The sequence below is a fragment of the Drosophila sulfurigaster genome, chromosome 3 (assembly GCF_023558435.1).
Source record: "Drosophila sulfurigaster albostrigata strain 15112-1811.04 chromosome 3, ASM2355843v2, whole genome shotgun sequence".
Taxonomy (NCBI): domain Eukaryota; kingdom Metazoa; phylum Arthropoda; class Insecta; order Diptera; family Drosophilidae; genus Drosophila; species Drosophila sulfurigaster.
In genome coordinates, this window is record NC_084883.1 from 46,513,593 (window position 1) to 46,579,623 (window position 66,031).

The window sequence follows — 66,031 nt, forward strand, 5'->3', positions numbered from 1 at the left end:
AGAATATTAAGAATGTAGAATAATATGAGAGAATAATATTTTACTATTTTCATAAACTGTGCCAAAACTTTCTTTTTCAAGATATTTCACACAGAAAAATTTAAGTGTTTGAACTCACTTTCACTTGAGAAAGGTTTAAAATATTTATGTTAACGTTAAAGTGTAGTTCACTATTCGCATAAACTATGCGAAAACTTTAATTTTCTTCGTTTCGCCTTTTTGTTTGAAAAGGGTTTCGCTGTTGCCTGTTGGGAAATCGCTGTTTAGGGACAAACAAATTGGATATCCGAGGAAACTTTAAAGTTAAGTTTATTAATTTATTATATCATTTATAATTAAATGTATACATATATAATTTTTACAAGTTCGTAAAGCTACTCAAAAGTTTTCACCACATTTACCAAGTTCTGTTGTATCTATTTGTATTATTGTTATTATTTGTTCTGTATTATTATTATTATATATATCATTATCGGGAGAGAATAAACGAAGAGTCGCGGTCTTTTATTTTTATTCAGTTTCTAATACAAGGTAATCTCCGTGTCTATATATCATATATATGCGAGTGCTGCTATGAGTGTATGTGTCGAGTTAATCGTCATATATATATTTGTATATAGAAAGATATATCTGATGGATATCATAGTATTTGAATTTTTGTTTTTTTTCGTTTTTCTTTTTTGTTTTCTTTTTACAAAGCAACGTTGCAAATGTTGCAGGTGAATATCGGTTAGTCCTTGCCCCGAATTTATATGTGTGTTTTTATAAATATTTATAGAAAATCATTGAACTCTCAATGATTTCAACTATTGGCTATTTGCGGCTGGCTTAAAATATCGTACATCGTATCGTATGGATAAGGATTGGGATCATGGAACTTGAGGGAGGGGGGACCTATAAGCAAAAAAAGTTCTAACAAACAATTGTGTCTAACGCGTAAGAAAGAAATAACTCTAAAGCAAGAAAACAAAAGTTGATTGCAACTTGAAAATTTTGAAACATGCCCCATTTTTTTTTTTTGGCGGCATCGCCTACTTACATGACCTGTGCCATAATCCCTGTCTCTAGCTGCTGTTCTAGATGATACATTGAGTGTGAGTGTGTATGAGTTTGGGTCTGAGTGTATGTGTCGTGTGGATGGGTATGAAGCATGTGTGCCAAACAGAGATACAACAACAGGGACTCCATGATGAACATGCAGATGAAGTAAACGTAACCCTAGAGCAGCTCCTCATTGGCATCGGCTATCAGGATTCGCGGCATCGGACCTCGTCGTCGTCGCGCATGCAACGCTGCCTGCTCGGCGAGATTGACCAAGGGATCCGGATCCAGTTCCCTCTCCTCATCGGGACCCGCATTGGGTATAACATAGCCCTGTTGTTGCTGTGGCTCTACTGCCTGCGCCTCGCCAGCTTGGGCTTGTGCCTGTTGCGCCTCCTCGGCCTCTTGGCGTGCCTTCAGCTCCTGCGCAGCCGCCGCCTGCTGAGCCTGCTGCTTTTTGCGATGCTCATAGTTGACCAGCCGCTGGCCAACCAAATACTTGTCCACCTTGATGGACAAATACAACTTCTTCAGCTGCTTTATTTGGAAGAGCACAAATCCAATGCTTCCCACAAGTATGAAGCTAACTGGATACACCACTTTCGAAATGAACAGCCGTCCAAAGGGATCCACAATGAAGATTGGCAATATGGAGTGACCAATCACATAGGGTATTGCCAGCGCCAAACCAAATGTGGTCACCACCGGCACCGCGAGATCGCGAATCACAAATTTCAAATCGAAATCGCGCAATCCATCGGTGTAGGCGCGTTCCAACGCACGCTTGAGATGCCAATCGGGTCCCATGAGCGTCAGTGCAATGGCAATCTTGGTGTAGAGCACGCCCAGTGCCCAATCCTGCCACAGGAAGCGTATGGGCATGTTGCGCCATGGCACACGCAATGGTATGACCACCACCTGCTCCAGCAGCAGTCCAAACAGCAACGGCACCAGCACAAAGATGCCCACGAGCGTGAGCACTGGCAGCGCATACTGGAGGGCAACACGTGCCCAGTGCTTCAGCTTGTTCACAATTGCAGCGCGTCCTTGGGGCAGCAGTGTGACGACAACAGCAATACCACGCGACACAATCCAGCAGAGATAGCCACCGATTTCAGCAGTGTATAATTCATGTGGCCGCAACAAACGTTCGTTTTTACGCGCTGTCTCCGGATCAACGGCAGCAGCAGCCACCGCATCGTCGGCAACCAAAGGCGGCACTTTATCACCCGGTTGTCCAGTCCACAACATCATCAGACGGCGGCCAATGTAGACGGGCACGGTGAGCATTAGCATGGCAGCACACACGATAGACAGACACATTAGCGAGAGCAGCGCGCACAGGCGCACGGCAAAGAACGAGGGACGCTCGTAGGGCTGGAAGCCAACGGGTACAACGGGTTGCATGATGGCTTGATGGGCGGCTGCCAAGTTGCGTGGCGGCGGTGGAGCTGGCTCTGGTACGGGCGGTGGTGGCGGAACTGGAGGAGCTGCAGCAGCAACTCCATCAGCTGCTGGCTCGGCTGCAGCTTCGGCAGCCTCCTCGGCAGCAGCAGCAGCTGGTGGTGGTGGCTCCTCGGGAGCGGGCAGCAGATAGCTGCGAATGCCCAGCAGCCAGGCGACAGCTGTGCACCAGATGCGCAGCAAACCCTTTAGCCAAATGCGCGTCTGCGTTTGCTCAAAGAATCCAGGCAACACAATCTGAAAACAAATAATTGATTAATGTGTAAACTAATTAATTGCTTGACTAATTGTGTTCACTCACCTGCAGCAGCAACAGCTGCAAACTCAGATCGTTCACCTCGGAGTCACCACTCAACGCGTAGGGCAAGAAATTGGGCCAAATCACCTGGAGTATGCGTATGGGCAGCCAGAGCATCAGCAGCACAGCGAAACCAAAGATCATGGCTGAGGCAACGAGACGTCGAACATGCCTAATGATGGGCACGTGAATCATCTCCTGTATAGGACTGAAATCCGGATCATTCACATTGCGAAAGATCCATAGCACACCGGGACGCAACACTTCGCGCAGCAGCGAAATGAAGGCCGCAAAATAGTAGACATAAACCATGCCAAACATCCAGTGAACAAAGAGCGAGGTTCCAGGTGCAGCCTTAAAGCTGGCCTTGCGATCCTTCAAGCTGGCATCGAGCAGCGGCAACGAACAAATGTCCAGCCACCAGCCCGAGATGAGCGGCAACACACCAATCTCAACCACGGATAGTAGCGATACCTTGACCACAATGTAGCAGAGTCCAATAAACCAGCAGATGCGACGCAGCCGAAAGATGCGTGCCAAGAAATGCAGCACGACCAGTGTCAGTCCAATGCAACAGTAGCCAAAGAGCGTGGTGATCAATCCATGGAAATGGAGTAAAGGTTTCTCTGGCTGCAGCAGGTCCATTGAACTTAGTATAAAGTTGCCCACGCAATACGGACAGAAAGCGAAGGTAAAGATGAACATGGTGTTGAGCGAGATGATCCAGAAGACGTGCTCCAAGAAGACTAGCGAACCATCAAGACCCAGCAGACGCTCCCAGGTAAGCTCTTCGGCTGCACGATCCCATTCCATGGGATTCCAGTTCTGTTCATCGTTGTCCGCATTCGCAACCGCCGGTTCAGGATTGTTGAGAGGCACTTCTTGCGGTGCTTCGCCGTTGTTGTTATCATCCTGTGGCGCATCAGCGGCAACTGGTGCCGCATCAGCAGCGGCAGGTGGAGCAGCATTAGCAGCAGGTGGAGCGGGTGCTGCAGCCGGAGCTGGAGCTGGTGCCTCGTCACGCTCCAGCCAATCAGGTCCACCACCATGTAGTATTTGTTCGCGTAGCCAAACAAGACCAATGAACGAGAGCAGAGTGCACGTGACAACAAAGCACCCACGGAACGCATCCTCAGCCAGATTCTCCATGGAGAAGATGTCAAACGGCAGCGAGAGTATCATGTCGAAAGAGCTGGCGCGAAATAGGTAGCGATAGGTGCGATACGCTGACAATGGCACCACACCAAACCAGGCCATGCCAACTAGCGAAAAGTGGAGCCATGAACGAGCGCCCTCCAAAACAGCGGACATGAGACCCACAAGGACATCGCGTAGCGGCAGAACGCGTGGCATATCGGGCGCATAGATGGGCTGGAAGCTAAAACGATGGCCACACAGTTCGCAGTATTCCTTGTGCGAGTAACGCATCCATTGCATCAGGCAATCCTGATGGATGTACTTAATGCTGCCCGTGCAGATGCAGGGATAGAAGAGCGGGCGATCTGCGACCGCTTCGCAGCGGCAGACGCGACAGATGTCGCCCTGCGACAGATCATCCATTGTGCAGCAGCAGCGTTGTTGCTAATTGTCGTGTCTTTTCGACTTTCAGTGCCTCTGTCCTCTTTAATGTTCGTCAAACTTCATTCGATGGCTCTTTGCCATTTGCGCAGTTATAGGGCGCTTCTCTAATTGCACTTGTAAGTCCCTTGCACACGCTTCGTTTTAATGCATACACTTCGTTACAGCACAAATTGTCGCGGCGCAACTAAACACTATTAATTATAAATTTGCTGTGTGCAATCAACTACCGTCAATTGAACTTTTGATGTTACAATTTTTTAACTCAACGCGAATACGTGTTTTGCAGTGTGTCCGTGTATTGGTGTTGGTATTTTCACAGCTGCGTATTTATTTCTTAATTTAGTATTTTTTCTGATTTTTCTTCAGCAAATCTGAAAAATAATAACAAACCTACTTTTTTTCATATGAATAGTAGTATTTTGTATTACTTGCATATGGTCAGCCAATTTTTGCTACAAAACAGCTCAGCTGTTTTCATTAACTGGTCACATTAGCTGTCAGCTGTTGTTGTATTGTCATAAACTGTCGTAACTATTTCATTGTGATCAAATTACAAATAAAAATGCAGCGGCAAATTGTAAATCTCCTAAGCAATGCAACGCGTCAATTGCGTTGCCAACAGCGAGCCTTCTCCGTGTCGTCGCAGCGTTGGGAAATATTCAAGGTGCAGAGTCCCGAGGACTTTGAAAACAAAGTGAAGAAGAGTCAGACACCCGTGGTCGTCGATTTCTTCGCAACGTACGTCAGATGATATTCTATATGTCCTTATTTATAGTAAACTAAGTAATACTTCTATTTAGTTGGTGCAACCCTTGCAAGATGTTGACACCACGCATTGAGAGCATTGTGGGTGAACAGGCAGGCTCCATAAAGCTAGCCAAAGTCGATATTGATGAGCACACTGACTTAGCACTGGACTATGATGTGGCTGCTGTTCCCGTGCTGGTGATAATGCAGAATGGCAAAGAGGTGCAGCGCATGGTGGGACTACAGGATGAGGATAAGATTCGTGCCTGGGTCGCCACAGCGGTGAAGAATGCCAAGTAAAATAAGAACGTCCAAGGCGTTGGAATTGGAGCAGAGCTTTAAATTCAGTTTACTCATCAACAAAATATAAATGTTATTAAACTATAAAATGCCTATATGTCTAAATAGAGTACCATCCTGGAGTGCCAGGTCGCTTCTTATTGCGATCCAAGAATTTGCGGAATCCTTGCTTGGACTCGTCCATTGACTTTTCATCCTTCTCCTGTTTCTCTGCCTTGTTGGCAAACAGGTCGGGAAACGTAAAAGCTTCATTTTTGGGCTGTAAAACAAACGGAAATACTTGTGATGTCGTCTTCAAAATTCAAATTTAGTTCCCCCACTCACCATGGTTACATAAGCCAACTTGACATCCTCGTTCTTGGTGATGTAGCCATATACCTGATCCCGCTTGGTGTCGCCTAGTGCTATACGTGTGCGCACATCCACCACGGGAATTTTGTAAATCTTTTCCAAATAGTTTTTCACATCATGTTTGGTCATTTGTGTGGACACCGCAAATGTGACAACATTAGCCGGCTGCTCCTCGGTGGGTCGCACCAGTTTCATCCAGAAGTTTGGTAGGAAAACTCGCAGTTGCGGATTTCCGCGTTGATAAATCGGATACCAGCGTGTGGACATATTGTATTCAATTCAATATTATTTAACAAATAGAAAATACAAATTGAACTGAAGCTAAATAGAAAAACAAACAGCTGTTTGTCCACTGCGGAAGAACAAAAATCACAAATTTATACTATCCGCCGAATGTACTAAATTACGCCACGCACGTGTTGCGCTCAGCTGATTTGGCCTCACTAGAAACACAAACAATTTTGAAATTTACATTGACATGGTCAAGTTAAAGAAAAAAGGCAGCAAAACAAAAGCCCCTGAGTCGGAAGGAGCAGCGCAAGCTCAAGCATGAGACCAAGAAGAACAACAAAAGGATCTATCATGCGGCCAAAACCGATGGAGCGCAGCGTGTTGCTGAAGCTGTTGCCGAAGCAGCCGCTCTAGCAGCGCGAGGCAAAAACAAAAACAACAAAAAGAAGAAGCCAAAGAAGCAACAAATCAATCCGGAGGACATTCCTCGCGAGGAGCTGTTGGCTGGAGAAGTGGATGCCGATGATGATGAGTCCATTGCCTCTGACTTTAGTGATGAGGAAGTTGACGCTTTACTGCCAGCTGCACTTAAAGTGAAAACATTTGAGCCTCTGGGCAAGAAACCGGCAAAGCACGCTGGTATCCAGCGAGAGGATGAGATGACGGCGCGGAAACGAGAACTGCGCCAGCAGAAGGAACTATTGCAGAAATCGCGTAAGCAGCGCATGAAGCAGCTGAGGATCGAGAATGAGGAGGAGGACAAGGAAATTGCTAAATTGGAGAAGAAACTAAAGTTAAACAAGAGCAAGGATAAAAATCGCATGGTGCGCAAAATGTTCAATGATGGCTTGGACTATCTACTTGATTTTGTGCTAGACGATGACGAGGAAAAGCGGAAGTGGGAGGAGAAGCAACGCCGCAAAAAGGAACTGAAAGAGCAGCAGGAAAAGGAGGAAGCAGGCATGTGGAGCGAAGAGGAAGATGAGATGCCAGAGGCAAACAGCGAAATGGATGAAGATGATGACGGTGGAGAGGCGTCGGAGAACAGTGACATGGAAGAGAATGAAGACGATTCTGAGGATGAAGACGAAGATGGCTCTGAAAGTGGCAACGAGGAGCAATCAAATTGTAAGCTTTTGTTATTTACATTTTGCAGCTACTCCTAATCATACACTATCTTTTTGTAGACAAGGAAGACATCTATGGACGCAAACGCGATGCTGATGGCAACATAGTAAACGATGCCAACGAATCTGAGCCCAAGGCAACGGGCCAAAAGTATGTACCACCTCATCAGCGTGCACTGCTGGCGGCTAGCGAAGGATCAAGTGCACAGCAGGCGGAGAAATTAGCGCGTCTCCAAAAGCAGAGCAAAGGTTTGCTCAATCGTCTGTCCGAGGCGAATCTGCACAAGATTGCCAGCGGCATCGAGGAGCTGTACATGAAGAACTCACGCTACAACATGAACGAAACGCTGACCAAACTGCTGCAAGAAGCGCTGCTGGGCAGAACGAAGACCAATGAACGCATGGTGCAGGAACACATGGTGTTGTTAGCCTATTTGCATGCGCACATTGGTAGCGAGATTGGCGCACACTTTCTGCAGACGTTTGTGGAGCAATTCGATGGATTTCTGAAGCAACTGGATGAACTGGAGGTGGAGGACAAGCGATTGAACAACCTCATGCTATTGCTTTGCTACATGTACATGTTTAAGATCTATGAGCTGCGACTATTGCTCGAGCTAATTGCTCGCCTGGCAGCCAATCTATGCGAGAAGACGGTTGAGTGTCTGCTGCTGATCTTCCAAACTGTTGGCTTTCGACTGCGCAAAGATGATCCCTTGGCCTTCAAGAGCATGATGCAGAATGTGCAAACGCAAATCGCTGCAGCACCGTTGGAATTGAAAGAAAATCCTCGACTGCGCTTTATGATCGACACACTGAATGCTGTAAAGAACAACAATATGAGCAAATTGCCCCAATACGATCCTGAGTTGGCAGAGACGCTGCGGAAGCGTCTAAAGGGAATGCTGCGCAATGAACGTTATGTGGTCACACTGAACATCACATTGGAGGACTTGTTGCGTGCCGACAAGGTGGGCAAATGGTGGATTGTTGGCTCGGCCTGGACAGGCAATCTAGCCGAGATGGGCACTGCCCAGGCGGCAGACCAAGAGAAGCAGCGACAGCAACAAGGCAGTCAACGCTACTCGGAGAAACTCTTAGAGCTAGCAAAGAAACAACACATGAATACGGCGGAACGACGTAACATTTTCTGCATCATTATGAGTGCCGCTGACTATGTGGATGCCTTTGAAAAGATTCTGCATCTGGCGCTGAAAGATCAACGCACCGTTGCGTATGTGATTATACATTGTGCGCTCAACGAGCGTCGCTCTAATCCGTACTATGCCCATCTGGCACTCAAATTCTGTCAGTACAATCGCAAGTTCCAGTTGGCGTTTCAATTTGCCAGCTGGGATCGCATCAACGACATTGAGTCGCTGTCCAAGACACAGATACGCAATCTGGCCAGCTTTCTGCAGCAGCTCATCCTCTCCTCCGGACTGCAGTTGTCCGTGTTGAAGGTTGTGGACTTTATGCAGCTGCACAAACTAAGTTTTTATTTTATGCGCGAGATTATGCAGCGGCTGTTGTTGTCCAACGAAGAGGATCAAGTGTATCAAGCCTTCGAGCGCATTGCCAAGAACTCAAAGTTACAGCAGTTCAAGCAGAGCATTCGATTGTTTATGCAGCACTTCATGCTGGACAAGCTAGACGAGCACAAGGTTGAAGAGGAGAAACAACTGCTGCGGCAACGAATTGAATATTTGGACAAGATGTTGGCTTATGTAGATTTGTAAATATATATAGATATATATAACTCTTTCTTTTAATAATTGTTGTATCATAAAACTCTAAACATTAACAAGAACGCATTTGTTTTACTATTTGAACTTAATGACTACATATTTAGAGCTCGCTCAGTCAAAATTCTGGAGCAGATTGCGAGCTCGTTGATAACGCGATGATTCCACAATTGTCTTGCGTTCAGCATCATCTTCCAGCTTCTCACACTTTTTGTCCAAATCTTGGATAACATCGTCAGCCAGCTTCGTTAGCATTGTCTTCGCCGCACCTTTGGAACTCGCCAGATATTCAAGAGCAATGGGCCACAGCTCTTCAGATACCTTTTGTTCGTCGAAGGCAGTCTGTTGTATGGATATCTGTCGCAGTTTTTCGAATTTCCATTCCTTTCGATTGTCTTTCCATTTCTTTAAGTACTCTTCATTGCGCTTGGATTCCTTGTCGGCATTTTGATCCTTTTGCTCTTCTAGTCGCTTTAAATGTTTCTGCTTCTTCTTTTGGCGTACCGTTACAATAGCATTAGTGTTCTCTGGTTTCGCTGCCTCTTCTAGCTGCTCTGCAGTCGGACCCTCGACCTCATCGCCTTCAACATCTTCATTGGTTTCTTCTGATTGCTTGCTGCGTTTCTCTTTGATCGCTGTAACGTCTTGCTTTTGTTGCTTTCGTTTAGATGCCTTGCCTGCTTAGGGGAAAGGTATTTAATGAATATCTGATCATTAGTCCAATATCTATATTTACTCTTTACTCTTTCCTCTGGTTCCACTTGAGTTTCCTCTGGTTGCTCGTCCACGATCAAACTTTTGTTTGCCACCTCGTCGTCGCTGCTGCCTTGCGTTGCCTCATGCTTGCGTTTCTTTGATTTACGCTTTTGTTTTTTGGGCTCCAGTTCAGTACGTGCCATTTTGTTTACTTACTTACTTACTTACTTAATTTTGATTTCAAACCCAGTTTAAATGCGTTTCACTCGTTGCAATAATGTGCTTCCAGTTTTTTAAGGGCTTAATATTGCGCACAGCCAACTTCACGTGCCTCCAGATTGCGCACAGCTAACTTCAAGTGAGATGCAAAACTGCGCATATTTAATATATAATATTACAGCAAATGCAGCAACTGGAAATTTTATAAGTACGTTATTATACATTGCAATTTGCAATGTTACTGCTAATGCTGAAAAATGTTAACATGGGCATTCATTGATATTTAATTCAATTTGGTCACCCGCCATAGACTCTAAACTGCGCGCAGCCAACTTCACGCGAGACCTAAAACTGCACCATAACCAATACACCAACAAAAAATGCCGTGTTGATTTGTTTAGCAACAAAACCTGTAATCTTATCGGCGCGACCCGCGTACCCAATGAACGCCAGTTATAGCAAATGAGGCACACAATAAAGACAATAATATTACACATATCGCAATGCTGCTGTTGGAGCTAAAAATTCTAACGTTGAATATATGGTGTGTGTTTTTGGTTTTATGGTCACTTTCCCCTAATTTGGTCACGCGCATTAATCTAATTTGCCTTGGCATTGTTTACGTGTTCAATGTGGTTTCAGGGGTATTCCATTGGTCTCCAGTGATCGAGCGCCACGCATCGAAGCCATCTGTAAGGAGCTAAGGTCCAGCGACTATGACATTGTGTCGCTGCAAGAAGTCTGGTCCCAACAGGATAGCGAGAAGCTGCAAGAAGGCACCGCCAATGTCCTGCCCCATGCCCATTACTTTCACAGTGGAGTGATGGGTGCCGGGTTGTTGGTACTTTCTCGGTATCCCATACTGGGCACACTCTTCCACGCCTGGTCGGTTAACGGCTACTTCCATCGGATTCAGCATGCGGACTGGTTTGGTGGCAAAGGAGTTGGTCTCTGTCGCATTTTGTTTGGCGATCACATCGTGCATCTGTACAATGCACATCTGCATGCCGAGTATGACAATGACAACGATGAGTACAAGACACACCGTGTCATTCAGGCCTTCGACACCGCCCAGTTCATTGAGGCAACGCGCGGCAATTCGGTGCTGCAGATTCTCGCTGGAGATTTGAACACACAACCGCAGGATATCTCATACAAGGTGTTGTTGTACACGTCGAAGATGAAGGACAGCTGTGCCTCGGACACCATTCGCACCAATGAATGCGGACGCAACTCTTATACATCGCCGCGTTTGCTAGAGAAAAATCCACTGGGCATACGCATCGATCACATCTTTGTGCGTGGCGCTGATCACATCAATGCCGAGATTGTAGAGTACACACTGCCGTTCCCAGAGCGTGTGCCTGGCCAGAAGTTCAGTTTCTCCGACCATGAAGCGGTGCTCGCAAAGTTGCGTTTGAGTGTTCTGCCAGCAAATGGTGCTTCTGCTGTTGCTACAGCAACTGCTACTGTGGATGTGGAGCAAGTCGCCTGCAAAGTGAACGGCGAGGGAATGCGAGAATTGGGCGGCGCCGGAGATGCTCCCCTTGAGGATGTCTGCTTGTCGGTGGCTCAACCGTTGCCAGCTGCTCGCACCGCAGCTCTCAATGAAGCTCTGGCTCTCTGCGATGCCTCCTTGTTGCAACTGAACACGGATCGTTTATTATATTATAGTGCAGCAACAGTATTGTTTGTGCTGCTGGTGCTGCTCGTGGAATTTGCTGCTCCGGTAGGACTTCGGACCATTTATCTGCTGCTCAAGTTCATAGTGTTCGGCGTCATACTATTTTGTATATTTATGGCCTCCATTTGGAACTACATGGAACGCAATGGTGTGCTGCAGGGCAAAAAGGCGATGGAGGTGATGCTGCAGCATGCCCAGAAGTATGAGTATTTTTATTAATGACACCCCCGAAAAGTAGAAGTACATCGATTCAACTGGATCATCATGTGAAACATTCAAGAAGGCTCAAGAAGCATTTAAAATATAGCCCAAGGGCTATGTTTGTATATCTACACGTCTATTTATCGTCGACTTATATTAGTTGTAATCACTTCGAGTTCTGCCTCAGCTGTAACATTCAATGCAATAAAAATGGTCTCTATCGCTTTGAAAATATCTATGTATGTAGTATACCCGCTACCCGCTAGGCTCAGTTGAGTCAACAAATCTTAAACTAACTTAAGAGCATTAGCTGATATTTGTATTATACATATTTAATTTTGTATTGGTTATTAATTTATCTATCTAAATATGACCATTCTTTTAATTTAATACTTTTTCTTATATTTCGAGGCCGTTACAAGTCTATTACTATTTTTCACCACTGACCTAATATACATAATTTCAACCACTGTGCACAGCGATGCTTAACAAAAACAAATTATTTAAAGTTTATTCAACTTTCTAATTTATTTTAATACAAACAATAAGTTTCACTTTAATAAATGTTAAATTGATCATTCATATTTTAGTTTCTATTTCTTTTGCGAAAGTAAATAAAAGAAAGATTTTTAAACCCATTACACATAAAAAAAGATTAATGTAACGGGCATAACAAATAAATCTAGTAGTATAAATTAAAAATTCCATCTTAATTACTGTGCAATCCCCTACTTTTTTTTTCTTTAAATGATTAGCGGGTATTTCACAGTCGTGTGGGCTGCTCGATACTTAACATGTTTTTTTTTGGCAATTGTCTATCGTTATCGAGAGCGAGTCGATAGCAGCGTGATTGGCAACAGCAACAGCTCCCTTTGCAACAAAGCGTTTTTGTTTGTTTTTTGTTGAGCAAATAATAAATGAGAACTAGTTTAAAAATAGTTGCATTAGTCATCAGCAGTGCCATTTGTTGACCTATTTTTGAAAAATCAGTATTTTCGCTACCAAAAAGAGCTAGTCCAAGGATACAAATCCAAACTGAGTCACGGCCACAAACAAAACAATAAAAAACAACAACTACAAGAAAACAAAGGGCAGACAACAAAGGAGTGTGAAAGAAAGCGAAGATGAGTAAGCTTCCTGGAGCCAACTTGGAATTTGTGCGCGAAGATGACTTTGTGGAGTATTATATATTTCCCAAGCTGGCCCAGCAAAAAGATTCAAGCGAGGAGGAATTGCGTCAGCAGCTGGAACAGGTCAGGAAGGATTGTATGGAAATAGTGGAGATGAAAGTAAAGGAGCGCTCTTACATTTGGCACAAGGATCAGTTTCAACTGCAACTGCGGACGGGGAGCGCCGAGGAGCGTCTGCTGAACGAAGAGGACAACCACGAAGATGAGGGAGAGGAGGAACAGGAAGGTAAGTACCATATAATTATGTCTATATTTAGAGATGACATTGAAATTTACATCTTTCAGCTGCACTACCACCTCATTTGCATGGTGTGACCCACTATGGCGATAATATTGGCGACGAATGGTTTATTGTTTACCTGCTGAGTGAATTGACCGCCGCTCGAGCGGATTGGATAGCGCGTGTCTGCGATGCTGATGGCGAATTCCTACTCATTGAGGCCGCCGATGTGCTGCCCGACTGGGCAAGTCCCGAAACCTGCGAGCAGCGCGTCTACATAATGAATGGTCAACTGCAGCTCATCCAGAACTCGACGAACAGCAGTCAACAGAAGCGTTTGTCCATGGCAACTGCTGTGCATCGCATTCATCTCAATCCCACGCTCTATCGCTGCTCCCAGGACATACAGAACTGCATCGATGCGCGCTGTCGTGAGTTTCAGGCGGCGAAACAACATGCTGCTATTCATCGACAGATTGTCCAGCTGCCACAAAATGCGGCACAGTTGCTGAAGCAGCGTCCTGCGCTTGTGGCCTCCGCTGTGCGTGCCTTTTGCGAACGCGATTCGTTGGATACGAAGGCTTTGCGCAGCATGCGTTATTTCCCACCAGAGTCGCAAAGGATACGCACAAATGTCGCCTTCACCCGTTGTCTCTACGCCATGTTGATGCATAGTCAATATACCCCAGAACGTCGACTTGGCTGGAAGCTAACTGACGCTGTGGCCCAGCCCGAGATCTACAAGGAGCAACTGCTGGGCGTAAAGTTGGCCAGCGGCCTCGAAATCTTGGCCAGCCAGGCGAAACAGTCCAGCGAAGAGTTGGAGGAGCAGTCTCCCGCTTGGCGTGCGTATTTGCGCAGCTTGCAGAAGAAGGGTTACTTTCGTGACAATCTTGAGGGCAGTGCGGAGTATGTTCGTCTCTTGAACACTGCCAAGCAGTACTTCAAGGGCAACCAGCAACGTTTTCGCACTGCTCCATTGGTGGGCGCCGAAATTGTTGAGTTGCTGCTGCACACAGGCGAAGGCAATGCCGCTGAGCAGCTTCGCGATGAGGAGAACAATTTGTTGCCCAGCGATGCGGATGATTGGCTGAACATTAGTGCCGAGGAACTGGATGCCATGCTGCAGCAGCGTTATGGTCCACAGAAACTCTACAATCCCAATGGCGATGTGAATGCAGCTGAATTTACGAAGCAACTGTCGCAGTTTTTGGATAGACAGTCAAACTTTGAGGGCATCGAGACAAAAGAAGAAGCCGCCGCTGCCGAACTGGATTCGGATGACGATGAGCCGGCGGAGCCAGCAAGTGCAGCAAGCACCAGCTGCAGCAGCAGTAACAGCAGGGTGAAGAAGAATCCCTCGATGCGCAAGGCATGTCAGCAACGCAACTCGCTCATTCAGTCCGAGGAACAGGATAGCACTCATGTGCGCAACTTCCTGGACTTTGTGATACCCGAGGACAACTGGGACTCGAACTCAGAGATGAGCGATTATGCGGATGAGGATGATATTGAACGCAACTTTGATGCTCTTTCTAGTGCCAGCGGCATGGGCCCGGATAGCTATCGTTTGGATCGTAATATCAAGGCCTACATGGAGCAAATGGATCGCGAATTATCGCAGACTACAATAGGCAAATCGTTCCAGGCCAGCGGTAATGCCAATGCCAACGTGAACAGCTCGCAGCGCAGCGCTAATGAAGATGATTTCGATGACATCGAGGACTTTGAGCCCATCAACATCAATGTGAACACGCTGCGCAACATGATGGACAGCTACAAGTCGCAAATGGGCGGCGCTGGTCCGGTGTCCAATCTATTTACCGCCATGGGGGTGGGAATGTCGGCAGCTGCAGCCAGCGAGAAAAAGGACGAGGAACTATCCGAGTCCGCTGTCTAGGACAGTACAGGAATACATCATCAGTTAGCAATTAAGATTTCAGTCTCATTATATCTCTAACATTCAAGTCCACAATATATCGTACACCTATATATATATATATTAAATACTTTGTCCTGACTGACTTTACTCAACATAATTTCTTTACATTTGGTCGCGCAATAAGATGGGTTTTGTCGAAATTCAAACTATTTAAAAATTATAAAATATTTCTTCGCTATGCTAAGACACAAATCGTCACATGTATTTCATCCAATGCTTATCGAAGACACCAAGGAATTATAGCTTTCAAACATCATGCAAGCTGTCCAGTATATTATCTATATATATAATTATACACGTGTAAAAATTGGGGGCACTTTAAATTGCATGCTAATCTCGCGAGGCGGGCACAAAGTTGCCGTAGTCTCGCCTCACATTCATGGGCGGACCAGTTGGTCCGCTCTGTGACGGTTCATTGCGATGTCTGCGATCTCCATATCCTCCACCTCCGTCTCTACCGCCGCCACCGCCACTGCGATCTCTGCGAGGATATTCCTCATGTCGATAGTTTCGATTATCTAGAAATGGTTATATATTATTTGCCGAACAAATTATGGTATGCTTATCGGCAGTTACCTCTATAACGGTCATGACCGCCGCCACCACGTCTATGCCATCCACGATTGCCGCCGCCTCGGCGTTGACCTCCATTGTAGCGATTATTATATGAATTGTGACCACCGCCGCCTCCTCCGCCGCCACCTCCTCCTCCACCACCACCGCTCATCCAGTTGTCTACCAGCGGTGGCTCGGGCACGGGCTTGGCACAGTGCGCCATAAATTCAGCATCGTCTGTGGTGTAGCGCAAGGCAAATTCTGACTCACATTCCTCTAGAAAACTTACATCTTTCTCTGGCAGTCGGTTAATTTTGCGGTTGGGATCAACCATTTTTGTTCTTTTGTTTTGTTAACAGGTACGCTGTATCGCAGTGCCAGACAAAATAATAAACTGATTTAATATATATACGCAGTCTTAATATTAAATTAATTGTTAAAAAACTATACTGTTCAAGCGAATAAATTCGAAATAGCAACACCAATCAGCTGTTGCTTATCGATAATAAACTAGACATCATCTATAGAGAGCTCCCAGGGCAGGAGCGAAAACAGCTGTTGTAAATTCAAGTGGCAAAGTATGAATGAAAAACATAAGAAAATAAGTTAAATTGCATAATAAGTAAATTTTCAAAATTAATAAACACTAATATTTAATAATAAACAGGTTGCCGATAACAACTTGAGTATAATGCGATTCCCGCTTTCGATGATAAGCCATAGCAAACTTATCGATCAACCAGGGCAACAGCTCAAACAGCTGTTTCGCTGCAAATGTCGTGTGCATGTAGAACGTGAAAAGCGGGAGTGAAAAATGCAGCTAAATATACGTAAATAAGTTAAAGTTAAGCAAATTGTAAATAATTTCCATGCCATACGCTTGAGGCACACAATAATCACACAAACGCTGGTCATGCCTGCATCACTGCATCGCATTCATAGAACGACAACAAGCAACAGCAGCAGCGTCAACGACTACAACAACAATAAAAAACGAGTGAATCCTTGAGGCTCTCATGGTCAGCATGGAGCAACAGTCGTCGCCATCGATGCGTTGGTTGCGTCGCTACCGTTCATTCTTCATAATACTGCTATTCATAATTGCCATCCAACTGTTTTTGGCGTACAAATCACGCGACATTGATTTGGCGGGCGCATTGCGCACCCAACGCGATATCCACGAATCCACTCCCGAATCCTCGCCAGCAGTGCCACCGGCAGCGCCCGCCAATGTGGTGCCGGTGGCAAAGCAACTGGGCTTCCAGCCCGAATGTGATATCAATGCCAAGGAAGCAATATCGGCACTTCAACGTGCTAAGACGAAAGACTGCCGTCAACATATCGCCCACATTGCCTGTGCCATTCAGGCTGGACGCTTCTATGCCAGCCAACTGCAAAGCAGCTGCCCTGCCGGCAATCATACAGCCAACGTGGCACTTGGCTGCTATCGCGACGAGAAGGACAGTCGCCTGCTTGGCGGCTACTTTGCCAGTCTAAAGACCTCCAATTCACCTAGCAGCTGTGTGGAGCTTTGCCTGCAGTCGGGTTATCCCTATGCGGGTGTTCAGTATTCACGCGAGTGCTTCTGTGGCTTCGATGCACCGCCAAGCTCCGCCAAGTTGCCCGATTCCAGCTGCAACATGAAATGCTTGGGACATGCCAAAGAAATCTGCGGTGGTTTCTATGCCATGAATGTCTATGAAACGGGCATTGCCAGTAAGTTTTGCTATCAATTAAATTGCGCACTGTCTTCTATGTTAATTGTATAATCCTCGACAGAATTCACAGCACAACTGGCAGCAAGCAGTGCGCCGCCGGGAGAGGAACAAGTTCGGATTGCATTTCTACTGACGTTGAATGGCCGCGCATTGCGGCAAGTTCATCGACTTCTCCGCGCGCTCTATGCGCCCCAGCACGTCTATTACATTCACGTGGATGCGGTGAGTTCAGGGGGGGGAGAGACGAGAAAGCTAGTTGCCTCGCCACTGCGCCGGATTTGCTAATTAAAATGGGTTTCATCGTTTGTGCTAATTGTTGTGTTAGACAGTTTTATATTTTTAGAATCCGAGCATCAAGCAACATTAATTTACAGAAGGCTGTTAATCTTAACTATTTTATTTTGGACGAAAATGTCAAATTGGTTTATGTAAAGGTTTTTTTATTACCCTATGCTTAGAATTTTGCTTTAAATCGTAGCTTGCCAATATCTTTGCCTTATGAGGCTTGGGAGAACCCCAATTAGATTGTATGCGGGCATTTCCGAATTGACAGGAAGTTACGATCGTTCAATTGAAAGAAAGAATTGGATTTTAACCCCAAAAAGTCGTTTTTTTGAAGAACTGCAAAGTTTTAATATCCGATACGAAATGTTCAAAGGGTTTAAATTTAGAATCTGCTTTAAGTACTTTAAAATATCGAACCTTAATCAATGCGCACCCGTTAATATGTTCCCTTGTTTTTTTCCTCACTAACAGCGCCAGGATTATTTGTACCGCAAACTCCTCGAACTCGAGCCAAAGTTTCCAAACATACGATTGGCCCGCAAACGCTTTTCGACCATTTGGGGCGGCGCCTCGCTGCTGACAATGCTGCTGCAGTGCATGCAGGATCTGCTCAAGTCCAGCTGGCAATGGGACTTTGTAATCAATCTCAGTGAAAGCGACTTTCCCGTCAAGACGCTGGACAAACTCGTTGACTTTATGAGTGCGAATCGAGGACGCAACTTTGTCAAAGGTCACGGCCGCGAGACGCAACGTTTCATCCAGAAGCAGGGACTGGACAAGACCTTTGTCGAGTGCGATACGCACATGTGGCGCATCGGAGACCGCAAGTTGCCCGCTGGCATTCAAGTCGATGGCGGCAGCGATTGGGTGGCACTCTCACGTCCCTTCGTAAGCTATGTGACGCATCCGGCTAAGGAGGATACGTTGCTGCAGGAGCTGTTGCGCATCTTTCGGCATACGCTGCTGCCAGCGGAATCGTTCTTTCACACGGTGCTGCGGAACACGCAGCATTGTCACAGCTATGTGGACAACAATCTGCATGTGACCAACTGGAAACGTAAGCAGGGCTGCAAGTGTCAATATAAGCATGTCGTCGACTGGTGCGGCTGCAGTCCCAATGACTTCAAGCCTGAGGATTGGGCCCGCTTGCAGGCCACCGAGCAAAAGTCTCTGTTCTTTGCACGCAAATTTGAACCGATCATCAATCAGGCTGTGTTGCTGCAGTTAGAGGAATGGCTCTATGGCCCATATACCAATGATTACGCCAATCTGCATGGCTATTGGCAGTCGCTTTACCATCACGAGGATGTGCACAGCGCTGGCGACGATCTGACGCGCACTATAGGAGACAGCTTGATGCGTTTGGCAGTGCAGCAGACAAAGCTAAAGCATCAACTGCAGGCGGAACAGTTGTTAGAGCTCACGCACTATCTGCATCGGGATCAGTACAAGGGTTTCCTGGTGCGCTTCAGTGCGCAGCGTCGCAACGATTCCAAGCAGCTGCAACTGGAGACACGTGTGCGACCCGTGCAACTGGGCAAGCTGGCGAGGAATGCGCGCTTTAGCAAACGTTTGCGCAACTTTGAGGTCTCCACGGACTTTGACCAGAAGGAGCAGGTGGCACGCAACTTTGCCAAGATGCTAGGGCCCAAAAGTGAGCTTGTGCTCAGCTATACATATCAAGGAGTGGCCGAAACACGCGACGATGCTGCGCACTCGTACAATTTGACGCTGCTGTGGTTGGATCCCTTGGGACGTCTGCAAGACTTTAATGAGCTGCATGTGGAAGAATCACAGCTGGATGTTATCAATCACTCGAAGACGCTCCTCAAACAACCGCTTACACCAGGCATCTGGACAGCCAAACTCATTGGACGTAGTTCAATCTACGCGCAGCTTAAGTTCCTCGTCTCGCCTTTGGCCTACTCGAATGGATCGCCACTAGAAACTGCTGCAGCGGCCAAGACTCTGAACGGTGGTCTGACTCTTTCGCTGCCCGAAGACTTTGAGCTGCCCGTGGAGTGGCAACAGCATCTGGACAACGACAACGATGTCTTTGCACTGCGTGAAGAAGCTTTGGCCAATGCTCAGTTAACCGGGCAGCAACTTCACGCCAGGATCGATGAGCTGGTTGGCAAATTCTTTCAGCTGCGCGAAACATGCGAGGTGAATGGTGAAACGCGTGTGCTTCCCGAGCTGCCGCTCTGCCAAGACACTGCCTGGAGTTCGCTCGCTTCGGATCCCAAGAGCGACATTGAAGCGCTGCTCAAGCGTCGATGATGAGCACCTCTCTCCCGTTTAAAGTGGGAGCGAGTTGTTATAGCCATTTTTTATATTGAAAACGCTACCATTGAACAATTTTTGTTAATCATTTTGTTGTTGTGTAAATACCGCGTCCCTCTAAATGTTTATGTGTGTGTGTGCAAGTGTTTTAAACGTCCTTATATACTCGGTAGTCAAAGGAAAATCTCCAATATCAGCATTCGAGTTATAGCTCTCGGTCCGTCAATCTTTACCTCAAAGATTCTTATAGTAAATGTGCTCATAATACAATTTCCCGGTATTACCGGGTATCTTACAGTCGCGCAAATGCGACTGTAGTTTGCCAACTTGTTATATATAATAGTAAATGCTGCAACTCAGCTAGGATTTTTATCAAGAATTATGCGCACAAAAGAATGCTCTTGCCTTGTCAATGCTTCACTTTGCTTTTCGGCTAGTAGATCAGATCAGCACTGTAAATACAATACGTACTGAATAAGTAGATAGAAACACTACGAAAATGTAGCACATCGAGTTCCTTTTAGTTAGTTGCACTGCAGCAAGAAGAACAACAAGTCAATTAGCTGTGGCAGAGCATTCAATTTCTTCTCTCTTTTATAACTCGGATTTAAATCAAATTTAATGCACCTTTTTCGATCCATTCTTTTTCTCTTATAGATTGTTGTGTGATAAATGTGGTGTGAATGTGTCGTCTGAATGTGTTTTTTTATGAGTATTACAAAGACATTGTTAGATAAGATTAAGAGTAACTAATGCGATGCAATTGTATCTGTAGCATTTTAGTATATAAACTTTCAAACTATTCACAAAACAAGAGTTTCATTTTCGAGCCGGATTTTTTAAAAATTGGCTGAGCTCGCTTACAGGTATTTTTTTAATTGTTATTGTATTTAGAGACCTATGTAAATATTTAAAGCCAAGGCGATTTGTACTGCCGTTTGCTGTGTGTGTGTGTGTTTGTGGAGATAACTCTTTTAGATCAGCAGATCCTCATCCGGATCCTCATCATCGAAGTCGTCGTCCGCATCAGGAGTATAAATAATGTTGCCCTCTGTTGCTGTATCGCTTGTGCTGTTAGTATAAAATGAGGTTTACTTAAGGATGTGACTAAAAAAAACTTCACTCTTACCGCTCGTATGGCAGTGTAAGCGCATTTCGTGCCACCATCTCATCCTCGTCAAGCTCAATTTTAAAGGTGCCACCTGGATCAGCTGCCTTGACGCCTTCCTCCGACTTGACTTCTGTGACAGTTGCTGCACTCGCTGCTGCGTCAACTAGAGGTTTCACTTTGAACTCTGTCTTGCTGACCTCGCAAGTGTAACGCTTATTGCTAACGCCGCCACCTGGTTTGCGCGACAGCAGCGACAACGTGGTATCCGTCTCCAGACGTAGCACCAGCTCCGAGAGGTACTCGCAGCCGGCCAGAATGTACTCGGCATCAGCGTGTAGCAACAGTTTCGGGGATGCCCACAAGAAGACGCGGCTCACATGTTCGCAGCGACGCAGTCGGTTGATGAACTGAAAGATGTGGGCGGGTTTGTGATAGCACAACAAATCGGCGAGTGTTGGCAGTATAACATTGATTGCGCTCTTTGGGTTGTTGTTGTCACCCAGCAACGATTCAATGCTGGCCACGTGCTTCAATTGCGTCCCAATTGGCAGCACTTTAACTTCCTCGCCCTGTCCCTGTTCTTTCAAAAGGCTGTCAATGAACTTTGCTGCGATACGTTCGCGATTCAGTTGATCTGTGCAAGGCAGAAAAGAATTGTTTTAATTACTTTAGCAGTGTGCGTAGCATTACACTTACCAATTATCAGAACCACCTTCTGATTGGTCACCATCAAATTGGAAAGCATGTTGCATTTAATTGGCACGAAACAAAAAAATAAAATAAAAAATCAAACTGCAGTTTGTGTTGTTGCTCGTTTTGTTAGCGATGTACAAATCGGGCGCACACCTGACTTATCGATATCAGCCGTTGTAATTCAGTGAGACCAAGTGTCAGGTTAATACTGAAAGCTCGGCAAAGTCAAATTATTTTGCATATTTGGAGTGATTGTTTCACAAATGCTGTTGCTTATGTTACGCTTTTTTATTAAAATCATTTTAGATTCCTTGAAGATGTGGCTGTTATCTAGTTCTGCACCTGTTTACAGAATTGTGCCCACTCCTAATCAAGTGTGACCAAGTTAAAGGCATTTTTTTTGTCGTAGAATAGTGCGTTTTAAAACTCAACTTGCCGTCGCGCTTAGTGGTAATTTGATCCACTCTTCCTCTTGCAGCCATTTTCCAAGTGAGTAAACAATAACAACAGGAATTATCATGCAGGGCAGGTAGATCGATTACAAATCCGATTAAGGGAAACGTGCAACCTTGAACTAGTCTTCCTCATACAGTGATTGCCGGTCATTGGCACGGGCAGTGATAAGAAGATCTCTTCTTAATTTGTTTGCTTTTGGCTTTTGTTGACGCCGCGTCGCGGTAATGCAGACCAAAAGCTGACGTACCGAATCGGTCTGCGGTTGCTGCATCTGTAGTTGTTGTGATTTTTTGCTTGACTCATTCGGTTGTGGTTCTCTTCGATCGCGGCGTTCTTTTTTTTTTTTGCTCGTGATTACTCGTTAGATGGAGGAATTGGATACAACGTGGCTGCTGATTGACACATATACAGAAAACTGTAAGTATTACGTTGCAACTGTAATTGTAAGCCAAGTTTTCAAATTCGTTACTTTCAAACAAATAAACAAAGCATTAATATCCAACAAGTGGTTCACACCGTGTATCTGTGTGAATGTGTGCATTTGTGTTCGAGCTTTCGTTTGTATTGGTTAATGCTTTGAACTTTCATGTCAAAGAAAGCTTCGTCCGAAAGCTTTTGAGGGGAAGTTGCGGAGGCGTAGCTGCGCTGCCGCCTGTCGCCTTTGCAGAATTTTCACTGCATCCATATGGAAAATGGATTGAGTTGTAATACAGCCAAAAATCAAATCCTGCATACAACGCAATTTGCTCAACAAGTTAAGACCAGACAGTAAACAGCTGGCAAAGTGAATAATAAATTGATAAATCTTGTAAAAGTCTTTTAAGGCAATCGCTTAAAATTCAAAACAAATAACAGTAGCAAAAAAAGAGGAAAAACAAGTGAATTTAAAATGCTCTTCTCGCTGGGTAAGTGACAAGTGCGTTTTGCAATTATTATGCATAGAACATTTTATAAGCTATTGAAATGCAACTCAGTAAGCATCCCAAATGAGGTTTAGTCAAAGGAATGCGCCTCCCTCTAACCCCCTTCACATTCTGCGGTTAAGTGTCGTGCATATTAACAACAACAGTCACAATAACAACAAAGTTGCTTTAGGCGATTGCATGTCAACTTCTATTAAGCATTTTATGCAATGTCCACGGGGAGCTCTTTAAGGTTCATTCTTAAATTACTCTATTAGTTAGACAATTAGCCGACACTTTAAGATGCGTTATTAAAAGCTTGCAACTCTCATGAGAGTTTTGCCTATGTGCCTAAGCTTATGATAAATGTTATAATTTGCCGACATTTGATGTCAGTTAAAGCTGTGGTAATGAAAACTTTTGCTACTCCCATGCGAGTTTTGTATATGCGTCAAAGCTTTTGCGCTGCCAACGTCATCGTCGGCAGCGCTGCCAATCGCCCCGCCTAGCGAGCAAAGCGCCAACTTTAAATTCAGTTGCGCATTGCACTTTGAGGTGCTCGGTTGGTTGTATTCGCATTTCATTGCGTCTGCATACGTGTGTGTGTGTATTGTTTTATTTTGTCTAACTAGCGACTCTGCTATTGCCTGTGCATGCAAATTAAAAGGGGACAACACGCAATTAGACAGCGGGAGTACGTGTATTGATTTTCAAGTGTAACTAAAAGTGTGACCATGTCAAAGGATTTGGATATTGAGCAGGCGGCGCAGACGACGGCAACGTCAACGCCGACAGCGGCGCCAACAACGACCTCAATTGAAGTCAAAGCCGAGCCTGTTGCTGTTGTTGAATTGGCAGCGCCAGCACCAGCAACGAATGGCGAAAATAATGGCAAGGCTGAACAGCAAAAACAACAACAACCGCAAGCAGTGACAGCGGCGGTAACAACAACAATAACAGAACAAGTGCAGCCAACAGTTGCGGCTGCCGATGCGGCCGCAAGTAAAGGTATAAAAACAACAACAATAACATGCATATTAATTTTATGGCCGCGGCGTTAAACAACTCAACGAATTTAGTGCGGCGTCGAATTAGTGGTAAAAGCTTAAAACAAAACGCAGTCGGCAGGATAGACTAATAAGAAAGCAAAAGAAAGAGAGACAGAGTGGAAGATCAAGAGCGATGATTGCAGAGAGCGTTATAGAGAGAAACCGTTGCAATTGCATTACTAATGCTCATACTTCACTTGCTGATGCTTCTTCTTCACCCACCGAATGTGCGTTCGTGTGTCTGTTTGTCTGCACCCGTCTCCCGCCCACTTCTCCTTCGTCTCCTTGTGCAGAGTCATCAACATCGCAACAAGTTGAATTTCACTTTAGTTTTTCAGCATTTTTGTGCCGTTTGTGTTTGCTCGTCGTATTTATTTTACTTTTGCTGTCTTCAACTTTTTACGCTTTTCCAAAGTCGTCGTCGGCGTCGTCGCATCTTGAAAAAGTTTTACTTTTTATGTAGATTGTTTATTTCTTTCTCGCTGTTTTTTCTGCGCCATTCATTACCTTCAAATTTTGCGCACGATCTGTTGCAACGCTTTGTTGCACAACACCAACAACAACAACAACGTGCAGCACGCCTGCTTAACTAACACTCGATTATTTATAATGTGCACTTAAGACATTATTAATAGGTGCACGACTATTAATTTCTCTGGCCAACAAAAAAAAACAATTTATAAAGCAGCCAAAATTTATTATTGTATAATATGTGGCACGTGTGAAGTTGCAAACTATCTGCCCCTAAATTCAAAACTAGCTCCACTTTTAAAACATTTGCATATCTTTCGCGAGCAAACAAACAAAACTTCAACTCAAGCAGTTGATAAGCAGCGATAAAGCAGAGTTAAGGTTGTCCTTAAGCAAAGGTGAACTGCTTGCACTTGTCGCTATCGCGAAACAGATACTCAGCCATTAAACTAGTTCAATCTATCAAGTTCATCTGTTGTAAAGTGCCAAAAATTAAAGTTGTAAACGTAAGCATCGGCTTTTATCAATAGCAGAACATACATTTGCATAGCATTCGCAAACAAGAACCTTAAATTAAAGTAGCTGACAAAGCGAAGTCAAGGTTGCCAAAAGTGAACTGCTTACAACTGTCGATAATTTAAACTATAAACTAGCTGATCATGCTATCGACTTTTATCGATTCAAGTAGCTGGTTAGTGAACTGCTTGCTCTTGTTTGACTTGCATTTCTGCCTGCTACTTAATTTATCTAGCATGTTGTAGTTTTTCTTTAACTTCTAACACGCGCACAACACATTTCATACATTTCATCAAAAAGGCATTCCGATTTTTAATTTATTTGCAATTTTTTATCTGCCCTTTTCATCCCGCTCCGCTTCATTCCACTACCATATCGAAAACTTTAGATACATAGCGAAAAATGCTATTTAAAGCGATTTGGTATCATTCTGCCACTACAGTAGATTGTATAGAGGCTGCCAGACAATGTTTACACGTTCTGCTGATAACAAACTAACAGAACAGCACCATTTCCAGCCCCACTCCCACTTCCAGTCCCATCGAAGATACTGATGCCAACCACCTGCTGTTCTATTGGTCGCCTTAAAATGTTAGGCAAACAATTAACATGCTGTGCACATTATTATGACTTAAGGCGTGTAATCTAATCACAGCAATTCGCATTTATTACAATTACTTGCAATCCGATACACAAACAAATAAACACTCGCTGCTCTCGCTTAAAGATCTCAGCTTGCCGACGGCGTAGTTTATCGACACTTTTGTTTATCGATTACACAGATCACTGGAATTACATGCCACGCCTGTTGTTCATGTGTCGTGTGTCTATGATATCATATGACAGCTATGTGGGGAACCCAATTGACGGGTCACAGACTCACAGGCCATCAAGATTGCATTATAGTTAATTAATGGATCAACGGCGGAAAACACTTGGAGATCTTAACAAGTCTTTCCAGCTTTTTTTGTAATGACACCTATTTCAATTAATTTATTCTGTTTTAATGAGATGTAGCATCTTCAGATCTATACATGATCAAATAACGAGTATTAATTAAAGCTAATTATTTATATATAACCATTTCTTATAAATAGGCAAATTTTAATATACTGAACTGCTTTAAAATACTTATGACAGGATCAACTGCTTGCACTATGCCCTAAGCAGTTCGTGTGCTGAAGGGACTGCATTTTTGGGCAGCATCTGCTTGAATAATTGCCAACAGCTTGCACTGCTTTAAAAGCGCAAGCAGTGCTTTTACTTATGTTACGTATACGCTACATATAAATGTGTTAAGAAATGTGAAAGGCATTTCATAGTCTCATAGTCTTTCAGTTATAAAAAGATAAAGAAATTTAGTGCAGATCTTTGTAAATTCCATAGACTCTACTGACTACTTTAAATTACTTTTCCGTAGCTATGCACAATATGTATCTGTTATGTTATTTCATGTTTAATGTGCCAAAAATAGATATGCGCTCTTCTATAGTAATGGGAATATTTTTGGGCAATTTATAATTTATACAGCCACTTTGCATTCTTTCATCAAAACTTATGCTGGCTATTTTTGATAGCAGTTTTTGGGAATGGTTTTCTGCTGTTGTTGTTTGTTTAGCGCGTTTCAATTTTTGTTTATTTTTGGCTCTCGCAGGCGGCAACAACAAGTCCACTATGGATCCGGCACTGATCAACTTCAAGGTGCTCTATGTGCTGACACAGCTGTGTGGCCTGACAATGATTGTGTTGGTTGGCACCTGGATTGGTCAGCATTATGGAGGCTTAGGTGGCTCATCGAATCCCAAGCTCGAGTTTAATTGGCATCCATTATTTATGACCATTGGCTTCATCTACTTGTATGGCAATTGTGAGTAGTATCATTAACCGGATAAAGGTGCAACTAATATACTAATGGGTGCAACTCTTTCTTGTAGCTATTTTGGTGTATCGCGGTTTTCGCACCACGCGCAAGAAGACACTGAAGCTCACCCACGCTGGCATACATATGGCTGCCTTCATACTCACGGTGATTGCCCTGAAGACGGTATTCGATTCGCATAATCTGGCCGATCCCCCAATTCCCAATATGTACTCGCTGCACTCATGGTTGGGCCTGTCGGCTGTGATCATCTTTGGTTTGCAGTATGTGGCTGGTTTCACGGCCTTCCTGGTGCCGGGCATGCGGGAGAACTACAAGATTGCTCTGATGCCGCTTCACATCTATTTCGGACTCTTTGGCTTTGTGTTGGCCATTGCCAGCGCTGTGATGGGACTCACTGAGAAGGCCATCTTCTCGCTGTAAGTTGTCAAACTTATTGAAGCAACTTCAAAGTCAACTAAAACTATTTTTATGCTCTTCTAGGGGTGCCAACTATTCCACATTGCCCGCAGCTGGAGTGCTGGCCAACATTATTGGCGTGCTCTATGTGATCTTCGGTGCTCTCGTTGTTTACCTGGCTACAGAGCCATCCTATAAGCGCAAACCTCTCCCCGAGGACACGGCTCTGCTCGCCAGCAATGGCGCCGAGTAGGTCTCGAACCATCTACCATTTACTTAAGCTCAAAACTGTGCACAAAACGTTTATATATATATATGTTATGTATAACAAATTCCCCAAGAGAGCGAGTGAGCGAGAGAGATTTATTTGTGGTTTATTTGTTCTGCTCAGCAACAGAAATGTTAAAATTAAAGTTACATTTTTTAATTATAATAGTGAATAAGTTATAAACAAATGATTTGTTTGTGTGACGACAAGTTACCTGCCTGTTTACCCGTAACGTGACTCGATCTGACATCTGTATTATACGAATATTTGTAATATATATCCATTTATATATATATCTATATCTATATGTATCTATTTACCGTAAATAAAATTCTGTAATCAGAACGCATTCGCTACCAAAACACTCATTAAACATAAATAAAACCAATGCTGTCGAAAGCGAACAGAAGGCTATGATCGATATAATGATTATATACAAATTACTTGATAGTAGTTACAATTTAGTGTAAATAGGGCAGAAATATCCTTGGGGTTACAGATAGTGGTCCTAATCATAAATATTTTGTCAATACTCGCAAACATCTACAATTAAATTCATTTTGTGGCTCTATTTTCTTAGTGCTCTTGCAATTCTCAAAAGAATTCAATATTTTAGACTCACAGCAAACGTAATTATCGATTGTCATTCAAAGATTTTTTAAATTTCCACAACAAATTTTTCGAAAATTTTTTCAAGGAGGCATAGAAAACAAGTAAGAAAGTTACAGTCGAGTGTGCTCGACTGTGAGATACCCGCTACCCATTTTTAATAAGGGCAAAATATTGCGGTATTATTTTCAAAATATACCGAAAATACTAAAAAAAAAAAATACTAAAAATATACCAAATTGTATGTTTGGTATATCGATACAGCACACCAGAGACCTGCAATGAGTATGATCCGATGCGGTTCGATCAGCCTCGCTCAAACCGGTCACAACTCAAAAAAGTTGATCGCAACAAAATTGTTCGATCGAGCTTCGTGCACAAAACGAACAGATCGTGCAACTGATTTGATTGCTCTGCTTACTGATTCAAACTGATTGTTGCATACCGGTTTGATGATCGGAAATGATTGTACCGACAAAGACGATCGAGTCTGACGATGCAAACGAAAGCTCAGACATCGATCAAGTTGCATTTGATTTGATTGTGAGTGAAGCAATCAGATCGAGAATTGCCTGCGAATACTATATGTGTTTGTGTGTGTAGTTTGTATGTACAAATTTTATATGTTGCAACGGAAAAAAGTTGCAATGCGTAAAATTAACTAAAAAATCACTTCATTTATTTCTTAATTTTTGACGCTTAAAATCAAAATTCAATGCATGCTTAAAATTAATAAATAAGTATTGCTTAAAATATTAGGAAACACAAAATTCATATATGTATTTAGCGTGTGCGCGCGAGTTTCGGCTTATGATGAAATAAGTAGATCGGGTTGAATCGAACCACCCGGTATGACCAAACGGTATGAGCGTGATCGATCTGAATGTAAGCAGCATTCTCAATCATTCTTTGCTGCTCACACAAAGCGTTCGATCAAAGTAAATCAATTCAAACCAGGCACGAGTGATCGGAACTGAATGTTCGCTTTGAACAGGCTTGCTTACGATCAATTCATGTTCGTTGAAGCAAAGTTTTGCATCACAAAAAAATCCGAGTCAATGATCGGGTATGATTGAAAAAATTGTGATCGTTGCAGCTCTCTGCAGCACACCATTCAAAATATACCATAGACGGCACAATGTACCAGATTGTCAGCCAAAGCAACTCAGACCCTAGTAAGTAGGCGTTTTTGCCCATACAAAAGTATTTCTTTAATAACATCCACAATTTTTATCTGATCGCAACTAATCATAACTACTATAGTAATTATAGTATATACCAAAATTCGTATCTCTAGCTTCAAAATTACGCTTGTTATTCGATTTTTTTGATTTCCGGGGGCGGAAGTGGGCGTGGCAAAAATTTGAAACAAACTTGATCTGCGTGCAAACATAACAAATGCTGTCGAAAAAAAATTAAAGCTCTATCTCTTATAGTCTCTGAGATCTAGGTGTTCATACGGACAGACGGACAGACACACAGACGGACAGACGGACAGACGGACATGGCTATATCGTCTCGGCTGTTGACGCTGATCAAGAATATATATACTTTATAGGGTCGGAGATGCCTCCTTCTACCTGTTACATACATTTCCTGCCGGCACAAAGTTATAATACCCTTCTACCCTATGGGTAGCGGGTATAATTAAGTCAAAAATCAAAAAATCAGCTGTAACTTCGCCATTTGAAGGACTAGAAGGATGGCCTTTGATACAAAGGTAGTTTTTTCTTAGCTACATACAAATCCACAGTAACAAGGACGAAAATTCTTACAGGAGCTGAGAAAAAAAAACATATTTTCGCTTTACGAAAAATACCCATATTTCGAAAGTCCTTTGAAGGATGCTCTTGGGACTAGTTTTATTTGGCGGCTATTTACCAGGTCTATCTTCCTGGTAAAGGACATGGGCGGGGTTCTGTTGGTTTCTGAGTTATCAAGGATTTAGTGTTTTTGAACACATTTCAGACGACTTTCGACCGATATTTTTGAAGTGTACGATCCTTAGATAACCCCATAACTTTTTGATGCCAATCCATAGAGTTGGTTTTAACTAACCAAACGAGACATGTCCTGGCAAAATGCGCAAGTATACGGCCGAGTTATGGCTGATTTTTGTTTAAGGACTTTTCTTATAGAATACATGCTGTTAGAAAATAGTATATAATTCGGTCATTTTAAGGATTAACAGGATGTCCTTTCCCATATAAATAGTTCCTATCTTGTTTTCTATGAACACGCAGTAAAAAGGATTTAAGTCGTTTCAAGAACATTATTAAAAGATATTTCTAAATGGAAAAAGTGATTAATTCCAGATGAATTAAAGGGACATGCTGACAAGATAACTTCCAAAACACATTCCCTTTTGATTGATTTACATTTATTTACAGATTACAAACATACATAATGTACAAGAGGACGCATTAAATATAGGATTAACTAAGTGGGTTCTGACGTTGTGGAAGCCTGATGCGGCAGAAATCCTTCGTAATTGTCGTCCGTCCCCAGGATGTAGGTGGGAATGTTGCCACGCCCCTTGACGAAGGTCATGCCGCGGTAGTTGCACTGAATATTATAGTTACGCAACTTTAAGGCAGTGTTCTCAGTGACCTGAATCTTGCCAGGAATCCCTGTGGAGTCCATGCGCGATGCCATGTTGACAGGATTCCCCCAGATGTCGTAATGAGGCTTCGAGATGCCCACAACTCCAGCCATAGCTCGGCCATGGGAGATGCCAATGCGCAACATGCCGTAATCCGTGCTGCCCTCGTACTCCGACTGCATGTTTTCCGCATTGAATCGGCGCATGGCACGCATTAGATCCAGTGCAAAGTTGGCCATCACTTTGATGGCTTCGTCATTGTCCCCGGTGATGTCTTCTCTACTCATGCGCGGCGTATTGCTTATGATATTGCCCTCGTACTGACCACGCTCCAAATCTAAGGCAATTGTGCTGCCATTGCCAAAGGGCACGCGCTGCACTTGCTCCGAGCCATTGGGACGATATTCACTGCGTCGTCCGTTGGGCATCAGCGACAAGTTGCGAAATTTGATCTGTGGAGCATTCACCTTCTCGGAGCGAGTGACATCCAGACCACAGGCAGCCATGTATGTCCAATTGGCCACCTTGATCTTCTCCACGCGTAGACTACTCGAGTATTTGTTGAGCTGGAAAGGGAAGGGAAGAGTGTGAGTCTATGTGAAAGCATGTTTGAGGTAATATATTCCTAACCACATCGTCAAAGTCACAGATGATCTCGTTGAGCACACGTAAACCTATTTTGTCCGTATCAAAGTTCTTGATGGAGGCAAACATCACAGCCACATTGTCGTACTCCTCGTAGTAAAGTTCGTTTTGCAGCTGCGTTGATAGATAGAATTCCGCTGGAAGTGAGGCATGATTAGAAGTGACTCTTTAATATAGTTTCTTTAAGGACTTACCCACGTGAGAGGGCAGAATGTTAACCAGCAGCACCTTGATGGTATCGTTGGTAATCAGTGCATCATCCTGCTTTTGCAACAGCTGTCGCTTCCAACTATAAAAATGCTGTTCTCATTAGTTGGATCGGAACAAAGGATTAAGGACAGGACTTACTTGTAATCCACCTTGGCAATGAATTCAGTTTGTCGCTCCATTAAGTGAAAAATGCCTAACGTAATTAGTATTAGCAGAATGTGTGAATACTCCGCATTCAAATTGGCATTTGTGGATGGACTGTCCTTAAAGATATAATGAAACTCGACCATCACAAGGATCGCATAAGTCAGTGTGATAATCACAGCGACAGTTGTCTTCACAACGAACGGAATGCGCGTGAAGAGAAATGTGGTGCCGATGATCAGCGTCATGCAATTGGTGAGCACCTGAAAAAGGAATATGAATTACTTTTGAATGCTTTTAAAGTGCAATCTCACTTACCCAGGGATGAAAGCATTGCACTGCATCTTCTGGTGTGCAATCCATCTAGGTAAAAAGACAGTTGGTTAAACAATTTTCGAATGAGGTAAACAGCAATCTGTATACTCACCACTTGCATGGCAGCCACAGCAATGTAGGAGGTGATGATCAGGAAATAGACACAAATGCGAAGCACAATATTGCGCTGCATGCAGTCGGACAATCGGTAGAGAAAGCGGCTTGGCTTGGTACGTGGTCTTGACTGTTCGTTATCCGAGACGTACATGATCCATAGTTTCTTGTACCACGAGATGATGAGCAGCGTGGTCAGCAGACTGATGGTAATGCCGTCGATAATCCAGTAGTGATATTTGGCACTGCAAAAGAAAAGAAAGTTAATAAAGCTAAAGGCGAGTGTGTTTGTTATTCTTGCTACTATTAGAAAACAGGGAAAGACTAAATATGCAGCCGGGAAGATTCAACTGACTTTAGCTCTATGAAATTGTTTTTTGAATAGTTTTGAAATACATATAATATATGTATATCAATCCTACCTAATTCAAAATTTAAGTTTTAGATATTCTGCTAGATTTAATAGAGCTAAAGGTGGAATGATTTAATTCTTTATCAGAATTGATGCACCTGCAACTGTTAGAAGTTTTCTATCTAACTTTTGCACCTCGAATTCTTATGGTCTATTTGTTATATGACTCCATATGAACGGACAGATAAACTACATAAGATAAGATCATACATTGCCTCAACTATTCATACTAAGCTATAATCTACCATTTGTTAAATTCGATTTTGATTGACACTAACTTCCATGCTTTATAAAGCTTAGCATCTTCTAATAATCGTAACCCATTCTTACTCCTTGCTCAGCAGTTGAACGGTCAGCAGACTCATGTAGACAATCCAGGAGAGTGCAATGCTGTACTTGAACATCATATCGGGTTCCTTGATGTATTGATACTCCCAGTTGCGTATTTGAAAGAGCAAACAGAACGAGCTAATGTTGCGCCGAAAAGTCTCCTCCTCGATCTCATCCTGCGTGGGATTCGTCGAGCGTCGACACAATTTCGTCATTCTATAACACAACAGATTTGATTAGTAATCCTTCGATAATATTATATTTTCTTTTCGATTTACTGTATACGACCGATGGGCATTTTATCCAGCTCGCGGCACATTTCCAGCTTGGCCTGGTTACGTACTTGATTGTATTGCTGCAGCGTTGAATTGTACATGAAATTGGACTTGCTGGCCTCGCTCAGCTTCTTGGCGAGCAGCTCACGCTTCACGCGACGTGGATCGTGCTTGGGGTCCTATAAACTTTCGTCAATGTGGGATTTAATCGATGCCAGTCGAGTCGATGGACACATGTGGAATACTCACTCGTAACGATTTGATCAGAAAGGTGCGTATGTTGTGCTTCTGCAGCACGGGATCTTCACGGGCCTTCTCGGTGCCATCCTCAAAGAAGTATTCACCATCCAGTTTGCTCAGCGTATGCTGACTAACATGAACTCGTCCTGTGGCACCTGTGGCCTCCAGTCGATTGGCGATATCCACATCCTTAGACCAGATATCAAATTGCCACTTTGCCGCACCAATGACGCCGGACAAAACATCACCCGAATGGACGCCAATGCGCATATCGATGTTGAGATGTCGCTTTTCACGCACATCGCGTATGTCCTTGATCATTCGCAGTCCCAGATCCACACAGCACATAGCGTGATCCTCGTTCGGACTGGCTAAGCCAGCCACACAGTAGTAGCAATCGCCCAAGAACTTGATGCGCATCACATTGTGTTCCTCGCTGGCAATGTCGAAGCGCACAAAGAGATCGTGCAGCGCCTCGACGAGTTTCTTTACATCCAGCGTTGTGGTTAGATGCGTGTAATTCACCACATCCGCATAAAGCACAGTCACATCCTTATGTGGTTCAATAAACAGTGTGCTGCATGGAAGAGAGTGTGATTTACAATTTTATATACTTGATAAGATAACATTATACTCACCCATGATCCGGTTGTCGCCAGCGCTTTATCGACTGACTGCTGTTGATCGAACGCTGATCGAATCGCGTGCGTTGCTGATGCTGCTGCTTGGAGCGTTCGATGCGATTGCGCACATCCTCCTGCAGTCGATCAGCTATTTGGGCGGGCAGTATACTGAGGAGTAGACTTCTCTCCTGATCTCGTGCATAGCGCAGCAATAGATTCTCCTCCACGTACTGTCGACGATCCAGAAACGTAGTGCGCAGCGCAATGTCACGCATCAGGCGAAAGAAAATTCCCAGGCAATTGACGCTGATTAGGTATAGGGCTTCGCTGCAATATAGAATCTATACAATAAACATATCCGAAATACGATTGAATAAGAAATCTCTTAGGCTGCTCACTTGACAATGCTGTGCATTTGATTTTGCTGATTTGTCTCATAATAGCTGTTGTCTTGACTTCGCTCCTTGGACGCGATGACAAAACTGTAGTTTATGATATAGCAGATGGTCACTGCGATGCCTAGGATCAAGGGCTGCAGGATGTAAGGAATGGGCATGAACATGTAGATGGCATACAAGGTGTAAGCATCATAGATGGGATTAAGTATATCGTTGGTGGAAGTCGCGTGATAAATGTTGAGACCAATGTCTGAAAAAGTATTAATTCATTATAATGAGTTTAAAATAAATGCCATAGCTAACTTACCCATCAACACCATAACGGACACGGCCAGCCAGGAGGAGGCGTAAACAATCCAACCGTGTTTGCTGATGAGTTCGCTCTTGAAGTTGATCGAGAGTATTAGCCATAGCAATAAACCCGTTACCATGTAGGCCACCATGTCAATGTAGGAATAGGTCAAATCCGAAGAGGTCAGCAACAGCAGTGTATGAACGCTCGCCACCAGCAGCTCGATGAAGATGAAGATCGACAAGTAGCCAATGCGCAGGCGGCGCATGTACAAGTCATATGACTCCTCTAGCTCGAGGTTGCGGCATTTGCGCTATGGTCAAGTGGACAATATAAAATTAAGAGTACATAAATTGCGACAAAACAAAAACAATTATTATCTCGTTAGTAAAGACTAAAAGATACCCTGTTCCCTTGAACTTTATAATCTGATTATAAATATTCTCAAAGTTCTAATTATTTTAATATATCTGTATTCACAATTTCGCTATATTTTTTAAATTTAAAAATTTGTTCGAGATTTCTAAAGTATTAATTCTACACACAAATTATATTTTCAGAGAAAATTTATTTTGTACTTCAAACATTTAATTTCGGATTGCGTTCCATTAAATGAACTGAATAGCATTAAACAATTAAATGTACAGAAACCGTTATTTTGTCGCAATTAAGTTGATAATGTGACTAATTGTGGCATGAATTCTAAAATCGGAAATAAGCATGATATTGCTTGCAGGAACTTTCCTAACAAATTTAAAGTGTATATTTAGATATAACGATTAAAATTGATACGGCACATTCAGATTCATAGTTTTGCTGATAAAGAATATTTGTGTATACTTTATATGATCGAAGAGAGCTCATTCAACTCTTTACCTACAATCAGATATGGCACAATATCCAATATACCCTATTTCCGCTACTTTAATGCGAGTATTAAATTGAATTGCAAACAAAAAGCACTTACCACCAGATAAGTCCATTCCCAGTTCTTTTCATTGTGTGTAGTGGGAATTCGATCGATATTTGATCGAAAGGGATGTGTACGATTGCCCTCGATACCAGAATCGAATTGCGTATTCATTTTCTTTTTATCGTTATCGTCTTGTGATTTATCGTTGCGCCTCGGCGTAGTTCAAGTCTCCAACATTTTTGGTGGCAATTGCGCTGCAGCCCTCTCTCCCTTTTCACACTCTCTCTTGCTAGTAACGGAATTCAGTGAATGTTGATTATCAGATCAAACTCTTATAACCATATAAAAACAATACACAAATGTTGAGTCAATCAACCAGCCGATTGACACCAGTCACCGAGCTTATCAGAGCGCCAAAGCGATGCGAGCGTGAGGGTGGTGGTGGCTAAAGGGGAGTGCGAGTGAGAGGGCTAAAGCAAAGGCTTGGCTAGAGAGGGAGAGTACTATTTGCTACTACACTACAAATATTTGGCTTATGCTCCTTCACCTTCAACTTCTGCTGCTCCGCTGCTGCTTCGACTTCTTGAAGTGTATCGCAAATTGCGAGAGTTGCGCGACAGCCGCAGCTAATTTAGCAATTTGTCTAATGTGTTGTTGATAGCGACTAATGGTTTGTAAATCACACACTCTTCACACAGACACAAACACACACTCACACTCGCGCACTGCATACACTCACACAGATTTTTATTATCTGGTTCTGCAATTGCACATTCAACTGGACAATGGCTGGAGAAATTGCTGAGAAATTTATTGCAACTGACAACAACAAACGGAGTACTTGAAGTGCTGGTAATTCGCACTTCACTTTTTTTCGTTTGCCAATAAATACGATAATAATTAATAATAAAAATTAACACCACTTAAGCTCGTCGCGCTGCTACAACCAATACAAAAAAAAAACGGACAGGTATCACAAATTACTCTTTGACAAAAAAAAAGGCTGATAAGCCAGTTAACGGCAGTTACGGCTATTTGTTGCTCTGCTCGCTGAGCTAAACGCGAGGCGCACGCTTACGGTTCTGCGCTCAATATCACAATGCCCACGATTCCGCCTTGATATCGACACACGACCAATACGCTTGAAGTTCTGCGACCAACTAACTGAGGGAGAGAGAATCGAAATTGACACATCATAAACACACCTGCTTATCGGTGTGAGTGGCTTTGGCTTTGACGCGTGCTCGCCTCTGCAGCTGATGGATTGCATTCCATTGCACTGAATGAGCGATGGGATACCAACTTATCAAGGAATTTCGATATACTTTATGTAGCAAATTTTTTAAATATTTATTTAAATATACGCGCCTATAAACTAAATAAAAAGCTTTATTACTAAATCACCTAAGTTGGCAGCACTTATAAGAACCATATTTCACTGTGATTGGCAAGTCATTTGATGTTATGGATGGGTATTGCGCTTAACAAATTATCGACACACCACCACATTTTATTGGGAAACATTTTATGTTGTGTCGCTGTTATACATCTGCTATTAACAGTATTTGGCGCCGATAAACAGCTGATTGCACTGACAAACATGAATTTTAAAGAATAGTACGTGCTTTATGTAAAACATTTATTTATAAAAGTTATAATAAAATTATTTTGGGATATAACATAGATTTAGCAAAGCCTTTCAATTACAAAAGATGTGGGGGTACTCAAATAAACTATGATAATTGTGCGCTGTTAATTAACATTAAAAGCGAATGCTAAGTATCTATAGCGCTGTTAGTCAATCACTAACAGGAAGAAGAAGAATTATTTTTGTTTTTCGGCCGTGTGTTTTATTTTTTCCTGTCCTTTTTTTCGTGTACGAGACGTTGTATAAATAGAAACTGGCCGAGTGAGCCAGTAAGTGAGAGTCGCTGCAATGTCAGCTTTCACGGAATCCGCGCTGATCAAGAAACTATCCGAATTGAACACCAGCCAACAGAGCATACAAACATTATCCTTATGGCTCATTCATCATCGTAAGCATCACACTGTCATAGTTCAAACCTGGCAACGGGAGCTACAAAATGGTAACTAACTTCCTAAATGCGTAACAATTATGGTATAGTAATTAAATACCCATACATCACAGTGCCGGAGACTAAAAAACTGACGTTCATGTACCTGGCCAACGATGTCATCCAGAACAGCAAAAAGAAAGGCCCTGAATATGGCAAGGAGTTCAGCAATGTGCTGCCCAAGGTCTTTGCCCACATCGGCGACACCTGTAAATCGGACAAACTGATGGGCAGCCTAGGCCGCATACTCAACATATGGCAAGAGCGCGGTGTCTACGATGCCAAAACAATTGCCGATTATCGATCCCGCTTGCATCATGAGGCGGCCTCAGGAGCACCAACATCTGGCTCTGGAGGTGCTGGCAATAGCAATGGGAATACCACTGGTAATGGTAGCAGTAAAGCACAGCATAGTGATTCGAAGCACAGCAAAACAGAAAAGTCGGATAAGCGAGAAAAACGCAAGCATGAGGAGCGGCCATCAAAGTCAAAGAGAATGCGAACGCCGCATCATACCACATCTGCTGCAGCGGCTGCTGCTGCAGAGCCAGCTGCTGCCCCAGAGGAGGAGAATGGCCATACGCCACCATATTTGCCGCTGGGCGAGCCCCCAGAGCCCGAGGAACTCATCAAGGCGCTAACCAACATTGAGAATTCGGCGTCTAGTGATGCTTTGGTTCGCGAACGCATTGCCAAGCTGCCGCCAGAGATATCGGAGATCAGCTGCATTACCAAACTAGAGGATAAGGACAAGGCCAAAGTGCTGGCCAGGCAGGTGAGTTTCAATTGTTTATATTTTGCAATATTTAAAATATATCTTTAATGTTGTACTTTTTATGGGTTGCAGGTGAATGAAGCTGTTGATCTGCTCAATGATTATAATGCACGTCTCGCTGCCGAAATGGAGGAGCGCACCAAGCTGGCGGCCATGTTGCGTGACTTTCAGGCGGAGCAGAAGGAGCTGCTAGCCCAAGCGGAGCAGCGTTTGGATGTACGTCCTCCATGTGTTTTAATGTTTGAATTGCGAATTAAATTCCCTATTATTTTGCCTCCCTCAAAATTCTTGCATTTTCGCTTGGCTTCCACTGCTATTGTTGTCTAACTGCCTGTCTTCTTCTTCTGCAGGAACACAAGAAGAAGCTGGCCAAGATGCTGGGTTTGCAAAAGGAGATACGCGATCATCTTTCTAATCTGCCAGATCTTACTCAGCTGCCCGATGTCACTGGAGGCTTGGCTCCATTGCCCTCGGCCGGAGATCTCTTCAATACGCTTCACTGAGTCCAGGACAAAAGTTAAATGAACAATAGACGAGCAGGCAGTTGATGTACCCCAGCTACCCTAGCACAGCAAGACGATCAATAAGAGAGATGGAGTTGAGTCGCACGTCCTAGTTTCTTACACCATTCAAATTATAAAGGGATCGCTCGAAGCAGCACTTTCAACAAAGTAAATCTGGCGAAGATTAATGATGGTCACAATCGCTGACAATTGTAATTAACATTTATTGATGGTTAAATAGAGCATATAATTACTTATTTGCGTTGATTTGTTATTTATATTTCCGCTGGGGTATAATATAGAGTTTTTATGCGGATTTAGAGAATCATTTTTAATAGATATTTCTCAAGGGAATTTTCCATTAAGATTCATTCAGGGTTTCCTCAGATTCTTTCGTCTTAATCTTTTTTGTAGAAAGCAATTGCATAGATTTATTCTTTGATCGCATGTCGACATTGCGCCTCATTTGCCTCATTTCAGATCCTCTTTAATATCTTTACTTATTCAGATTTCAGATAGATCTTAAAGGATTTTATGGGGTATTGTTCATTTCTCTCTAGTGCATCACATAGTTGGCGGAGCCTTGCCACTTCTCAACAAAGGCAATGATGTCGGTGACACCGCTGCCAGGTGCCATTTTCACGGCCACCGCAAACTTACTCCAGACATCGCGATTCACCTGACTGTTGGACGACTGAAAGGTCACAGGCTGGCGTCCACGCACAGGATAACCACTGAGGAGACAGGGCATATCATTTGCACCCAGACTTGATTCGTAGAGACCACGATCATCGTTGGGCAGCAACTGATCGACCTGCTGATCCATGCTGACAGCCAAAACCCATTCACGCACCTCCTCATGCAAATTAGGCTCGTTCTTCAGGTGTATATCCTCGGGGAGTGGTACAGAGCTGGGGAAATCGGTGGCCGCCAGATCCGAGTGATCCACCAGATTACCCGAACCCTCCTCAATGGCCTCGCACACATCTAGGTAGTGATTGAGCATGACAAATGCCTCGGCTTCCCGTCCAGCTTGACGCAGCTCCATGCCCGCTTCGTAGAAACCCTTGTCCACGGGTAGAATATCCGTGTGCCGCAGTAACGCCAGGGAAAGACGCACTGCCACCGGTTGAAGGGAGGGAACAGGGCGACAGGCAGCTCGGGTGGCGTAATAGTGGGCAATGGTCAGATACTGCTCCGCCTTGCCGGCAAAGGCAGACTGAGCATGCTCCGAGCCGCGTACTCCGATAATCATACGGTACAGAAAGTCGCGCAATCGCTGCCACAAGCTGCCGCCCTCCGATTGTTCCTCGCGCAGCGACAGACAGTCCAAGGCGATGCGCGAGTAAAGATTAAAGTGCTCCTCGATGGGCGGTGCCCCATAGCTGAGATAAAGTCCAAGGGCGTTGATGCAGTCGCTCTCGCGTATCAGCTGCGCAGCATAGGCAGCCACGTACTTCTGCAGCACTGAGGGATTCAGCTGCTTTGCCTTGTCGAGGCATCGCTGCCATTGTCCCTGCTCAGCTAGCAGATCCAAAGCGCTAATAATGTCAATGTCCGCCAGTTGCTCCACATTGCCTTCGTGCTTTAATCGGGATTTCTGTTGTTGCTCTACGTAGGCCAGCAGCTCGGCATCAATCTCCTTGGCCAGGCGACGTGCCTTCGACCATTGTTCCGCGCGAATAAATACATCCACCGCCTGCTTGGGCATATCAGCGGCCAGATAGAGCTGCGCTGCTGGCCCAATCTGTTTGATGGCCAACAGGCGTGGTCCCAGGGTTTGAGCCAAGTCCTGTGCGTCCTTGCCTTCGAGGAACTGATTGACTATCTCGGCGGCACGAAGTAGAGCACGTTCCAAAGTGCCGGCATCCTCGGCATTGGAGGCATCAATCTGCATGAGACACTCGGCCGCTTTGCGGAACTGTTCGCGCTTGGCAAACTCCGCAGCACGTTGCAAATATGCGCGGGAATCAGAGGTGGTGTCCTCTCCCTGCTGCTGACCACGTTGCTGCTGGGCGTGCAAGCGACGCAGATCATTCATGGCCGAGGGATAATGCTCTTCGGCAATACGAAGTGCATCCTCATACAGGGATTCCTGCTTGTAGTAATCAATGATGAGATCGGGACGCTGGGCGCGCAACAGGAGCATCTCGTAGTCCTGATAGTTGCGCGTCTCCAGAGCAGCGGATGCCTGACCAATCAACACCTCATTTATAGCATCTGGCAAATGCTGCTCGGCTACATTGAGAGCTGCCGCCCAATCACCCGCATGCTGATACATGAGTATGGCCTCCTTGGGCTTGTGAGCTTTCAGGAACTCTGCCTCGGCTTCTTCGAACTTGCCCTCATCTTCCAGAGACATGGCAATCTTCAGATGAACCTCATCTGTGGGTTTACCAGCAAACCGACAAAGTTCCATGGCGAATTCAAATTGTCCCGAATCGCAGGCAAAGCCCACAGCAGTGTCTAGCAGTCCCAGCTTGCTGAGCAGTCGTACAGCGCTCTCGAGTGGCATGGATTTGGCCCACATATAAGCCACCTGCTGGCTAGCGCCCTCGGTGCCTTTCTGTTTGGCCACACGATAGCCATCCTCCCAGCGAGATGACGAACAATACATGTGCACGGCGGACTTCCAGTCCCCGGATGCGATAAAGTGTAGTTCCGCATTCTTGAACTTGCCACGCGACTCCAGCTGACGTGCCAGGTGGAGATGGGTGCTGTCCAGCAGATCCTTGTGGTAACGCTCCACCAGACGTATCATGGAGTCGTAGAGTTCCCTGCGTTTATACATGGCTATGGCTAGATCGGGTTCGTTGACAGCAATCAGCACTTTTTCGGCATCACGGTATTTGCCCTGCTCCTCGAGGCTGCTGCCGAGCTGCACGAAGAGCTCTCGCAGTTGCTCCGCCTTCAGGTACTTTTCGCCAAGCACGTGGGCACGCTCCCATTTGCCATGGCGATTGAGCAGCTCGATGGCATCTTTGTACAGATTAGCACGCACCAACAAATCCTCGGCGCCATCCAGATCCCCTGCAAATGCCAAGTGTTTGGACAGATCTAAAGCGTAGCGTTGAATGAGCTCAGGTTCGTCCAGAACTTTGGCTATTTGCACCGCCTTGCGCCACTGCTTGGCACCCACAGCTGCCTCGAGCGCTTTTTGCGTAGCACCCGCCTCAATATAGTGATTGATGGAGGCATCTAGCTGCTTGCGACTCACCAACCAGTCGCCCCACTGCTCCTCCAAAGCAGTCACTTCCTGAGGCGACACCACACGTGCCAGTTCTAAGGCTCTGGCGTAAGCTCCTCCCTTGCGATAGAGCGCGAGAGCTGCTTCCGGGCGGGACAGACGATGAGCAATGTCACCAGCGAGCTCGTAAAGCTCACAGTGCACTAGTCCCTCGGTTACCTGTAGCATCAGTTGCTCATCCTGTAGCAGATGCGGTGTCTTTAGAGCCAGACGTGCCGCTCGAGCGGGCTTATTGGCTTTAAGGAAAAGCGCCATTGCCTGCTGTAATTCCCCCTCATCCTCCAGCACTTGACCTGCCTTCTCCTGTTGGTCAGTCTCGAGCAGAAAGTCCATGTGTTGCTGTCGTAGCTCTGGGAGACGAGCATATCCTCTTCTCTCGGCCAGGGCGACAGCTTCATCCCACATTCGCAGCTGCTGATACATTGCCAGTGCCGCCTCGATGTCACCTTGCTCGAGATAGATCCTTTCAGCTGCTCTGAGATCGGAACTGAGCAGCGCCAACTTGGCACGCACCTCGGGACAGTGAATGCCCGGGCTGCCAGTGGCTTGCTCAAAATTATCCGCTTGCTCAATCATCTCTGCCAGGTAGTAAGCCTTCGACACGTTTGCCAGAGCAGCATAGCAACGTTGGGCAACACGCAGATTGCCTTCCTCTAGAGAAATGATTGCCAGATTGTGCCACATGGCTTTGGCTGCTGGCTTGTCGCCCAGCGACTCTAAGAAGTGCACAGCACGACCAAAGTCGTTGTCATTGACTGCAGTACCGAATTCAACGAGACCCTCGTCCAGCTGATAGCTATGCTCGCTAGGTCCGTCCTGGGAGCGCACCACAGTGTGTCCCTACACAAGATAAAATCAGTTAGTATGCACCTAAAGAGAAAAACCCATCAATACTAACGTTCTCTCGCAGCACCTCGATAGCTTCTCCCCTCATGGTTTGAAGCGTAACATGCTCGGGTAGATCGATGTTATACCAGATAGCGAGATTGGTGTTGCTTTGGGCCACGACGACATCGCTCTGTGGAACCCATTGAACAAAGGAGATGTTGCTAAGCAGCGTCTGCTTCTTGCCATTATAGTTGTCCACGAGAATTAGTCGCAACTTCTTGTCCCGAAAAAGCAGTTTGTGTGCCGTCTCACTGAGCTCCAGCCAATCGATCTTAGTCTCGTGATTAATTTGTCCGCTGACCTGTTGACTGACTAGATCCACAACACAAATGGTCTTGGCATCCAGCAGAAAAGCGAGCTTCTTGTTCTCACGCGCATTGCCACGCTCATTTAAACGCACGGAGATGACGTGAGGATTAACAAACTCAGTGCGCACCGAGCCGAGTATTCGATTGTCGCCATACTCCACGAGACTCAATTCTCCCACATTGAAGACCAGACAGACATGCGGGTTTTCGAAGTAGAAACGCTCATGTCGTCCTGATGCTGTCCACGGCACTTCGCTGGCTAGATTCCGCGTAAGATCGCAGAGTATAAGCGACTCCTCAGTACGTCCTACTAAGTAGTTATCCTTGCCCATTATGCGGACATCATCAATCTCTAGTCCCAGCTGCGATTCGATGGTTAATTGCTGCGTTGGCTCTGCCAACGAACGCACCAGCAGCTGACTTGGTGCCACAAAGATCAACTCGAACTTGTCCTGCCAGATGGTTCGCTTCAGCACAGACTCAAAGAGTAACACCGCTCCACTCACAGATCCTAGAGCCAGGCGTGCTCCATCCCTTCGCCAGATCAACGCACTTAAAGTATATAGACAGCTGATCTCCTTGCTAGCACTTTCGCTCCATGCACTTTGACGCGGACTCCAGGCGAATATCCTTATGCGATCATAGCTGCCGAAGGCCACAGCCTGACCGTTGGGACTGCAGGCGGCCACAGTGAACTCCCGTTCTCCTTCCGTGCGGGAAAAATCGAAGGTGCGCTGCTGGCGACCCTGAGCAAGCGTAGAGTTAGTGGCAGCGAGAGGAAAAGAATAGGACAATTCATTAGACCTGACAACATAGAGATTCGTCTGGGGAACTCCATCGGACGTTTCTCTACAAAGTATTTAAGTCTTCCTCAAAACTCCCTACTCACCACGCTGTCGTAAAAGATGATGCGCTGATCGCAACCTCCTGCGCAAAATCCACCCTGAGGCCAAGCGAGAGCAAAGGGCGGCACAGGATGCTGAACAATACGACCCAAGGGTTCGCTGGCCTCCTCCGTGAGGTAATAGCGAATAATGGTGCCATCGTTGTGTCCACTAAGGAAGCCAGTTCCTTTGGTATTCGAGGCTAGAGAGATGCAAATGCTGTCGCCGCCATAAAGACTCTGGGACTTGTTGCTCTTGCAGTGCAGGGCACGAATCTTGCCATCCTCAAGACCTGGCAGAGACAGAAGTAGGAAATTACTTGCAATTTGAGAAGCTCCACTTCGGCTTACCTGCGATGATGGCGCCTGAGGTGAGCCAGATTAGAGCAGTAACTGCTCCCGCTTGAGGAAACTTGTTGCAAATGACCTTCTTGTCGTTCCACGACTCGCCAAGCTTGTACACATAGACAATGCTGTCGCTCTGCCCCACAGCCAGCTTGGTTGAATCCGGACTAAAAGCTAATCCTCTGATGACATAAGAGTTTTTGCCATTCGCTGCATTCGCTGGCTTCGTGCTAAACTTATCCCTGCGTTCCCCGGCATCATCATAGAGCAGAATGTGACGATCTGCGGTGGCAATGGCCAATTTCTGCTGATTAGGGGACCAGGCAAGTCCTGCAATTCGCTGAATTTGCTCCTGCATTGAAATTCCCAATGAATCGCGACGATCTATTTGCTTAAGCGACTTTAAATCTCACCTGACCCTCGAGCAATGTGCGCAAATATTTCAATTGCATTGTGGATACGGTTTGTTTGCTAGTATAATCTTCAATAAATTCTGAATTTCAACAATAAATTTTCAGCTAAAAGTTCTATGCTTGTTATGGCCAACAGTTGTTGTGGCAACCAGCAACCAGCAACCAACAACCAGCAACGCGGCAACGTGCGTAGTTGCAACCCCCTTTGACGTGTTGTCTATTTTGTTGGTGCTTCCGTTTTGCGCTTGCCATTCTAAATAAATGGCTTTTGTGCTGTCTGTGGCATGCAGCAAAAGCTGAGGCAGCAGCAGCAGCAGGTGCCGGGCATGCCACAGGATGTGGCAGCGACGATTGGCGCAATCTATTGTTGTTGTTGTCAAAGCATTGACGCTGGTTTCGCAGCCAAAGCGAAAGCTACATACAGCTAGCATTGTTTGCTCTGCTCTACAGCCACAATCGCACCCTGTTGGCCTAGTCCTGGCAGCAGCAGCAGCAACAGCAGCAGAGGAGCAACAGCTCGTGTGGCGCATGTATCTGCGAGAGTTGTGTGTGTTTGGCGAGAGCGACTGCGAGAGAGCGCAGATTCATACAGGTGTGTTTGCGCGCACTAAACGAGTGTGTGAGAGGGAGTACATAGCCAAGTCTGAGTGTGGGAGAGAGAGAGAGGAATTACTGAGAGAACATTTGCTAATAAGGGAGGTTTCTGCTTAGCCTGCTGCAGCGACACTAGCGGCGGTTTTCTTGAGGTTTGTGACTGCGCTAAGCAGGACACTCTTATAATATATTTGGGCATGCTGCGGTATTCACTTTTGGTTTTCGTTTTGGTTTTGATAATGACTAAATTACTAACATAAATAGTAAATATAAAAGTTAAAATTTTAATTGTTGGTAAAATATATTTAAATAAAAAACTAATATGAGTTTCGACAATTTTATTGAATAGTCTTCGACTAAGGAGCTTGTATATTTAACAATTATGTACATCTCGGCACTCTTATACAAATGCGTTGTCATAATAATTCTAATACTGAGGCTATTGAGACAGAGTATGTTACTGTGTGCTACTTATAAATTTCAAATAAAATAAGTACACCTAACATAAATTAAAATCTTGTTGATAATTGCAGTAAATATTTGTTCTGATAACTTTCAATTGACCGTTGTTACACAGTATAAGACTTTGCAACCTTATGGTATAACACTTGTATAAGTGCCTTGCTTAGTTTGCACTGCTTGTGCGACTGCTTGCTCAACTGCTTCTTGGATTGCCTTCCCCTTTTCTGTGTGTGTTTTTTCGGAGTAATTGAACTTTCATTGCCCCTGTTTAACGAGATGTCCGTTTCGCTCTCTTTCTTTCTCTCGTTTCCCGAAGTGTCACAACATCGGCTGCCTTGGCCGAGTCGGAGAGCAGTCGTTGTCGTCGTTATGGATTTGCCAGAGTGTCGTAGTCATTGGAGTTATCGTGGCCGCTGTCTCGTAGTCGCTGTCTTTTGGTTAGGCCAGGCCAAAGTCGTGTTAGGCTAATGTATGGCAGCACGCATTGTGGCAGGTCAAAGCGTCAAGCGTGCGCTTCTTGCTCTGCTGTGCTGTCTGTCTGTCAGTCGGAATAGGCCTGCTGCTCTTCTACTACATACAGTAAGTAGCAGGACTCTTGCTTTGCTCTGCCTCTGTCTTTGCTTTTGTGGGCTGGCAGCCCTTTAATGAGTTTCATTAATTAAAGCTACTTTGTTGGCAGCGGTTGCTTGGTTGTTGCCACAGCTGCTGCCCCTGCTGCTGCTGCTGTTGTTGGTATAACAGTTCCTGCCTGTCTATCTCTGTGCGTGTGCGAGTGTGTGTGTGTGCATGAGTAAACATGCAACATGAATTTCGCCCTTGACTTTTAATGGGTTTATGACAAAAACGTTGCCGCTGCCCAGTTTCCACAGTCGCCTGCCTGCTTGCTAATGTGCAGAGCGCACTTTGTCGCTGTCGCAGTCGCTGATTTTGCACTGTGCGTGTGTGAGTGTGTGTGTTAGTGTGTGGATAACAGAGTTGTTAAAGCGGATGTCTGCCGGAAGCTCTTGTGGGTGCCATTTTGGTTCATGTTCATGTGCGACAACGACGACGACGACGATGGCGATGGCGACGCACGCCAGCATTTTTATCTAAGGGTCGTGGCTTAAAACCTTAAACCATTGCGAGAGACTTTTGTCTCTTCTCTGGCGCAGCAAAAGTTGGCCATTCCTTTCGCCACGATTGTCTATCATTGTTTCTGCGGGTTTCCTTTTGGCTTTGCCCTCCTTCCCCCCTCTATCCACTGTTTGCTGCAATGCATTTTCCGCTTCCTTGCGCCTTCCTTCCGCGAGCTTTAGCTTTTTCAGCTTTCACTTGCGTTTTGTATTGTTTTAGTTTCGGCGACAGCCAACTTAATTTGTCGACTTATTATTTATGTTCTCTTCTATTTTTTTTTTTTTTTGCTGTGGTGTTTTTGGCTCGAGAGTCACTTGAGACACTCAAGAGACTCTTTGCCAGAAGAGAGCTGCACTCCATTAGAATTAGTTGCGAGTTATGCGGCATCTTATTTGTGCACTTTTCACTTTTCACTTACAGCTGCAGTTGCAGCTGCTGCTGCTGCTGCTGCTCTTATCTAATGCATTTCCACTTTGCCTTTTTTCCACACGAAAATGTAAACTACTTAAGCAAAAAACGGCGACCGCTAATTCGGCTTTAAGCAACAATCTGGTTAAAACTCCCGACCAAACACTGCCAGACTCGACTCGACTCCAATGCAAAATCTGAGCAAACGCAACGCAAAAGTTTTCCTTCAACTTTTCCACACACACACACATACACTAACACACACACACTCTCATGCTAAGCGGCGAAACTGCAACAAAATGTGCATAGTTAAAAAAGTGCATAACGAACAAAAAAAGAAACAACACGAGAACGTGAGACGGAGAACAAGAGCGGAAGAGCAGAAGAGAGGAAGAGATGGAGGAGGTGGAAAATGTTGTGAAAAGTGAGGCAGGAAGTGCGCGAAAAATAACACAGCCATTGCCGAGTGCTATGCATAATGAATAACATTTTCAAATTAGTTTCCGGTCAGTGGAGATTTTAACGCGGCCTGTCGAGCGCAATGTGGAACGCAGCCTCCCCTTTCTCCTACTTTCACTGGCTGCAGGGTATGTGGAGTGTGCAGAGTGAAGAGGGAGAGGAAGGGGCCAGGCTACTCTCAGCATCGTAGTGCGAAGCTGTGTAACAATTTTGCAATTCAATGCAACGCCAAATGGCAAATGGCAAATAGCAAATGGCAATGGCAAATGGCAAAACAAAAGGCCAACAGCAGCAGCTCAAAGGGTTCGTGTTTCGGGTTGCACAGTACCATGAAGGTTGTTGCGGCGCGCCTCAGCAACAAACAAAAAACAACTTACGAATGTAGTGCAGTGATATGCGACTAGCAGATACTCTATAAGTTGCTGGAATGAGAAGCTATAAGTTATCTTAAACTTGCACTCACCAGCCATTTAAATTCCAGTGGTAAATGTTTTCACAGTTTCTCCAACATTTGCAAAATAATTTCCAATTACTTAAGTCCAAGAAAAATAAAATAATGAAGTATTAGCCAGCACTATAAGGTTAATAACAATTTGAAGTGAGACCGCAAAAATAAACAAAACGAAAAAGGCAATTTTGAACTTATGCTAGTAGGTAAATTCTTAAAACAGCATAAAAATTATACAATAATTATAGATCATTATAGGTCATTTTCAAAGTTCAAGAATATATTTGTATCTCTTATTTCCATTTTATATTTATTCTTATCTCAAAAACATAATTTTATTTTTTGAATGTTAAAATCTTTAACAATTTTTAAACCTAGAATTCTTCTTACAATTTTATATAAAATCTGAAAAATAAATGTAGATTGAAAAGTAAAACACAAATCTGGATTTTAGGAACTTTGAGTACTTAAGAACTTTTCTTGTAACAAGAATTTTATTTTGAAATCGAAAAGTTCTTAAAATCAAGGTTTCTAATCTACTTTTCAATCTTAATTTTGTTTCCTCTGTGATTGTGATCATTTGTGATCTACTTTTCAATCCTTATTTTGTTCTCTGTGTACATTTATTTGGTGAATTTTCATTAAACTTTAACTTTACTTTGTTATTTTATTGAATTCATAGAAAAAACATCTAAGTCATCTTGCCACAGGCCTTGTGGCTAGAGTGTCGGTATCAAATGCATAAATTTTATTATATAAAAATGCAATAAAAAATAAATGAATTCATTTCACTATTGGCATCATTTTTATTTCATATATTGTCTACCTCTGGTTGTAACAAAAAAAATCTGAAATCCTTTTGAACAGCCTGAAGTATTTTAAATTTGCATTCATTGTTGAAACCAAAACCAGGAAGTATTTCAAGCTTATACGAACATAAACAAAAAGCCACAGATTATGCTATAATTGACAGATTTAAGGAATTGAATTATTCGGCAAAAGCTTTTAGGCTTACTCCATATACCCCACTTTAAAGCAATTGTAATGGGTATGCAACAAGAAAACAACAATATGGAAAAATGTTATAAAATTAAACGATCCAAAAGTAAGCAAACAAAAAGAGGCGCAGCAGACAAACAGACAGACAGAGGGATGGACAGAGTAAAGACCGCAGCAATCAAAATGATTGCTTCAGCAGCAAAAACAAAAAGAACAACAACTATAACAAAACAGAGGCATTAAGCAGAAGAGCAACAATAAGTAGGAAATCATTTGAGCAAATAGACAAAAATAGATCTCGCTTAGAAGCGAAGCATTACGTTTATAATGAGGCTATTCTCGTTGTCCTAGGCAGCAGGCGGAGAAGGGGAGGCAGGTGAAACGGCAAAGTATATAAACTGAATAATGAAATCAAAATATGAGAGATTCAGCCAAACCCAAGTGTTTTAGCATAGCAATGAAATTGGCACAACAAATGCAAAATAATCACCTTGGAGAGTTGCGAAATGCTGAAGCGAGCGATGATGTCCAGGTTTAAAACCAACTGAGTATTCCCAATTGGCTGGCAGTTGGCAGCTAACAGCATTATTCCTGCAACGCAGCTCCCTTTTATCCTCCATCCACAAGATTGCAGTCATGTCCAAGAAAATGATGCAATCGCTCTGCCAGCTCAGGCCAGCTTAGCTTCAGCTCGCTGTTAGCTCGAGGGCATCATTTATGGCCAACACGAGCGCAGACTTTTAGCCAAATGAAATGTGGCACAATGAACTGTTTCTGCCTTGACTTTCTAGTTGCCTTTGGCTTAAAGTTATTTTCATAAATTTCAACTAAGTCGAGCGACTTCTTTAAAAAGTTACACAGACAGAGACAGAGAACTTGGCTAATTAACTAACTGCTTAAGGGCCAACTTACGCCTACAATCGCCATCTTCCATCTTGCATCTCCATCTAACTCACGAGGAGACAAACGTGCTCTCATGTTGCTCTCCATCTTAATGGTAATACGCCAATGATAATAGCTGTGCTTCAAGTGCCTCTTTGTCTCACAGATGAACAGCGAATGAGCAACACTAAGATAAGCTTTCCGCTTTCAGCTTTAAGCAACTTTTCTATGTGCTTTTTATGCAGTTTCAAGATTGCTGAACTTTTTATTAAGATAGCTCCACTGACAGCATGTTAAACATGGAATGTGTGCCAAGATTTTTGCACTACTTTTGCTGAGAATCTTTGCGACAACTAGCGAGTGACTCAATGGGAATTGTAGTGAGAAAGGAAAGACACAAAACACGAGACAATTTATTATTCAAATGTGATAAGTAAAGAAACTAAAAAGAGAAGTGTGACCAGGCTGTTAAGAGCTTTTTACTCTGTTTCCGTTTGCTTAGTTTTTAGCAGTTTTAATACATTTAAAGATAGAGTGAAATTAGTTGCTATTTCTCTTAGTTATCTATTCAAATGTAATAAGTAAGGAGACTAAAACGGAAAGTGTGAGTAGACTTTTAAACTCTTTTTACTTTTCTTTTTCATATGCATAGCTTTAAGCTAAATTATTATTAAATCTACATTTAAAGGTATAGTTAAACTTTTCCAAGATCCCATTATTCATCTTTTTAGATATCAAATATATATTATTTGTAATTTTAAATAAATTTGTAATTTTAAATAAATTTAAAGCTGGAAGTCATAGTTAGTAGCTTATACTCCAAATAATAAGAATTGTTCCTTTTAGATGTAAAATTTCATACAATTTTGTATTTTTCATTAAATTTAAAGGCAGATATCCTAGTTTTTAATACTCCATACGTCCTTATGATATGAGTATGAGGTTTGGCCTGAATGAGTTTTTCCTAAATTATTTTGTTATGGTACCTTATTGCTGAATTGGTTCAACTATTTAATAAATCAAAATCTAAACAGCTAAAAAACTAAAAACTCCAAATAATCAGTATTGTTCTACTTAGATTTAAGACATCATACTATTTCCTAGCTTATGAAATACATTTTTTTTTTAAATTTTGGTATACATATATCACAATTTTAAGTCCCACGCTTTCCTCTTTAAAATAATCAAGATTTTCGCTTTTATTACACGACATGCCTCAAGCAGTAATAGTTTTGTTCAGATTATTACAGTTTAGGCGCCTTTCGCAGCGCTTCTCAAGTTTAGTGCTAAGCAGAAAATGTGTGTGCAATAAAAATGTGCCGCCCTCAGCGATTCTCAGTATTTGGCCATTAAATGTGTGAGAGAGAGGGTTAAATTTAAATAGTAATATATTGATGGGGCAACCTTAATAATACCGTAGTTCTGTATGGGCAGATTTGCGTATTTATCGAGTCATCGGGTTTACATTAAAATTAATGTCGTTTCCAATTGGACAAATCCAAAGGACAACGAAATGGACAAGCAACATATGCATACAGACCTTGATAAAAAGGGAATCCCAAAGCCGATAACTGTTGACTTGACCACAACAATGCTGCCAATGGTCAAATGACAAATTCTTCTGCCCTTCTGCCCATACACACACACATGCATATATATATATACAGATATACAGTTATTGCTGCTGGTGTGTGCATGGATCATTGTGCGCTTTATTGCGAGGCTTTTGTGGCATTTACGCTTGCTTTTTGTCTCTCTCTCTCTTACTCTCTCGCTGGCTGGGCAAACTGTGTGCGCTATTAGCCACAAAAGGCCTGCCAAATAAAAGGAAACAGTTGTTATATAAACAAACACACACATATACACACACAGAGCTCATATGTGTGTGTGTGTGTATACAATTTTATGTCGCGATGTCAGCATGAACACTTTGAGTTTCATATTTGCCGCGCCACTGAACTGGCAGCACTCACACACACACACACATATACAATTGGAGATGCCATGTGTAGGTGCAAGAGAGTGAGCGAGGTATAGTGTGTGCGAGCGAGAGGGCCAGAGTCACAGTCATATTTCGGCGTTTTCCTTTGCCGCCAGCCGATTTCTTTATGCAAATTAGGCATCAGTTCAGTTTTTTTTTCTTTCATTTTTTCACTGTTTCTCTCACTCATTTTTGTGCCTTTGCTGCTTTGCTGCCTTTTTGCATAAATTTACAAAAAATTCATCTTTGTATTTATTTGAAGTTCTGCGCTTTGCCTGCCATGTAGCATACTTTTATGGGCACTGCCAGTGACATATCGTCTGTTCCTCTGTCCCTCTGCTGTCCCTCTGCTTTCCCTCGGCGCTGCTTGTATCAGTCGCTTTCTCTGACTGTCGCTCTGCCGTCTGCCCCTCATTGCCCCCGTCTTATTTATGCACTAACATTAAGAATTATTAACTTTGATAACTTGACTTATTGCACCATGGTCTCTGAGTGCCGCCATCTCAACGGCTTCACTTTCTCTCGCACTCTCACTTTTCCCCTTCTTTTTTGTTGCTTATACTTAGTAAAAGAAATACACTTTCTATGGAGAGAGTTTAAGTCAGCTAATGCAGCACTTTTGCTTTTAAAATTCTTCTTTTTTTGGTTTATTAAGTCTTTAATCTGAGTTTCAAAACTTCTGAGCAAATAAATGTTGCTTCTTCTTTAACTACAAAGATATCGTTTATAGCAATATATTTTCTATGAATTTTGTTTATCAAATAACTTTTCAATATATACATATTTTCAATTTAAGCTGAGCCCACTTTATAAAGTCTAGAATTCAGTTCAGATAAATTTAAACTTCAGCTCAATTAACTGTTAGCTAATTTACTCACTACAATAGTTTATTGTAATACAATAATACTTTCAAATAAACTAGTAACGATTCATTAAATAAGGATTCCATTTAAATTGAACCTACTTAAAAGGCTTCTACTTTATGGAATTTAAACTTCTCTTCTCGATTAACTCTCAGATAATGTGTCCACTATGCTAATGTGTGTTCAAGAAAATTTGTTTCCGAATGAACATAACTATTTAATACAGTTTAACTTTAAGATAATGCAACTTAATGAAATCTCAAATAAAAACGAAGGTTTGATTGCATTCAATCTTTTTCTTTCTCAACTCTCAGCTGATGGTCTAACGATAATAGTGTATTTTAAAGTATTTTTCAACAATAATATTTTTAAATGAACTATTTATGAAACAAAGACTCCAATCAAAATGATGTCACTTTATAAAGTCTTAAGCAAAAAAATCACAATTTCAGTTTAAATTAATCTTTTTTCTTTCTTCTTTTAACTCTCAGCTTGTTAAACTATTATAATAGTGCATTGTAATCAATTTTCTAACAATTATGTGCCTACTATCAGTTATTCATTGAATAAAGTTTCAATTTAAAATGAATAAATTATAAATTATAAAGTTTTTATCAACACTCAACTAATATGTTCTTTATTTTAGTGTATTTCGCTATTCGTTGTCTGTAAAAAGCCTGTCGCAATTTTATTTTTTACACTCTTTTTGTTGTTGCTTTTCATTTTGATTCCGTACATGTGCGGAAATTTTATGTGACACTTGAGAGATTTATGTGTGGGGGAGAGCACACAAAAGACAAAGGGAAGAGAGCGGGACTTGAGTGAAATGTGCGTAGGCCGGCTGTAGGCGTTGGTGGGCGTGGCAGTGTTGAATTTAAAACTGTAAAAAGGGCAATGGAACGCAGCACACAGAAATGCCAGACACGTGCGCCGGGAGGTCACTTAAATGCCTGACCATATTAATCATACGCACCGTCGGCCGCCCCGCCACCAGCCAGCCAGCCATTGAGATGTGATGCGAACGAAGTTATTGAAGCTGAGACTATGACGCCGGGGTATTGTTAATTAATTTTTGTCCTTCAACGCGATTTAGCAATATTTGGCGTTTAATTTAAGCGTCAGCTAAGCTTCAGCTCCCTCAAGGGATGTCAAAACAAATGCGCAATGAAATGAAATTAATTTCGAGAATTGCTTGACGCGTTCGCGACACCTTTGAAAGCAGCAAACAACAAACAGCAAACAGCGACAGCGACAGCCTAATGAATGCCAAAAACAACGTCAAATATAAATTACAAGGCCAGTCTGTGTCGAAGGCGTGTCTTGGCCAATTTGCAGCGTGCAACACAAAGCAGCGGCGGAAAAAAACAATTATAAATTAGTTTTTGCATTGACGACTGCGTTTATTAATTAATCTCTCTCGCTCGGTCCAGCGACAATCAATCTAAATCGCCTGTCAGCACAACCCCAAAAACAGACAGCGCTGGCAATAAATTAAAATGTGTGTGTACAAGCATTGTGTGCAGCTGAGCGGCAAACTCGCGACTACCAACTGCCAACTGCCAGCGAAACAAAGGGCTAAGCTCCCGTCGAGCGGACTGACAACGATTTCAGCCACGAAATTCTCGCGACACGAGAGAGTTCAAAGCGTCAATTTTGTAAAACCAAATTGTCAAATGTTCTCGTGGCTAGTTAATTAAAAATAAATTAAAATTATTAAAATGTTACGCGGATAATTATAAGCGGTTGTCGCTCGATTGCGATGAGGTTAGATGACGCTGAATAACACGCATACGCCACGTGGCGCACAGTATTTATACCAGCTACCCATAGGGTAGAAGGGTATATATTTGTGCCGACATCAAATGTATGTAACAAGCAGAAGGAGGCATCTCCGATCGCATAAACTGTACATATTCTTGATATGTCTGTCCGTCTGTCTGTCTGTCCGTCCGTATGAACACATAGATCTCAGAGACTATAAGAGATAGAGCTATAATTTTTTTCGACAGCATTTGTTATATTTGCACGCAGATCAAGTTTGTTTCAAATTGTGGTCACGCCCACTTCTGCCTCTTTACATCAACAAAAATCGAATAGAAAGCTTAATTTTGAAGCTTCAGTCGCGAATTTCAGTACAGACAATAATAACTATAGTATTTAAAATTCCTGAGAATTAAATCGCAGGGCAAAGTTGCTTTGGCTGATAATCTGGTATATTTTATACGGTATGGTATATTTTAAATTTAATAGTATATTGATTAGCAGCAATCAGTACTTTTTTTGCTGGACTCGGATCTTAGTTGCCTTGGCTGACAATCTGGTATATTTTTCACTCTATGGTATTTATAGTATTTTTGCGGTATACTAATTCAGTATATTTTCAAATGAATACTGCACTCTTTTCCTTTTATTCACAATGGATAGCTGGTATCTTACAGTCGAGCACTCTCGACAGTAACTTTCTTACTTGTTTGTTGGTGTGACGATTTTTTTGGGTTTTAACATTTTTCAAGCGATTTTAGTGAATACGCTGTCCTTATGCCCTTGCCCTATGTTGCCCCTTTGGCTCCTCTGCACTTGATTGATGGCTAACCCCAATCCGTGTGCAAGTGTGAGTGTTAGTGTGTGTTAGTGTGAGTGTGTGTGTGAGTGTGCGAGTGTGTGAGTGACGGCTGCATTTTTGGGCAAAGAGTCATGAATTTGTGATGCGGTCGCAAGGCCAACGAAACCAAATTGAAGTGGATTTGCGTCCAAAATGTTCGCCCTACACACACACACACACACAGACACTTTAACACTCCAACACACATACACACACCCACACACATATACACAACTCTCGCACAATTGTGGTTGCTGTGGCAATGCCAAATACGTTGCATTTACATTCTAACCCGCTGGGTTTTCGCCTCTCTCGAGTGACTTTGTCAAGCGTAGATATACAGATATCGAGTGTGAGGGTGATTGGGAGTGGGAGTGGAAGAGATATTGAAATGTTTGATTACGGATTACGGACAGTTAACAATATTGTTTGGGGGCCTTATCCGCCAGGCAGTGTCATGTCTGTTGTTGTGCTGGCTCAAAAGGCTATTAGCCGCCTCAGCTACCACCTAACATATCTCGTTCGTACGTACGTTCGTTTATATATTGTATGGTCTGAGCACATCAACAGAAACATGATCTCATTAATCATACGCATGCATAATGGCTCGTGTCGTACCAGCGACAGCAACAACAGCAGCAGCAAGACATGCCCATTGGCCACAGGCAACAGCAACAACAAGAACAACGACGTCGTCGTCGTGTCCTGGCCAAGCTTCTACCTAATGCCCAGCTATATGTTATAATATGTTTTGCCACAGCAGCTGCCAGGTACCAGCGAGCATGAGAGAGAGAGTGGACTGGCTTTTGGAATTGAGGGAGAGGCCACTGCAGGTCAGGCACACTACAATAACAGCCATGTTGTTGCCTGATAATCATGTGTCATTGTCGCAGCTGTCGCTACACGTTGCTTTCCACCTTCGTTTCGTTTCTCTCTCTCTCTCTATCTCTGTATGCTATTTCTAGTTTTTCGGGGGCCTTTTTCCCTGGCTATTTTCGCTGTCGAAATGAAATTTTCCCTCATTCGCCGCAGTGGGACGCAACATTTTCTTCCGTGTTCTCGTGTTCTTTTGCGTATAATTAAAGAGACGTCAGCTCTGGCTGTGGCTGCTCCATCATCAGCTGGCAGCTCTAGCCCAATTAGTTCTACAATTTAATTATGCTGCCGCTTCCTAGGTTTCCTCAACCAGCTTAAACCTTTAAAAAGCCAAATTCTCCCCCTTCCCCGGTTTTTTTTTACCACAGTTACAGCTTGTGGTTGCTGTATTTGATGCATGAATTATGTGCTTTTAATTGCTGACCCAGCACAATCGATGCCTACTGCTCTCTCGCTCTTTCCCCTCCTGCTTGGTAGCCTTGCCACTTGGCTGGTATGATTCATGGTAAACCACACGACCTCTATCCTGACCCAGTGATTTATCTTCCAAGTGTCCTTCAGCATTGCACCGACAACTTCATTAAAAAGTGCTCCCACTTTAAGCTCAAGTGTTGCAGAGCTAAGCGAAACCATGCAGCTCTAAGGATACCCTAAAAGAGTTAGAAGAAGCTTAAAGATTCTATTTTGCATGTAATATGGTTGCAGAATGTAATGATAACCAGATTAAACACCTTAGACAACTCTAATAAAACTACGAAGCTGTGTAACTTCTATCTGTTTGAACTCAGAAATAGAGCTTAGAAGATTGGGCTCAAAAGTCTGAGCTTAGAAGCTTAATCAAGAAAGCTTAAGCTTGATATAAAAGAACATATATTTAACAGAAGTTCTCAACGTATTTGATGATCTAAATCAGGATTAAAATTTCGTGTAAAATTACCGGTCTAATATGCATCCATAATATTGTCGTCCGATCGTTCACGATTGAAAAATAATTAAAATCCTTAAAATTAATAATTTTTAAGTAAATTGTTTAAAGTTATGTCCTTAAATTTGCTATCAATATGACTATGTTTAAAATAATTATCGAATATAGACATAATAAAGCTAAGTTATTCAAAGGAAGAGGATCAATAGTTCAAATATTGTATTGAAATTACAGTTTATTTATTGAAAAAGTATACTAGCAAAATGGAAATAATTATTTGCTCTTTTAGATGGAATGTACAACATTAAGTGTTTCATTAGTGCTAAAAATAAATTCATAAATCATTCTAATAGAGTGTCAAAATTGATCCAAGAAGGATTTTTAAATCAGCATAAAAATTTTACATTAATTCTATATAATATTCTTGATATTCCGGAGTAAATTCCTAATTCAACAATGCCAAATAATCAAAATTAAACACATACAACAACATCTAAAATCAAGATGAAATGTTCTTTGATTTAGGCCGTTAAAATATAGATGAAAATGAAACACGAAAAAAATGTTTGAATTGGAGTGCTTTTCGATCTAAAAAAAAGAGTTTTTAATCTCAAAAAGATTATTGAAGCATTTTTTAATTCTTATTTTGAGAATTTTTCAATCTGCAATTTGTGGGTCAAGAAATTATCTCGAAGATCGAAAAGTTCTCATAATGTTTTCTACTTTGTAATCTAGAACTTTTGTTTTATGTATTTGTACTAATGTAGCTTACGCTAAGCTCCCCTCCTCCCTAGTCTAACATACCCTATTTGTACCCATAAATTGCTAAAATCTAAAAACGAATGCGCTGCCTGCTTTGACGCTGCTTTGGGACTGACAAATTTAAATGGCAACACGTACGATTTCTTTTTTACAGTTTCCCCTTTAATGAAGCCCTTTAACATGGAATGAAAGGACATGGAAAAGGGCTCAGGCCTTGCAGTAAATTTAAGAGAGCATTTTTGTGAACATTTCGCGTAAATTTCGAGCACATTTCGTTCATTTTGTACATTTCGTGTAGCATTTTGTTGGCACTCTGTTTACCTCCGCAAAGGGCTCACAACCAAATCAGCATTCATCAATGAGACTGCCGTTGGCAATGACGATGTCGATGGTGATGTCGATGGAGATGGCAATGTTGATGCTGGAACTCGAACCCAACAACAGATTGTTCAACTAAACTTTGGTGTCGAAACTGTTGTTGTTGCTGGTGTTTGTTTACCTCGTCTCTCTCTCAGTCTGTCGATCTCTGTTTGCCGCCTTTTGATGCTGTCAATTTTGTTTGGATTGCAAACTGCAAAACGCCAATAGAAATTTAAATGCCAGTTTTCTGATTTTTTTCTCCATCCACATTTTGTTTTCCTCTTTTTTTATTTTGCACATGTTGTTGGCACGCCTCTAGACTGTGTGTGTGTGTGTGTGTGTGTATGTGTATGTGTATTTGTGGTCTGTTGAGATTTTGGGAAAATTGTGTTGAATCTATTTTTAGATGTGTCGCTGCATTGACAGAGTCGAGTTAATCGTGAATGATGTGACAGCCGAGGAATTAAGCCATATAGATTGCACTTGCCCGGAAGGCAACTTAAATTGCCATGTCTACTACCAAATACATGCGACTGATGGCAACGAGCCGAACTGGAAGGATTCGAACTGACAGTCGCAAGGAATTAAGCTATATAAATTTGCACAGTCGAGAGGTGGCTACGATTTTGACAGCTCAATCAACATGCAACATGAAAAAGTAGCCAACGAAAACAGACAGCAGAACAACAAAGCCAGACAGAGAAGAATTTATCGAGGCAGTTTTTTGATTTCAATGTTTGCTGTGCGGTAACCATGTAAATTAGGATGGACAAAGAGTATTTATTTTGCTGTACATATGTCAATTCAAATATTCCAATTACTGATGGCAAGCTTAGGCAAAAAGTGAGTATGAAAAACAGGTCTTGGTGTATTTGATTTTAATATTTTTAACTTACTTAATAAAAGCTATTGGCAAAATAAATGAAAATCTGTAACAAAAAACTTATCTAGACATATAAGAATTTATACATTTAAGAATTATTAAAATTGGCCAATTTTGATACATATATTCAGAGTATTTAATTTTAATATACATTTATATACATATGTACATATATAGTACCCTAAAGAGTCCGAGCAATTGAAGTAGAAAGAAACAATAAAGGGATCATAGGATGAGTGAAAACATGTTGGGCAAACTTAAAAGCATTGAATGTTTTAACTTTGAAATATGCTCAACTTAATAAAGATTTTTTACTTTAGCTGAAATACAGACAACACAAATAAAAAGCTATAACAAAAAGCTAAGCTGAACAAATAAGAATTTATTGCTATAAAAGTTGAGATTGAGTGGGAACAAAAAATGTTGATGAAGAAAGCAACAATGAAGTCAATAAAATAAAATAAATACTTTTCGATTGAGGTATAGTATATAGTATACATATTTAGTGTATGACATTTATTAATTAAAAAAAATTTACTCAAAGCAAGCTTCATTGAAAGGTAATTAAGAAAGACAGTATAAACAAAAGTCAGATAGACTGATTTATAGCCATAAAAATTGAGATGAGAACAGACAATTATGATTTGTAATTACCGTATTGAAAGCTGAAATAAAGAGCAGGATAATTGAAAACAAAACCTATTTAATGTTGTGCTTTCAATCCAGCTATGATTGTGCTTCAATTACTAATAGCAGAGCAAGGCATTAACAAAAACTGACCATGAAGCAAAGTGCAAACTGAGGTTGCGGCAAAATCAATATTTTTCACTTTGCAGTTTGTTTTTGCTCATTGCCATTGACTTGCTGCTTCTGCTGCTGTAGATGCTGCTGCTGCTAAAACACATCTAAATTGAATCTGCTGCACATAACTCATACGCCCCATGTTCCACAACGAAAAAGGAGCAGCGTAAAGAAAGTGCGATTACTCTGATATTAATGCCACAACAGACTGCATATGCAGCCATTAAAGAAAAAGCTGGCAAAATGCTTTCACAGACCCTAGATAAACTGTTCCCCGCTCCGCTCTTCTCTCGCTCCTTCTCCCCTCTCCCGCTCTCTTCACCTTTTGTGGTAAGTGATATGTAGCTCAGCTCCACATCGACTGCTGCTCTTGCCTTTCATTTTAATAACTGCGCTCCAAACTGTAAGTAGGTGTTTAGTAGCTATTATCACTGTATGTGTGTGTGTGGGTGTGCGAGTGTGTGTGCTTAGGAGGTGTGTGTACTGAGTGTTGTTTGCACATTGTGAACTCTTTAGCGTCAATAATTTATGTACTGTGCCAACAGATTATGATTTATGTTTATGTGTACAGCAGCTGGCGCTAAAATTGCTACTGAAACTCTTCGCTTCGTTCTGTTCTGTACTTTGCTCTGCTCTTTTTTTGCCAGTTCTTGTCCTGGATTCCGGAGCGAATATTGCTTAAAAAGAGTCTTTTGCAAAAATGCGGCAAATATTGCTCAAGTTGCTGAAGCTAAGTAACAAGTTGAAAAATTGCGAAAAGCCGCTCGTAAATTGACTCGCAGAGAATTGCGAAAGTAATAAACGTGGGCACATTATGAATGGCCCAAACACTTGAAGGTCAGGTGAATGCTGTGCTGTGGAGTGCTGTGACTGCCACCGCATTGAAAACACATTGCCAGCAGACAGCACTCATAACTACGAGAGTGTGAGTGTCACACATGTGTGAGTGTCTGTGTGTGTGTCCGTATGTGAAGACATTTCGAAAGTAATTCAAGCAGCAAAAAAGTTCGGTAATTGAAAGTTTGCTCATAAAAATTTGTCTCCTTCGAAGCTCCCGTTTTCGTTTGCGTCTCTCTCCTCGAACTTTTCATTATGCAATCTAGCAAGCCACAAGTATGCTCTACACTCTCTCCTCCCCTCTGCGATGCTCTCCTCTCTCTAGTTATCTGGAGCACTATTGAGATGCCTGAAACTAGTTGAAGTGCTTGAATTGTTTACGTTGATAAGTTTCGCTTTTTTTTTTCTTGGTTTTTTTTGGCAACTGCTGATGCTGTTGGTTTTATGGCTGGCCGTAATGAAATGCCAACTCGATTGCAGTTCAACTGCAGTTTAAATGGAGCAGATAACAGCGAGTGAGTGGGAGTGTGAGTGTGTGTGCTCTCGATGGCTGCTCCATCACTTTTTCTTTTGGGCCACTTGAAACTGTTCAAATTTCCCAAGCGAAATGATAAATGGCGCGTGTGGCTGAGGTTGTGTCTCGTCTTACAGCAAATGATATGAAGACATAACAGCAAATTGGGGTACGCCACAGAGAGAAAGCAAAAGAGAGAGTGTGAGGCGAGTTTGTCTAAAAGTCACATGAGCTCGCAAATCTGTGGCAAACGCCGCAGAACAAAAGCTGACTTAACACCAATGCCAATAAACCCACGCAAAACACACACAGAGTAGGGAAACTCAATATGCGTGTTGTTGGTGTGTCGTTGCCAGTTAGGCTTTAAACTGCTTTGGCCAATGTAATAAATTAGATTTACGAAACTTGCACGATGCCGCGATGCCAAATATTTAACAGCAATCAACGTGACACGCCCCCTGCGAACAGCTTTACTAAGCATAGCCGAAAGAAGAGCTCAAAAGTCAATTCTAGCTGGAGTTGACACGCTGACGCGAATTTCAAGTAAAAAGTTCAAAGTTAAAGGCAAGAAATGCTGGTTAGCTGCATCATACCCCTCAGGTCCGTTCCAGGGTATTCAAGGCAAAAGAAAACTTTGCCCTTTTGCGTTGCGCTGTTTGCTGTCATTGTCGCAGTCAGAGCTGGAGACGAAGTCGCTGTCTCAAGTTTCTCGAGACAAGACGAAAGGTGTCAACAATGACAAACACTTTTAACTAACCAAGTTTTGCTGTTCGCCTGTCTGATTGTGCTGCTACTGTTGTTGCTGCTGGGGGCAGTCGATAGAGAGCTTAAGCTGAACTGTAACTTCTGAAGACAACTGACACCGCCTCAAGGAAAGAAAAGAGCAACAGCAGGCAGCTGCAGTGTTGACCTTCTCACGCCTCCTCCTTTTAATTCAGCTGCCTCAAATGGGACACATCAATTTTATACCCACGCCCAAAACACACTCTCACACACAGGTAAATCAATCAGCGGCATTATGCCCGTCGCCGTCGGACGAAACCTTTTTATGCGACCCCAAAGTCGCGACGAATGTGCTTAGAGAGAAAGAGAGAGAGATTCAAGAGGATGACTTTATTCTGCTGCTGCTGATGCTCAAAGCAAAGCCTTTTTATGGCACACACACGCATTGTCATCGCAGATTTTTATGCCCGCTGCCGGGCATGTTATTACTTGTATACGTTGCGCATACGCCACGTTGTTGCAGGCGGCCCAAAGGCTGTAGGCAATCATCAGACAACCAAAAGGCGGAAGGCGTAAGGCCTTTTGCTCAGTTAATGGTCTTGCCTTGCCTTACGTCTCTGGTTACTTGCGAGGGTTGTTCGTGCAGTTCCCTCCACAGTCTTTATTCATATTCTGCAACTTTTGTATCGTCCCTCGTTGATTTGAAGTAATTTGCTTGGCGTTGTCATTTCGAATGGAATGACAGTGCTTAGGCGTATTTATTAGCCTCTTGGCCAGAGCACGAGGCACGAGGCAAAAGCACATCAGCTGCAGCAGCTGCTTGTTAGCAATGTGATCATCGTAATTGATAGTTTTTTTTTTTGCTCGTCTCTTTTGTTCGCCGTGTTGTGTTCGCTTTGCTTTGTTTTCTTTTGGGCTTAAAAGGCTCAGGTCTGCACTGATATAACTCACGTGGGCGGCTCATAAATTACACAGGATTTACAAGTCTTTAGTGCTGCGTGTGTGTTTCTGTTTTTTCCTTTTTTTTTGGTACTGTGTTCAATTTAAAAGCGAAAGTATTTTTACATTTTAAATAAAATGCATTAATTAATGCATATTCTGTGAGTTACAATGCCAAGTTAACATTTGCAGTGGGAGTTTGCCTTTTTTTGGGTCGCATTTGGAACACAATAAAACGTTTCACAACTGCACGAGTAATTAAATTATACAAAAAATACAACCTGCAAATTGTTGTACAAATTTCAAATGCTTTGTTATTGTGACAAATTGTTGAAACTAAAGAACAAAAAAAAGCAACGCAAAAATTAACAAACAAAACAGAGCAAAACGGAGGAAAAAATTCAAATGAAGTGCCATTGGAGTGAAGTCGCATTTTAAATACGCTTGCTGGATGCGCTTTTGGTAAAAGTGGAATTTATTCTTATATTTAATATAAATGCAAATAAATGTGTATTAAATATACGACTAATATATTCTTTTTCTTCGCAAAGGGTGCGACATAAATACTTAGAATTCTATATCAAAGAATTAGTTTATTTCATACTTATAATTGGATAACTAAATACATCAATTCATTATTAGAAGAATATATCGCTAATATATCGCTAATAGTTTTACTAAAATATTAAATCAAATTCCTAAAAAGATGCTTATTAAATAAATACTATTGTGCTGTTCGTTTCGTGTCTAGAATTTGATAAATATAAGATTGATATTTTAAGCAGCGTGCATAAAATTTATGCAAATTGAAAATAAATATATTCTTTTCCATTCTTATCATATGAAACATTTTGTAGCATAATCTTAAAGAAAGAAAGAATGAATTAATTAAATATATTTTACCCTCTCTTCTATGCTTATTGTATAATACATTTTGCAAATTTTAAAAACTATTTGGGTCGATGGCCTTAGTAGCTGGCACTTCCTTCTTTTATTTATTATATTATTTTGTATAACAATTAACATGTAAATAAATAAATAATAAAAACTATATTTGATCGATTATATCTATGAAGAAACATGTGTTGTAGTCACTCGATTTGTTTTCTGCTGACAACAGTATTTATTCCCCTAGTTGCTGCAGTTAAAGGACTGTGATTCATGACTATCTACGTGCTCATTTTATCGTTCTGTTTTGCTAGAATATATGCGAGCTGCATGGACTCTTCTTCAGTGTGTTGCCGCTGTCATGTTAAATGGATAACACCCAGAGCAAGTGTATAGCGAAAGGTAAAAGCTCCCTGCTCTACTCGACTTTACATCTTCTCCTCTCTCTTTCTCGCTGCCTCGCAGCTGCTGCTTGCTGTTCCCCTCAGCAACTTGCAACTCGTGGCTTGGTACTCTCGCTGCTGTTTCTGTTGCTGCTGATGGCAGTCATGGCTCGTGGATTTGAATAATTGTGCAACAGCGTGTAACGGTACATGCAGCCGAGTATATTGCATTATTGTTGTCGCTCGCTGCTGCTGTTGTTGCTCCCCTCTTTATATGTGCCTCTGTGTGTGCGTATTTGTTTGTAAACTTATGCTTATATGTATGCTACATTTTATTATTGTTTTTGCACACACTCACACACAGCGACATCTTTTTGTTGTTCAAATTAAAAATGATTTAGATGCCAGCAAATTGAGTTCACTTTGAATTTCGTTTTATTTTTGCTGGCGTGTTATTTAATTGTCTGATATCCCCACACAAGCACACAAACACACATACACACTCACACAGACAATTTTATTTTGAGCCCAGTTGTGCGATTGTTTTGTTTCGTTTTGTTTTGTGATCTCACAACAATTTCATGGCACATGCATTTTGATTTCATTTTTCGGGATGCAAAATGTTTGTGCTAGCAGCAACAAAGCGTTTATCTAAATGCTAATTGCTGTCATCATCTGCCTCTCAAATTCTTCTCACAACATTCTGGAAACATACAAATTAAAGAAATCAGCATTCAAGTCGAACACTTTAAGCCGAGCCACTCGACCAAAGCTTTAAATGACCCCATAAAAGTGAAAAATTCAACTCGCACTCGAGACTGAGAATCTGTGGAATGTACACACACTCATTCACATACACACACACACACTCACACACACATGCACACTAAAACTACTTCACAGTTGAGCTTAGGCAACGGATGTGCCATTTTGGAATGCCGCAAGAAAATGGCCGAAAAGAGATGGAGTGAGAAATGAAGAGTTGGATTGCAAAAAAAGGTTCAGACTGACCAAGAACACTTTCCCATTTGCACTTCTACTTCAATTTCACCATTTGAATGCGTCGCTGATCCAAGGATAAGGCTTTCGGAACGCTTTCGGGAATGTCCGCTGTTAATTTTATCAGTTTTAGAGCTTCGTTTCGCTTA

At 42.8% G+C, this 66,031-nt stretch overlaps 14 protein-coding genes across 28 annotated transcripts; 7 read left to right on the top strand and 7 right to left on the bottom strand.

Annotated features, from left to right (window-relative positions):
* Window positions 1-1,047: 1,047 nt before the first annotated feature.
* On the bottom strand, window positions 1,048-4,725 carry LOC133845745 (E3 ubiquitin-protein ligase MARCHF6). Its single transcript, XM_062280304.1, has 2 exons — window positions 2,807-4,725; window positions 1,048-2,742 (listed from the first exon to the last, which is right to left on the bottom strand). The coding sequence occupies exons 1-2, from the start codon at window positions 4,361-4,363 to the stop codon at window positions 1,219-1,221; spliced, it is 3,081 nt and encodes a 1,026-aa protein (XP_062136288.1). The 5' UTR covers window positions 4,364-4,725; the 3' UTR covers window positions 1,048-1,218.
* Window positions 4,726-4,864: 139 nt separating this feature from the next.
* Window positions 4,865-5,520, top strand: LOC133845751 (thioredoxin, mitochondrial). The gene is made up of 2 exons (XM_062280311.1): window positions 4,865-5,122; window positions 5,185-5,520. The coding sequence occupies exons 1-2, from the start codon at window positions 4,947-4,949 to the stop codon at window positions 5,429-5,431; spliced, it is 423 nt and encodes a 140-aa protein (XP_062136295.1). The 5' UTR covers window positions 4,865-4,946; the 3' UTR covers window positions 5,432-5,520.
* LOC133845750 (large ribosomal subunit protein uL23m) lies at window positions 5,451-6,144 on the bottom strand. The gene is made up of 2 exons (XM_062280310.1): window positions 5,756-6,144; window positions 5,451-5,690 (listed from the first exon to the last, which is right to left on the bottom strand). Exons 1-2 carry the CDS (start codon window positions 6,047-6,049, stop codon window positions 5,532-5,534), a joined length of 453 nt encoding a protein of 150 aa, XP_062136294.1. The 5' UTR covers window positions 6,050-6,144; the 3' UTR covers window positions 5,451-5,531.
* A 132-nt stretch (window positions 6,145-6,276) lies between these two features.
* Window positions 6,277-8,940, top strand: LOC133845747 (nucleolar MIF4G domain-containing protein 1 homolog; the record flags this gene model as incomplete). Its single annotated transcript, XM_062280305.1, has 2 exons — window positions 6,277-7,141; window positions 7,201-8,940. Coding segments are annotated over 2 exons (2,544 nt in total), but the record flags the coding sequence as incomplete, so codon positions are not given.
* LOC133845749 (uncharacterized protein C7orf50 homolog) lies at window positions 8,859-9,912 on the bottom strand. Of its 2 annotated transcripts, none has more exons than XM_062280307.1 (2): window positions 9,622-9,912; window positions 8,859-9,565 (listed from the first exon to the last, which is right to left on the bottom strand). In XM_062280307.1, exons 1-2 carry the CDS (start codon window positions 9,782-9,784, stop codon window positions 9,000-9,002), a joined length of 729 nt encoding a protein of 242 aa, XP_062136291.1. In that variant the 5' UTR covers window positions 9,785-9,912; the 3' UTR covers window positions 8,859-8,999. The 2 variants fall into 2 exon arrangements, with proteins under 2 accessions (XP_062136291.1, XP_062136293.1); XM_062280309.1 differs by having other exon boundaries at window positions 8,859-9,562; window positions 9,622-9,906.
* Window positions 9,913-10,141: 229 nt separating this feature from the next.
* Window positions 10,142-11,917, top strand: LOC133845748 (putative neutral sphingomyelinase). The gene is made up of 2 exons (XM_062280306.1): window positions 10,142-10,344; window positions 10,443-11,917. The coding sequence occupies exons 1-2, from the start codon at window positions 10,304-10,306 to the stop codon at window positions 11,701-11,703; spliced, it is 1,302 nt and encodes a 433-aa protein (XP_062136290.1). The 5' UTR covers window positions 10,142-10,303; the 3' UTR covers window positions 11,704-11,917.
* Window positions 11,918-12,528: 611 nt separating this feature from the next.
* On the top strand, window positions 12,529-15,170 carry LOC133846071 (protein ecdysoneless). Its single transcript, XM_062280809.1, has 2 exons — window positions 12,529-13,101; window positions 13,161-15,170. The coding sequence occupies exons 1-2, from the start codon at window positions 12,810-12,812 to the stop codon at window positions 14,993-14,995; spliced, it is 2,127 nt and encodes a 708-aa protein (XP_062136793.1). The 5' UTR covers window positions 12,529-12,809; the 3' UTR covers window positions 14,996-15,170.
* Window positions 15,171-15,274: 104 nt separating this feature from the next.
* LOC133846074 (heterogeneous nuclear ribonucleoprotein 87F) lies at window positions 15,275-16,090 on the bottom strand. Its single transcript, XM_062280814.1, has 2 exons — window positions 15,614-16,090; window positions 15,275-15,555 (listed from the first exon to the last, which is right to left on the bottom strand). The coding sequence occupies exons 1-2, from the start codon at window positions 15,924-15,926 to the stop codon at window positions 15,368-15,370; spliced, it is 501 nt and encodes a 166-aa protein (XP_062136798.1). The 5' UTR covers window positions 15,927-16,090; the 3' UTR covers window positions 15,275-15,367.
* Window positions 16,091-16,341: 251 nt separating this feature from the next.
* Window positions 16,342-20,317, top strand: LOC133846070 (xylosyltransferase oxt). The gene is made up of 3 exons (XM_062280808.1): window positions 16,342-17,308; window positions 17,372-17,532; window positions 18,067-20,317. The coding sequence occupies exons 1-3, from the start codon at window positions 16,609-16,611 to the stop codon at window positions 19,873-19,875; spliced, it is 2,670 nt and encodes an 889-aa protein (XP_062136792.1). The 5' UTR covers window positions 16,342-16,608; the 3' UTR covers window positions 19,876-20,317.
* A 378-nt stretch (window positions 20,318-20,695) lies between these two features.
* LOC133846073 (elongator complex protein 5) lies at window positions 20,696-21,846 on the bottom strand. Its single transcript, XM_062280813.1, has 3 exons — window positions 21,686-21,846; window positions 21,008-21,623; window positions 20,696-20,949 (listed from the first exon to the last, which is right to left on the bottom strand). The coding sequence occupies exons 1-3, from the start codon at window positions 21,732-21,734 to the stop codon at window positions 20,853-20,855; spliced, it is 762 nt and encodes a 253-aa protein (XP_062136797.1). The 5' UTR covers window positions 21,735-21,846; the 3' UTR covers window positions 20,696-20,852.
* A 431-nt stretch (window positions 21,847-22,277) lies between these two features.
* LOC133846072 (plasma membrane ascorbate-dependent reductase CYBRD1) lies at window positions 22,278-27,984 on the top strand. Of its 3 annotated transcripts, none has more exons than XM_062280811.1 (4): window positions 22,278-22,555; window positions 26,731-26,943; window positions 27,011-27,374; window positions 27,439-27,984. In XM_062280811.1, exons 1-4 carry the CDS (start codon window positions 22,504-22,506, stop codon window positions 27,605-27,607), a joined length of 798 nt encoding a protein of 265 aa, XP_062136795.1. In that variant the 5' UTR covers window positions 22,278-22,503; the 3' UTR covers window positions 27,608-27,984. The 3 variants fall into 3 exon arrangements, with proteins under 3 accessions (XP_062136795.1, XP_062136796.1, XP_062136794.1); XM_062280812.1 differs by lacking the exon at window positions 22,278-22,555 and adding an exon at window positions 22,905-23,043; XM_062280810.1 differs by lacking the exon at window positions 22,278-22,555 and adding an exon at window positions 23,576-24,048.
* Window positions 27,985-30,594: 2,610 nt separating this feature from the next.
* LOC133841052 (adenylyl cyclase X E) lies at window positions 30,595-36,917 on the bottom strand. Of its 12 annotated transcripts, none has more exons than XM_062273303.1 (14): window positions 36,729-36,916; window positions 35,799-36,033; window positions 34,847-35,144; window positions 34,540-34,789; window positions 34,157-34,468; window positions 33,528-34,095; window positions 33,282-33,457; window positions 33,004-33,219; window positions 32,260-32,506; window positions 32,151-32,195; window positions 31,827-32,095; window positions 31,673-31,767; window positions 31,464-31,615; window positions 30,595-31,399 (listed from the first exon to the last, which is right to left on the bottom strand). In XM_062273303.1, exons 2-14 carry the CDS (start codon window positions 35,913-35,915, stop codon window positions 30,671-30,673), a joined length of 3,474 nt encoding a protein of 1,157 aa, XP_062129287.1. In that variant the 5' UTR covers window positions 35,916-36,033; window positions 36,729-36,916; the 3' UTR covers window positions 30,595-30,670. The 12 variants fall into 12 exon arrangements, 10 of the variants coding, with proteins under 10 accessions (XP_062129287.1, XP_062129288.1, XP_062129290.1 ...); XM_062273304.1 differs by having other exon boundaries at window positions 35,799-36,231; window positions 36,292-36,916; XM_062273306.1 differs by having other exon boundaries at window positions 35,799-36,029; window positions 36,817-36,897.
* A 616-nt stretch (window positions 36,918-37,533) lies between these two features.
* Window positions 37,534-39,354, top strand: LOC133841053 (regulation of nuclear pre-mRNA domain-containing protein 1B). The gene is made up of 4 exons (XM_062273313.1): window positions 37,534-37,831; window positions 37,894-38,594; window positions 38,667-38,810; window positions 38,945-39,354. The coding sequence occupies exons 1-4, from the start codon at window positions 37,681-37,683 to the stop codon at window positions 39,095-39,097; spliced, it is 1,149 nt and encodes a 382-aa protein (XP_062129297.1). The 5' UTR covers window positions 37,534-37,680; the 3' UTR covers window positions 39,098-39,354.
* Window positions 39,302-45,331, bottom strand: LOC133841051 (intraflagellar transport protein 172 homolog). The gene is made up of 5 exons (XM_062273301.1): window positions 45,182-45,331; window positions 44,775-45,120; window positions 44,430-44,716; window positions 43,243-44,286; window positions 39,302-43,184 (listed from the first exon to the last, which is right to left on the bottom strand). The coding sequence occupies exons 1-5, from the start codon at window positions 45,218-45,220 to the stop codon at window positions 39,654-39,656; spliced, it is 5,247 nt and encodes a 1,748-aa protein (XP_062129285.1). The 5' UTR covers window positions 45,221-45,331; the 3' UTR covers window positions 39,302-39,653.
* Window positions 45,332-66,031: the final 20,700 nt, after the last annotated feature.

Excerpts from the sequence above, each read along its gene's own strand:
- LOC133845745 (XM_062280304.1), bottom strand. The coding sequence starts at position 4,363 with ATGGATGATCTGTCGCAGGGCGACATCTGTCGCGTCTGCCGCTGCGAA. Across the intron at positions 2,743-2,806 it reads TGCAGCTGTTGCTGCTGCAG|ATTGTGTTGCCTGGATTCTT; the intron begins GTGAGTGAACAC and ends ATTTGTTTTCAG.
- LOC133845751 (XM_062280311.1), top strand. The coding sequence starts at position 4,947 with ATGCAGCGGCAAATTGTAAATCTCCTAAGCAATGCAACGCGTCAATTG. Across the intron at positions 5,123-5,184 it reads GTCGTCGATTTCTTCGCAAC|TTGGTGCAACCCTTGCAAGA; the intron begins GTACGTCAGATG and ends ACTTCTATTTAG.
- LOC133845750 (XM_062280310.1), bottom strand. The coding sequence starts at position 6,049 with ATGTCCACACGCTGGTATCCGATTTATCAACGCGGAAATCCGCAACTG. Across the intron at positions 5,691-5,755 it reads AGTTGGCTTATGTAACCATG|CCCAAAAATGAAGCTTTTAC; the intron begins GTGAGTGGGGGA and ends TTTGTTTTACAG.
- LOC133845749 (XM_062280307.1), bottom strand. The coding sequence starts at position 9,784 with ATGGCACGTACTGAACTGGAGCCCAAAAAACAAAAGCGTAAATCAAAG. Across the intron at positions 9,566-9,621 it reads ACCAGAGGAAAGAGTAAAGA|CAGGCAAGGCATCTAAACGA; the intron begins GTAAATATAGAT and ends CTTTCCCCTAAG.
- LOC133845748 (XM_062280306.1), top strand. The coding sequence starts at position 10,304 with ATGCTGCTGTTGGAGCTAAAAATTCTAACGTTGAATATATG. Across the intron at positions 10,345-10,442 it reads ATTCTAACGTTGAATATATG|GGGTATTCCATTGGTCTCCA; the intron begins GTGTGTGTTTTT and ends ATGTGGTTTCAG.
- LOC133846071 (XM_062280809.1), top strand. The coding sequence starts at position 12,810 with ATGAGTAAGCTTCCTGGAGCCAACTTGGAATTTGTGCGCGAAGATGAC. Across the intron at positions 13,102-13,160 it reads GGGAGAGGAGGAACAGGAAG|CTGCACTACCACCTCATTTG; the intron begins GTAAGTACCATA and ends TACATCTTTCAG.
- LOC133846074 (XM_062280814.1), bottom strand. The coding sequence starts at position 15,926 with ATGGTTGATCCCAACCGCAAAATTAACCGACTGCCAGAGAAAGATGTA. Across the intron at positions 15,556-15,613 it reads CGGTCATGACCGTTATAGAG|ATAATCGAAACTATCGACAT; the intron begins GTAACTGCCGAT and ends AACCATTTCTAG.
- LOC133846070 (XM_062280808.1), top strand. The coding sequence starts at position 16,609 with ATGGTCAGCATGGAGCAACAGTCGTCGCCATCGATGCGTTGGTTGCGT. Across the intron at positions 17,309-17,371 it reads CTATGAAACGGGCATTGCCA|AATTCACAGCACAACTGGCA; the intron begins GTAAGTTTTGCT and ends AATCCTCGACAG. Across the intron at positions 17,533-18,066 it reads ATTACATTCACGTGGATGCG|CGCCAGGATTATTTGTACCG; the intron begins GTGAGTTCAGGG and ends CCTCACTAACAG.
- LOC133846073 (XM_062280813.1), bottom strand. The coding sequence starts at position 21,734 with ATGCTTTCCAATTTGATGGTGACCAATCAGAAGGTGGTTCTGATAATT. Across the intron at positions 21,624-21,685 it reads GAAGGTGGTTCTGATAATTG|ATCAACTGAATCGCGAACGT; the intron begins GTAAGTGTAATG and ends TGCCTTGCACAG. Across the intron at positions 20,950-21,007 it reads CTTACACTGCCATACGAGCG|CACAAGCGATACAGCAACAG; the intron begins GTAAGAGTGAAG and ends TTATACTAACAG.
- LOC133846072 (XM_062280810.1), top strand. The coding sequence starts at position 23,775 with ATGTCAAAGGATTTGGATATTGAGCAGGCGGCGCAGACGACGGCAACG. Across the intron at positions 26,944-27,010 it reads CATCTACTTGTATGGCAATT|CTATTTTGGTGTATCGCGGT; the intron begins GTGAGTAGTATC and ends TCTTTCTTGTAG. Across the intron at positions 27,375-27,438 it reads GAGAAGGCCATCTTCTCGCT|GGGTGCCAACTATTCCACAT; the intron begins GTAAGTTGTCAA and ends ATGCTCTTCTAG.
- LOC133841052 (XM_062273303.1), bottom strand. The coding sequence starts at position 35,915 with ATGAATACGCAATTCGATTCTGGTATCGAGGGCAATCGTACACATCCC. Across the intron at positions 34,790-34,846 it reads GTCCGTTATGGTGTTGATGG|ACATTGGTCTCAACATTTAT; the intron begins GTAAGTTAGCTA and ends ATACTTTTTCAG. Across the intron at positions 32,507-33,003 it reads GTTCAACTGCTGAGCAAGGA|TGCCAAATATCACTACTGGA; the intron begins GTAAGAATGGGT and ends TTTCTTTTGCAG.
- LOC133841053 (XM_062273313.1), top strand. The coding sequence starts at position 37,681 with ATGTCAGCTTTCACGGAATCCGCGCTGATCAAGAAACTATCCGAATTG. Across the intron at positions 38,595-38,666 it reads CCAAAGTGCTGGCCAGGCAG|GTGAATGAAGCTGTTGATCT; the intron begins GTGAGTTTCAAT and ends TATGGGTTGCAG. Across the intron at positions 38,811-38,944 it reads AAGCGGAGCAGCGTTTGGAT|GAACACAAGAAGAAGCTGGC; the intron begins GTACGTCCTCCA and ends CTTCTTCTGCAG.
- LOC133841051 (XM_062273301.1), bottom strand. The coding sequence starts at position 45,220 with ATGCAATTGAAATATTTGCGCACATTGCTCGAGGGTCAG. Across the intron at positions 44,287-44,429 it reads TCATCTTTTACGACAGCGTG|GGTCGCCAGCAGCGCACCTT; the intron begins GTGAGTAGGGAG and ends ACGCTTGCTCAG. Across the intron at positions 43,185-43,242 it reads TCGAGGTGCTGCGAGAGAAC|GGACACACTGTGGTGCGCTC; the intron begins GTTAGTATTGAT and ends TATCTTGTGTAG.